The sequence below is a fragment of the Chaetodon trifascialis genome, chromosome 3 (genome assembly GCF_039877785.1).
Source record: "Chaetodon trifascialis isolate fChaTrf1 chromosome 3, fChaTrf1.hap1, whole genome shotgun sequence".
In the NCBI taxonomy this organism is placed as follows: Eukaryota; Metazoa; Chordata; class Actinopteri; order Chaetodontiformes; family Chaetodontidae; genus Chaetodon; species Chaetodon trifascialis.
This window is the reverse complement of record NC_092058.1, coordinates 25,055,514-25,111,688: the sequence shown is the minus strand read 5'-3', so window position 1 is coordinate 25,111,688 and position 56,175 is coordinate 25,055,514. Positions and strand designations below refer to the sequence as shown.

The following is a 56,175-nucleotide window of genomic DNA, read 5'->3' as shown; positions in this document are numbered from 1 at the left end:
AGCCACGTAACACAATATAAATCTTAAAAGTACAGTTGGAAAATACCAGCCTTGTCTCTTCCATATTTGATTCTACAATTACTGCCCAGATTGAAAGCCTCAAGACTTTCAGTGTCTGTCTAGTAGTGTTCAGGTTTGTAGAAGACGAGATGATATTGATGAGCACACAGCTGCATCTTCATTTTCCTCCTAAAGGCACACATATCCTCTTCATTGTCCCTGTGTTCTGTCTGATTAAACATCAGGTTAATCAGGGATCTGTGGGGTCATATGTGGGTCACCTACTTGCATTTTGCCACTGTGATGTCCCTCTATTGGCCTTTTGTAGTCTCTACTTGCTGCCAATTACTACAGTGTGTTTAGAACTGAACCATGTTGCAAGCTTCAGTGTGCAGATCAATCAGACTGATGTCAATGATAAAACTCATTTTGATGAGATGCTCTCTGATAGATTGAGTTTATCACATGAAGAAACTACGTCAGTAAGCTGCTTGAATGATAAACAAGGACCTGCTGTAACGTATATACAGAATGTTGTATCTTGAATCATGGAGATGACATCATCTTTGATCCACGTGTAGCCCTGCATCGTGCTGTAACTTACAATATTGGAATGCAACCCGGGACATCAGCGTTTGCCCATGTGACCCATGTTTGTTTATCTGAGGTTAATTGAGATGGCTTGTAATCCCGAGGGCCCCTGAGGGCCCAGCTGTTGTAATCAGGCTGAACTTGTAATATTCATATCATTAGTCAGATGAGGATATGTCCCTTGATGGGCTGGACTGGAGGTGACTCAGGATAGGAGGAAGGCTTTGTCTTGTGCAGCCTCCCTCCTGGGCCTGACAGCCTCTTCCTCCTTGTTATGCTCCAGAGGGCCTCCTCTATGATCGCTCCTCTGTATAACCTCCCAACACTGCCCTGCTCTCCTCCTCAGTGTTCTGTAAATACACAGATTTGTGTACTCATACATTATGTTCCCATAAGTGGAAACACTGCACAGTGTCCAGCGTCGTGATTGAATTTCCCCACGTCATACCTGGCAAACCTTTCAAGACGCTACACAGATAGACCACTGCGATGGCTGTCACGACACAAAGTCAGAGCAGAGAAGTCTACAGAATCAATAAAAAGTGCTCATACTGATTATTCCATGTTATCAAATTTGGAACTCAGTGAGCAAATCTGCTTTTCCTTTTATTCTACTTCAATTATTATGAAACACATAAATCCCATTTTACAAGATGCAATCGCCTCCCTAAACTCTAATTGATGACATCACATTTAGTGGAGCTGCTCCCATCTAACTGTTCCCTGTTGAACTGAATCACTGTCACAGTAATGTGGGACAATTTGGGCCTGCTCTTTCATGTAGAACTGCCCTGTTTCTTTGAGTTTGGGATGTAGGCTGCTTGTTTTCGGTCCTGGACATTTGGCTGTAGTCTGACTAGTTGATGAGACATGGTTCGATTTTAAACATGCTGTTTCAGTAAAACTACAAATGAACTGAACAAGCCGTGCATGTATGCATCATATGGTGTTGTATTGTCACACTTTCGCCCTTTGCAGAGAGTGCCTTTTATGTTACCACTGTCTTTTTACATATCATATGCCCCCCACTGTGATTATGAGACTAAGGTACCCCAATCTGCATGGATCTCACAGCACCATGATGAGAAAGAGAAATTTGTTTTTTGTTTTTTTGCAGCGTGTTGGTACTTGACTTTTGAATGGAGACAGTGAGTTTCAGTTGTGCTTTGGCTGCAGACCGGGGCAAATGTCCAATTCATTATAGGCAAACTATTGTGATAACCATCGTGTTATTTTTAGCAAGAGAAAGACAGCAATGAGTGTGGAGGAAATGAGATGAAATGAGGGGAGGGTGATGGGGTGTAGAGACATAAAAGATAAACGGAGAGGGGAAGGGGCAGTGTCACAGCGAAGACCGACGTGGAAGAGGACAAAGTCGCGGACGAGCAGGCACAAGTCCAGTTGAGAATCCAACTGCATGCCGCACAGGTCGCTCCTCCAGTAGCTGAGGGAGAAGACGAAGCTGGGAGACAGAAGAGACACTATCACAGGACATCTGAGGGTTAAACACAAGAGATTATTACTAAAGCCCTGCTTCAGACCAGAGGAAGGACAAGTGCCTTTTTGTCAAGTTACCAGCTTCTCACATTGGTGACATACAGTAAGTACTGATTGGGATTATGACACTTGATAATTCTCCTCAAGTTTATCTGTACATGTCAGAAAATATTGCACGATTCATTAAAAAGTTGGACAAAATTCTGGATAATTTTAAGGACAAGTGTACAAAATATTGGAGAATGTATAATTCCCCGCAGAAGACTCTAATGTACTATTTAGTGTTTCGACATGCTTTTCTGTCGTTTTCTAAGCTATATTTCAAATCTACCAATTACTGCACAGAGGACAGGACAGATCATTTATGTCCTTTTGTGCACTGGTAGATCCCGGTGATGGATATTACGTCCCATGTACAAAATAATAGGAACTTCATTATACTGTAGCAGCATACTATCTGAAAGCCTCTTGTTTTACATCACTAGCCTCACAGACTGTTTTCTGATGATTTCTTTACTCTCATTATTGCAAAGAAGAAAATTCCGGATGCGTGCCATCACCGAGAGAAGCCCTGCAGTTACAGTTGTGTAATTTAGAGCCTGCACTGGATGACCTGTCCTTCTTCTGTCCCTGCAGAGTCCCGACCATGAGAAGCATGCGTGTGTGTTTCTGCCTGGCTCTGCTGCTGCCTTGGTGTGTCCAGAGCCAGAGGAGCAGTCCCGCTCTGGCCAGACTTGATGAAGACACACAGAGGGACATGCTGGCTGTCGACATCCTGAACCGCAGCGGTGTGTTGAACTCATTGCTCCGATCAGAGCATCACACTGTGCTCCGGCGAGCAAGAGCCCCGCGCCCAGCCCTGCAGGTGCCGAAGAGAGCCCAGCAGGGGTCCCGCTTCGCCCTGTCCCTCGACGTTCCCACCAGCATCCTCAGTGTCCTCATAGATCTGGCCAAGAACCAGGACATGAGAACCAAGGCAGCAGCCAATGCAGAATTGATGGCACGAATAGGCAAGAGGAAATAATAAGCTGTCAGGGGCTCGATGGACAAAATCTCACCTCACAGGGGACTTAACTTCTTACATTGTGGCACTGGCACCTTGTTAGAAACAATGTTAGTTCAGGTGAAAACAGTCATTGCGGTCAGTATTCGTCCTTTAGAGCTTAGATCTGAATGGTTTTATTAGCTCATTCTGCACTCAAACCACTCTGTGTTCTGACTCTTGAAACAGTGAAGTAATTCAACAGATTGATGTAAAACATGAACAGAAAGACAATGCACACAAAGACAAACGATGTAAGATGAAGCCGGCCTTTTGTCTCAAACATTATTCACCTACCGGTCAGAAACTGTGATCAAGCTCTGAAATCCGTTTCTTGTGTTTGCATGTGTAATCCTGAATGCAAAGAAAAGGTTGTTCAATTAAATCCAATATGATACTCGTATTTTTTCTCAAGTCTAATTCATTTCACTCTGCATTGATATCAGGCACGCTTAGTATAATTACAAGAATCAGCTCCCCATAAATCACAAATGAATGGGTCTGAGCCAGATGAGCCTGCGTCACCCACGGCAGGGTCTGATATGTGATAACAGGACAAAGACGTGGGCCGGATATTGACCCCCGAAAGAAGAACAGACCCTTTCTGTAGACTTTTGTTCCCAAACACTTGATAAATTTGGCAAACAAGTTGCAGCTATTTTGAGTCTGATGCATTATCTGCCCTACATTAGATTAATGTCTGTGGCATGATTCATCTGTGCTCCTGCAGTGAGCATGAAATGTGATGCAACAGAGTGAAATAAACTGGTCCTCTGAGTTACATATGAGTTTGTTCTGTTTTGCACTGGTTCATGACCTGGAATTATTTCTTGTATCACTTCAAGATGTGGTCGCTTCAGTCCTGTTAAAGCCAATATAGTGGAAATATTACAAGAACAGTAAATAATATGAAGCAGCTACACACGATGGAGTCACCACAGAAACTCTCCAAGCCCAGTTATCCAGCAATTATTCAGACATTAGCATTTGATTGTTGCTCCAGCTGGCATCACTAAGCACAGGGCTACTTCTATTGCCTTGAGAATATTGTAACAATAATCTATTAAAGGAAGCTGAAATGGTTTTCTCAGGCTACTGTTACAGCACTTATCACAAGCTATGAGCCATAAGGGAAAGCAGCACCAGAGCTTTTTCTAGAACTCATGCTGTTTGTAGTGAAGCTTTGCTTCACACACCACTGCCATGAGCACAAAATAAAGCTCATCATCGTCGTCATCATCATCGTCATCATCATCATCATCAGGCAGTTATCACAATAAACATTTAACTGGAGGCTACTCAGTTTTCTGTAATGAGCGCAGTCCTTTTCAGTTCGGGTTCCAAGTGGTCTCACAGATTTGCCTCGACAAGTGTCTATCTACTACAGCTGCTCGTGTTACAGGAAATAAACCCAGGCGCTTTCCAATGCCAGTGGTATACATTTACTGCGTGGGTTAAGAACAATTTTGTATATCAGTATATCCAGTATATTCAGTATATCCATTTTATTCTATTTTATACTTGTACTCCACTACATTTCATTTACTTGACAGATATTCAGTAGTTACACATTGAGATTTCATCCAAAAGCTGTGATTATCTTCTTATTACTAAAATATAATGCCCTGGTATACACTAAACAAACGGTATTTAAACTTGGTGAAATGATCTCCACCATATTCCACATTAAAGTGCATCACTAATAACAAATATAAGCTGTTAAAAACATAATAGTTTCTCTTTGAGAAGGCCAGTTCTGCTATACTTTTACTGTTGTAGTTGTACATTGGGAGTTGTAGACTCTTCTGTCTCATCATTTGGCCTTTTCCCCTTTCCGAAGAAGCTCTCCAAAGACGTTTGTTTTTTACTCATCGCCAGCTTGTGGGCTTTCTTTTTTACTACTGTATCACGTGCCTGAGACAAGCGGTTTGACATGTGTGCAGAGGCACAGGCGGATGCACCTGATTTTCAAAAATCAAACTTCCTTCAGACTCTGATGATCAATAAAACATTTTTGTTCAGTTACTCTGTGGGGCCCGGTACCAAATGGCGGTGGTTGGGGACCGCTGCTTCAACCTTTTTTTAATGAAGGCACAGCAGGTGTTTCCTAACTGGAGGAGCCAAAATGAAGCAGTTGCTCGTTTGTCCACGTGATGTCCTCATTGCCTCTCTTGCATCCACACGCTGCAAAACACACAAAACCATATTCACTTACAGTTTGACCAAAGACGGTTTCTCATATCGACAAATTTATGCATTATGCTCTCTTCTTTTCCGCACAGCGTTTTGATTAAACGCCACAGGGCTGTTCAAACAGGACAGACAGGAGCCAAAATGGCGGACGGTGGCGGTTAATCAGCTCATCCAGGTGTTGTTAATTAGCGCTGATGAGGCAGTGGCAGGCTCGTGTGGAGACACTTCTCAGAGACTAAAGTAAGTGTGAATATTTTGCTGTTGTACTCTTGTCACACTGTCTGAATCGGGTTTTTTAATCATATTTTGCTCAGGTGATGTGTACATTACCATAAATGTGGCATTATGTTATGGTGATATTGTATTTGCTTTATTTGAAATGAAAGTGAAGGTCTAGTCCACCTCAGTCTGTCCATATTTAAGTCCTGTTCTTAACTTCTGGGGACTGTTTTGTAAGTTAAAATCCTTGATGCAGTCATTTTAAATCTACAAATGTCCTGATTAAACAAAGCATCTGACAGTCTTTAGGGGTTTTAATGTCTTGGGATCTGTCTCATAGGCCTACGTTATCCTAGTAAACAAAGAAAATGAGTGTTTTAGAGGGGCAGTAAATCTCTTTATACATCTCTTTGTTTCACAGCAGGCATGTCAGAGAGGTTGCACCAGGTCACTTCTGATCCACACAGTCTGAAGGTTTTTTTTATTTTTCTTTACAGTCAGACAAACATTCAGATATCTTACTTTTTAAAACCATTTGAGGAACAATGACCCTTGAAAATGTAAATTTGTACCTGGGTAAGATCTGTCATGTCATTTTCACATCAGTCCCTCGGTTTGAATTGTTGTGGCGAGTGTCCTAAGCTGATCTCAGACTACCTGTTGCTTTAATTGTGTGACATGATGTGATAACACCGGGGGGTGTGAACACTCATTGTCTGAGCCTGCACCAGTGTGTGTGTGTGTGTGTGTGTGTGTGTGTGTGTGTGTGTGTGTGTGTGTGTGTGAGCAAACATTGAAGGATGACCTCATTTGAATTTAGATTGAAGAATCAGTCTAAAGTCCTTGCAATCACAGTGTGTTTTGCTAATCCACATAACACGTCTGCATGTTTTCATAGGGACTATTTCTTCAGTAGAAAGTAGTTCCAGTGAAAAACATGGACAAATTAAACCAAATCTACCTGCATGGCTGCATACCGCTAGAGGTTAGTGAGACAATGTACTTTAAGCTATTTGCATGGAACAAGCCAAATCAAGGACTTTCCCGGGAGAGGGTTAGTGGGAGTGTTCATGGAGAATTACTCAATAAAGTTGACAGCATGCAACTAGCTCAGCAGTCATCAGCACAAAGTTCAGTGACCAAGTGTTGCAAGAAATAGCATCAAGCGTGTACGTTATCGGAAAGTTTTAGTGGTGAACACAGAGTCGGGAGCAGCACTTCAGGACACAGCGGCCGCTGAAGGGGGATTATACAAACACCAGGACAGCAGCCGGTGAAGGGCCTCCTCTCTATAACTGTAAGGTTATTCATGTTGGAGAATTTTGTGTCTTTTTGGGGGGTTGTTATAGTGAAATGTATGTAGTTTATTGAAGACAAGGGTTTGTTTCCTACATTAGATTTAATTATGACAGATGGAGGCCTTCAGTAGCAGAATCTACTGTAGATCATTGTCTTAATTTATTGCTGAATGTAAAGTGTCTGAACTTTCAAACTGTTATATTCACCTCCTTCCATGAGGCCTGTTCTAAATGTTAACCCTGTGCCTGTGATGATGCAGTTCAAAGTCTAACTGCTACGCTTCCACTGGCAGGTGGAGGTGCTCTCAGATGGATTACGCCATGAAGTCCCTCAGCCTTCTGACTCCGTCTTCCCTCTCCAAGTAAGACTGCTGCTCCATGAGTTGAGTGTGCTGTCAGCGGTGTCACAGGAGTTAACATTTTAGCATCATTCACTGGTATCTGTTCTCAGGTGCGTGACAGCCAGCGTCTCAGCCAGCGCTTCCATGACCCAGCAGCTCCTGTCGGGTCGAGCTCCTCGTCCAAGGCCCTTCAGGGTCACAAATGCTGACCGCAGTGTGAAGAAGGGCATTATGGCAGACACGCTCGAAGACCTGATGAACAAGGTAGGGAGGGGGATGAAGTGTTGAAAGGGCTGAGGGGGGAATTTTGGCGTAGCTGAGGGTGGATGACGTTACACGCTGACGTTAAAACTAAAGGTATAGTGAGGAGACATTCTGGAGTGTGTATAGACATTTAAAATGACCACATACAGACCAACCTGTGACTCACTTATTGCTTCGCCCTCTGTGAGGCTCACGTACGTGTATCTGACTAATAACACTGTCTCTCTGCAGAATGGACCATGTTTTCTAATTACTAATGTGTGTATGTATGTGCTCTCAGGTCAGTGACTCGTTGAGTGTACTGTGTGTCAGCGCCCTGGTGCTGGATGAAGACGGCACAGGGGTGGACACAGAGGAGTTCTTCCAGACGCTCCCTGAAAACGCTGTCCTCATGGTCCTGGAGAAGGGCCAGAAGTGGACCCCACATACAGTATGTTAGTGTTGTGAGGCTTTTCACATCAACCACTAGGTGACAGTGTGGATCAGCTGCTTCACCTTTAAAACGACACCGTTAAGTGACGCTTAACACCATGATCTTCTTCTGCTCAGAGCTTGTTTTGCCGGTGGTTTTTTTAAAGTGGTGACTGAACAGGCGGGAAAAAATATGTGTCTTTAAATGCAGCAGCTGTGAATATGATGCACGGATCTGCAGACTCTTCAGTGAAATTTAATCAGCAAATACTTGATCCTTCACACCGAACAGGGGAGCCATATCTCCGTTATTGTGCCACGGCAGAACACAGGGCGAACACCACAGATTAGTTTCTTCCTTCATCATTTTTAGAGAAAAATCGAAGGCTGGGGTTGAATAGTAATCAGACCCAGAGGTATTATCAAATGTCAATGCCGTTCACCCAAAAGCAATTAATTTCCATAGAAACTGAAGCGTGCAGTGATCCCCCCCCCTAAACATTTACTCTAGTGACCTCAAACTGACTTTGCTTCATTGTCATTGGTGGCTGCAATCATACCAACGAAATGTGTCTGCACCCTTTTGACCTGACTTGTGTTTCTCTTCCCGTTGCCTCACAGAACAGCCCCTCCAGAGATCGGCTCAGTGAGGGCAGGCCGCAGCACCGGACAGATGTGGCCAAGCTGACTTTTGACCTCTACAAGAACAGCCCCAAGGATTTCATTGGCTGCCTGAACGTGAAAGCAACCCTGTACGGTGTTTATTCGGTGTCCTATGACCTGCGCTGTTACGCTGCCAAAAACATGCTGAGGTGAGTGATAGAGCCTGCCAAATACCTGAAGCCTTCTGATATTTTTATGCTTTGTGTTTGAACTATTACATAATGTTCCTGTTGGATTCCTAGTAATAGTTTGATCCAGTTAGAGGAGAAAACTGAGCCGTTTTAATGAATTTTAAGCCACTAATAATTCAATTATCTTCTGATTCATTTTCTACTGTACATCAGCTGCTTTTTGAACAGATTAACAACAGTTAAAGAAGTCTGCACACAATACCTAACATGTCATTTCTAAATTCAGATTTTGCTGTGTGGGTGGTGGAGTTGAAATGGTCAGATGAAGAGGAAGTACAGGAAGAACAAGGACTAGATTTTACTCAGATTAAATTTAGGAGGAGTTATGTCATTGCTGCTGAGATCGGCTGGTTTTCAGCTTTAGCGTGCAGCTTCAGTCAGAGAGGATTACATTTTGCAGACTAGTGAAATAGGTGGCTTTTGTGCTCATATTGCATCGCAAGAGGTTTGTTTCTTAGATGGCAGTCTTATGAGATGCAGTTAGTGTGAGAAATGATCATCTGAGGTTGTAAATATTTACGGTCACTCATTTTCTCATCAGTGGCTGCTGATCTGTCATGCTTGTCTATTTCATTTTCTGTGACAGTTACTCAAGACGTCATGTCCTTTTTTCTTGATAAAATGTCAGATATATGTATATCCCACAGCACTCAATTGCTGGGATTTTATGTGTCCAGTTTTCTAGTTTTCTAGAGAGACCACTGTCTCTCAATGTCTCTCTCTCTCTCTGTGCTCCCAGAGAGGCTCTGCGATGGACCATCTTCTCCATGCAGGCCACAGGCCACATCCTGCTGGGCTCCTCCTGCTACATTGAACAGCTGTTGGAGGAGGAGGAGCGAGCGGAGAAGAGCCTGGCGCTGCCACAGGAAAGCCGGATCAGGCAGCTGCAGAGCATGCTGCTGGGAAAGATGTCTCACTGATGAGGGACTGACGAGAAACACATCCTCTAAGATTTAGGACACAGTGTAGATGTCACAGATGAGGCAGGTGATCTCCACCTGTTCATGTCACAGTTTCCTGTGCAGACATTTCAGTCTCCTCTCACAGTCACTTTCTTGCTCTGTTACATCTTTTTTTTTTTTTGTCCCATGTGAACGTAGAGGCCGTCACCACGTTATTCCTCAGAAAGCACTTTTACGCACTACTGTCTAACTTTTTCTTAGGGAGATGAATAAATAAAACACTAACACTTTTTATTTTCCCATTCCTGAAAGTCCATTTAAGTCTTGATGCAGTATGTCCACAAGTGGGTTTAAATGTGCAGCATCAGCCCATTAAGCTGGTGCTGTGTGTCTGTGGTTGGTTGGTTCCTGGTCATAGTCACTGTAATTGGCAACAGGTCCAGCTGTCTCTCCCACGCTTCCCTAATTGTCCCCTGGCCTGTGCTGTCCTGTCAGCTGCAGCCTGCCTCAGCCTTAGAAAACCAGAGGAAGAGAACCAAGGAAGAGCAGGCAGCTGCAGGGGGGACGGAAGAAAACCATTATCCTGAGAGAGAGAGAGAGATGATGGCTTCTGCTGGTGGCAGAAGTACCACTTCAGCCATCTTGTTGTGGAAGGTGGCAGCAAAAAGATGCAGACGGATTTCAACCAAATTGGCTGTCTGATACCTCCAGAAGAAGATAAATGTCTGAGGTATGGATTCAGTAGGTCAACAGTCAGTATGACTGGTCTGCTCTCGTATCCTTTGGTTGGTTTCTGCTCTTTTTATCTCCATTTTCTGTCTACAGAAAATATTGTGACCAGAAGAATTAGAAACTGGCCAGAGGTGGTCATTTCAGCCGTTTCATTACAGTCAATGCCCCTATATGATACCAGCTGCTTCACTGTTGGCTAATGTATTGAGGGATATGGGCCTTGTGTAAATGTAACGAGGTAACAAACATCAGCATGTTTTGCTGTTGTTTCATATTGGCATCGCATCAATTAAATGACGTGAATGCATGAACTCCATTTGCACACCCACATGCAAACAACATGAAAGTGAACACCGATCACATGACATTTTTTCTTCTGCACTGAAATGAGTCATGAGCTCCATGCAGCTGACAGTCACGTTTTAAACTATTCATGTGTGCTGAATTATGGCCGTACACTTGTCTACATTTAGATTGGTTCTGACAATATCAGCTCAGTGCCAATCTGTTGAGCAGGATTTTTCTTTCCATTCACAGTCAGTGTGCAGATACTCAAAGTGAAAATATCCAACCATTGACTGCTGTTGTCTTGGTTGACCTTGAAGTGTGAGCTCAAAGTTACAGCTTTACTGCATATCCTGTAGTCATTCAGAGACACCACCTCTGATCTAAATGTAAACACCCCACCAAAACAAACACAACACTGAAAGCTGCTTTCATTTCATTCTGCTTTTGATTAATTGACAGCTCTTTTTAAACAGGATCCCAAGACAACAGAAGTTAGTATTTCCTGATTGTGTTCTTGGTGTGCAGGAAACCAGGCCTGCAATCAGGATCAAAACTGGTGCAGTATAATCAGAGATATCATCTTCTTTTATTCTGGGGTCTACATTTCCCATAATGCAACTGCAGGCAGTTTGGTCAGAAGGCATTGTGACCACCTGATCACACATCCTCCTCATCTGGTACTGGGTTATTTTAACCCAAACTGCTACCCAAACCAGTTATGCTCTAGTTCCGCGTTTTTGCGCATGCGTAGAATGAACCATGTTCTCGGTGTGGATCAGGCAGTGACATGCTCTGCTATCGTAGGCTGATGTGGCCCCAAGCTGCTCATCTCAAGCAGAGATGAGGAGTGTGCTACAGAGGGAGGTTAAGATCATTTCTGTCTAACTCCACACCTCCATATTTTTGTCATTTTCAAACTTGTGCTCTTTAAACGCAACATACGCTGACTCAAGTGACATCATATGAGGCAATTCATCAGATTTCACGCACCACCCTCTGGACACAACAGGCGTTATAGAACTTTTATCATATTTGCACTGTTACACCCCACAAGCTGTAAACAGAACTCCCCCCACCTTCATTTAATATGAATGTTCATCTAACCCCCGAAAAATTCGCACTGGATCTTTAAAGTTCTGCCTCAAAGACAAAGACCACCATCACAGACAAGACTGGAGTTTGGAGCCTTTGTTGTGAATGACCTTGGTAGCAGATGTGTCCCCTCCCTCCTCCTTCAGTCAGTCCCTTGAAGTCATCTTGCAGCAGCTTGAGCTCTGTTCGCGGACAGTACAGCCGTCCGTGCGTCCGTCCTGCTGAGCTGTGCTGCTGTCAGTGGCCCCTGCGCTGCTGCTGCTGCTGCTGCGCTGAGCATGTGCTCTGCTGCTCCACCGGACAGAAGGGACGCTTACCATTAACGCTCAGACTGCAGGCATGGATCTGTGAGCGCACGGCTCCGATACGAGAGGTAAGCGTACGGTTTTGTTTAGAAAAGCGTGTGTTTTTTAATCTGTAATGACTCAGGTTTTTTTTGTATGTGCAGCCTTTTGTCCAATGAAGACATGTTAGTGTAAAATTGCGCAGCCGCTTGGAGAGCACTTGGCACGCAGGTAGCCTCTCATCCGATCCGGTCCAGTAACTTCAATTGTCCATTAAAAAAGACAGTTCTTTCATACTGGTCATGATGATGTGAACGCGACGTTAAACTTGTATCAAAACGCGCATGTTTCAACTTGCTTCAAATCAACTTTTACGCAGCGTATTTTTCATCCAATTTTAACATTTCTTCGGGATATTTAACGAAGTCTTCGTAGACTGCAGACACTGTGTTGGTAATGCATGCTATGTCCAACTTTATGCATTCATTTGATGCGTGGACGGATGCGCTCCTCTCGTGCACTGCACAGCGCGGCTCTCTGCGTGCTTTTAGGAAATATCGATTTAGCAGAGGAATCCGTGTTTTATTAGAAACAAGGGGCCGCAAGTGGGAGTAGGTGCTTGACACAGTTACGGGCTCTGAGGCTGTGTATTTCTCCCACGCTCCGGAGGGAGTCCGCGCTGGAAACATCTCACCATGCGCACTGTGCATCAAAGTGTAGTCGTCTGCGTGGACGCTGTGCGTGTTCGCAATGTTTGCATGCGTGTTTTGTTGCGTGTGCCAACAGCTAAGGGGCCAAACAAGCCTGAAAATAGCTTTAAATTGCTGCCATAAACCTCTCACTGCGCGTCTTCCCTTTTGAGGAATACAACTCAACCCCCTTAATCATCAATTTAAGGGCAGAAGTAGGAGTATAAGCAAAATTGTCGTCGTTCTGTTTAACAGCTGTTTAGTTGTTTAATGCACATTTTACCTTAATATGTAATATTTTTAGGTATGCACCTTACAGGATTGTGTTCCCTGCCCTCATCCAAAATGTGGTTATTGAGTTTAATCAACCAGTCAATCGACAATCTGCAGCAATTCTGATAACTGACAAATGGTTTAAATAATTCTTTAAACAAATTGTCAAGAAATACCTGATTCTAGTTTCTCAGCTGTAATAATTTACTGTTTTTTTGATTGTGAAGTGATTAACTTTCTTGGTTTTGGATGGCAAAAACAAGTGACTTATTGTCATCACTTAGTATCCTGAAAAATTGTAATTGCCATTTTTCACTATTTTCTGTTATTTCTTAGACCAAATGATTAATCTAGACAAAAGTTTGCAGATTAATCAGTAATGAGAGTTATTGTTACAGTTGTAGTGTTTGAGTAATAATACTGGAGTTGTGTTTTGCAAGGACAGTATCCATCAGAGTTTTGTGAGAAGTGACAATGCTGCTCAGCCTTTCACAACTGCACTCTGCCCTCGCAGACTTGGCTAAGTCAGATTTTTCCTCTCACACAGTCCAACAGTCCACATGCTGCTTTGTGCAGTTTCTCTTGCAGCTGTTCATCACAAGCATCGCAAAACAACTAAAAAGAGAGATGCACTGAGGGACAAATAAAGACTGTAAAAGTGAAACTAAATGCAGTAAGACGCAGCAGGCGAGATGAGGAGTAACGGAGAAGGGAGGGGTTGGTTGCGAGAGCAGAGTGTGGAGGTGGAAAGCAAAGAGAAAAAGGGAGAAGTCTTGATGAAAGCGTTTGGGTCTGAGCTGTGTCTCTGCTGCGCCGTGCCCGTGTTCTGCTGTGGACGCCTTTGATTGTGAACATGAAGGAGGAAAACCAAATCCTGCTGGACTGATGAAGACAGGAAGTGTGTGTGTGTGTGTGTGTGTGTGTGTGTGTGTGTGTGTGTGTGTGTGTGTGTGTGCGTTGACTTAACCAAAAATTGGGGACATTTTTCAGAATACACACCAGTTGATTGGGGACGGCTTTGCAAATGGGGACAAAAATTACCGTCCCCATTTAGATTTCAATATAATCGTATTCTACAAGCTCCAACATGCATTTCTGTCTTAAAATCGCCACTGTCCCCAAAACTGACTTTTTTTAGATTTCGTGTGTGAGAGTGTGTGCCCCCCCCCCCACCCCCACTCAATCTGTGTATAATTCTGCACACTGCCCCTGGTGGAAGTGTATGGTACTACATCATGCACATGTCCCCAATTTGATGATACATTTTCTGATAAAAGTGTGTCTCCACTCCTTGTTAAATATAACAAAGCTATTGCTTTTAAGGTTATCAGCAAGCAAAATGCAATCCTATACATCATGTATAGTATAGCTGTATAAATAATGTCTGTTTTTAAATGTCTTTCGCCAGTAGACTACTCTTATTCATTAAGAATTTCACCACAAACAACAAAGTTAGCACATAATATTAGCTAGGGATACTGACTTTATTCTATTTGTCTGTTGTTTCAACTGAATGACTTAAATTTTATTGTGTATGTTGTGTATTTTATAGTAAAGCTATTGAAAAAAATTGGGGTTGAATACCTCTATGGGTGCCAAGGTGTTTTTCAATTTAGATTTTTTTTCCCTCTTGTTTTGCTTTAGCTTCCTTAAAACAAAAAAGGGAGAGAAAACTATGTGAAGGGGAACAGTTGCCATTATACATCTTATCTGGTCCTTTTATAACAGGAAACATATTCCACTGACTAGCCAAATACAAATTGGCTGATGTTTGTGTAGTCTACAAATACATCCTACCCCCTTCAGAATCAGAAAGCCTTTATTAGTCCCCCGGAGGGGAAATTTCATAAACTTTCTTTTCTCTGTTGTACATTTCAGTATAAACTGAAATGTACAACAGAGAAAAGAAATAATCTTTACAAGCCTCCTAATCATACTAGTGGCATATCAGTTTACATACAGAAAAGGTTTTACTTATATGAAAGTATGCATAACTAGAAATAAATACAGGCAAATATACTTGAATTCTTTTTAGTTGTTGATTTACTATTTAAGATATGCTCCTCCAAGAGTGCTACCATTGTAATGTGATGTCAGAAAACTGATTTACAATGGATTCACAATGGATTCAAGACACTTTTTCTCCAAGTTTCCGAGTCGGAACTGTAATTTGACTGATTTTGGAAAATCCTGAATTCCAAGATGCCTGGAGATCAGCACTCTACTGCCACAAGAGTCAGATCTCCCACTATGTAGAACGGTGCGACACAAGGTGAGTTTGTGATGATTAGATTTCTGAATTTGCTTGATAGATTACATTATTCAATCACAAGAACATTGGTTTAATAACTGTAAAATCATAGTAAATTGTTAGACCAAACAGTTAAGGTCAAGCTGACTGAATATTTTCGCCAGGCTAACAGTTATCAAATCCCACATGTTAACTACAGAGACAGCAAGGTATTCTGATCACATTGGGCATTTAACACCAGAATATTTTAACTACAGCAAGCTTATATTTGATGTGGCTAAGTTAATCGGTGCTCTGAACCTACTAATTCTATGAGCCATTCTATACAGACTTTATATCATCACAGCACGGTGAGCACAGGTGTTGCTAATAATATCATGTTCTGCACATAATAAACAAAAGAGAGTACAAGTCCAACCTACATTGCGCTCTCCTGTAGTACTGCAAAAGTACTATATACCATGTGTGTAGTATCTTCCTCTACATACAAAGCTAGTCCTGTGTGTTTGTCTTGGCCAGGTAGTGATAGTCTGTGTTAACTTGTTATTATAGGCTTGCTTACATATATTAATGGTCCAAACAGATAAACGTCCCCAGTTTGGATCATATAGTATGTGTATGAGTGTCGAGTGTCCCCAGTAGTATGGATAGGATTATGTATCAGTGTTAAAGCAGTCCAAACACATGAGTGTCCCCAGTTTGGATCATATAGTATGTGTATGAGTGTGGAGTGTCCCCAGTAGTATGGATAGGTTATTATGTATTAGTGTTAAAGCCGTCCAAACACATGAGTGTCCCCAGTTTGGATCATATAGTATGTGTATGAGTGTGGAGTGTCCCCAGTAGTATGGATAGGTTATAATGTATTAGTGTTAAAGCAGTCCAAACACATGAGTGTAGGGCTGGGCCGATAGAACAATAGCGATATGTCTCGCGATAGACACACCATCAATATCAATATAAAATGCGTTCGATAAAACATTCGATAATTTTTTTTTTCTTCATCGGAAGAAACCTGAAGTTTTGAAGCAAGGTTAGTTGCATGAACAAAGGCACTCGCTCTCAGGTAACCGAGCAACGTAGGGAGTAATCGCTAATCAGTGAGAGAGACACGCTAACACGCCAATCATGTAACATTATCAAGTTCGGTTGCGCCGTGTCGTTGTCACGTGTTTGTTGCTCCGCAAGGAGTGAGATGAGAAGTAGAAAGTGAGCGCTGCAGTGAGCGAAGAAACTGTCGATAAAACAGGGAAAGTCAGCTCAGTATGGAGTTTTTTGGATTTTATAAGTTGGACCGTAGTCAGACCAATGTGGTCTGTAACTTATGCAAGACTTTCGTCCCCACTAAGACCGGTAATACCACAAACTTGTTTAACCACCTTAGCCGCGCTCACTCTTTGGAGCACAAACGTCTGCCAACCGCAGCACCACCGCACAAGCAGCTGACCGCCATGCAGAGGTATCTGCTTCAGTGCCTGATGACAAATCATCTAAAAGGCACGAAGACGTAACGGAGGCAGCGGCATCTCATACAGCTAAAGACACGCTTCACTGAGCACTGAGGAGAAGCCAGCTTACAAACAGCTCTTATAATAAAAATATAACTGAACAGTTCATGTATGTTCAGAGTAAGAAGAGCGACTGAAGTTGTTCTTATGTCTAGGCTGGTTTTATAGTTCAGTCAGTGTTACTGTGCTGTCTATCATGTTTGTTTGTTTGTTTGTTTGTATGTTACAGATGTCGTCTACCTCAGTTTCTGCTATGTTTACAAAACACTGCACATATCTGAAAACATTTTATTCACCAGAAGGTGAATCAGCTTGTGAACTTTCTGCACTAAACCTGCAGGAAAAAAGTTCTCAGGTTTCTCTGTTTACATTTTTACTCTTTTTTTGCATTTATTATTTGAGTGTTTTCCATGGTTGTGTTGACATTTCCTTTCCTTTCTGCCTTGATAGCTGAGGGGATTATAATCAGAGGAAGGTTCAATTTAAAATAAAAATGTTTAAATTGAATGTATTTTTCTCCCGGTCCTTATTTTAAACAGGTCATAAAAAATATCAATAATTATCGATATCGACCAATATAAAACACTTATATCGTGATAGAGTTTTCAGCCATATCGCCCAGCCCTACATGAGTGTCCCCAGTTTGGATCATATAGTATGTGTATGAGTGTGGAGTGTCCCCAGTAGTATGGATAGGATTATGTATCAGTGTTAAAGCAGTCCAAACACATGAGTGTCCCCAGTTTGGATCATATAGTATGTGTATGAGTGTGGAGTGTCCCCAGTAGTATGGATAGGTTATTATGTATTAGTGTTAAAGCCGTCCAAACACATGAATGTCCCCACGAAAACACACAACAGAAGTTACGATTTTCTAATTTTATTCTAATTCTATTCTTGTAAGGAGCACTGCAACAAAAACAATTTCCCCTCTGGGATAAATAAAGGATTTCTGATTCTGGTGTCTAAATATGAGGTCCTTGGATGGTAAATCCTCGGCCTCCTCCTCCTCATCCTCCTCAAAGCAATGATGTACTCCATCTTTGTAGATAACGTTAAGCATTACAATGATAACATTTGTATTTGGAATGAAATGACGTGGGTAATAGCGGACAATGATCATCATTTACGTTTTTTTCCGTGTGTCTGTCTCTCTCTGTCTCTCAGTGCTCTGAGACAGATGCAGTATATCTGCTCTGTAGGACGCCACGGCTGTTTCTGGTTGGCACAGCGACGTTAATCGATTAGTTCGCATCCCTGTTTCACCTGTGTACATTCGGGCAGGGCGAGTGAACATTACGCGTGCCCAACGTGCGTGCGATGTGGTCAGATGAGATACTGATCAAAATATCTACATTTAGGTCTGACTGTATGTGCTGACTTAAATAGCTGCATTGAATTGTGGTTGTTGCTAATTATTGATCGCAGTGTGCATTCGATGACTGACCGAGCACTGCTGAAAACACCGTTAAAACCACGCTGCCGCCTTGTTGACGGTGTGATATATGGCGACATCAACCACATTTTCAGTGGATAGCCATTATCACCTAGCAGCCACCCATCCAGAGGGGTGCCGCCCTGAAAGACTGCAGGGATGCTAGAACCGGGGAAAGTGGCATACACGTTTGTCACCAGGCAATTTGAGTCACAGATCACCAGACATCTCTGTTTCACCTGTGTACATTCGGTCAGGTTGAGTGACCATTACGCATGCTGAACGCGCTTTCGATGTGGTCGGGTGAGATACCGATCAAAATATAGAAATTTAGGTCTGACTGTATGTGCTGACTCAGATAGTTGCATTGCGGCTGTTGCTAATTATTGATCGCAGTGAAATGCCAGACACTGTGGAAACCTGACTGTGAGGTGAGCGAATGACTCCACTTATGCTGCTGGCGCACAGAGTTGACCAGGTCTGAGGTGGTGAGCTTTCAGCGCACTTTTACGCTGCCGGCGCAGACCAAAATGGTCAAAAATTCCAATCCGCCGGCTCATTATGGCGACACCTCCCCCCTACTGCACCGCAACGCCCATCCTGGCGCACCTCTGAACGCCTGGGTTTACCAAAATACCAAATGCGCCTGCCTGCGCCGGTCGAAAATACGACTGCGCCGATGGCACAGCCTGCACTGCGCCGGCGGCGGAGTCGAAAATAGAGCCCTGTGTCTCTTTCTGTTTCCATTTTTTTTGTAATAATTGATCTTTTTGTTAATAAAAGATCAGTGAAGCTGCAACAAACGTGATTCTCTTCAGACTTTATTCCCTGTGTTTTGCACCTGTGTGTCCCATTCTCATTGGTTGGAACATTTACTTGTAATATATTCAACTGTCCTCACATGTTTTGTGTTAATTCAGTTAGTATTGACATAATTTCAAGAATCTCCAACCCCCAAATCAAATGACTCCCCTAAATGGGGGACTAGACACATCTCAAGGTGTGGAATCTCTGCCTTGGAAGAAACGACCCCAAAGATGACTTCTATCAGAGTTTGTGTATAGCCCAAGTCCCCAAAGGTTGCTAAAATATCATTTGTCCCCAATCTCAAGGTAAAAAATCATACTGGAAAAAAGAAGCTTTAATCAAAAAAAACAAGTGATTTTTGTATTGTGGGCATCCTTCCACCTCTGAAAATGATGGCATCTTCTCTCTAAACCATGACAGAACAGCAAAAATGTGGGTGTCCCCAAAAGTGGCGTGTTTTTCCATTCGACCCCAAAGGTGGTCTAAGTACGTATGTGTGTGTGTGTGTGTGTGTGTGTGTGTGTGTGTGTGTGTGTGTGTGCATGTGTGTGTGTGTGTGTGTGTGTGTGTGTGTCAATACATCATCATCCCCTCCCTGTCTTACTGCCGCCAGCTCACACACAAATGGATAAATTGTCTTCTAATTGCCCCCTTCTGCAGTCAAGTAACTTCATCATTTTTCACCAAGTGGCATTCTGTTGAGCATCTGTTATCTGTCAGCAACACACACCTTTTCTCTTCTCTCTGTTTCTTCTTTTCTCCCCCATTTCTTTTCTCTTACTTCCCCAGGCTTAGTTTTCCAATGGATTGCTATTTCAGGTCCATATTTCTGCTCAGCAATAAATAATTCAGCTAACAGGACAACACAAAGGCCCTCATCCTCTCTCAAACCTGAACTGCTCATCTACTGTTTTGAGAGTCTGTTTGAAAAAATGGATTTGATTCCCAAAAGCAGGTGTATTCTGGTCAATGACTGAACTGGCAATATGTGCGCTCACTGTGTGTGCAAGTTATCTCTCAGATTTGTCCTTGGCCATCATTTCAAGATATACATATATTAAAGATGAGTCTCCAGAAGAGTTTGGCTTGATTTTACTCTCCCTCATGACTTCCCTTGAAGCACTCTCTGTATTTCTCCATATTTCATGCCGTCCTGCTCACTCTTTCCAGCTGCCCCTCAACTCCATTATGAAATGAGTCAAAATATTTATGACTTGGACAGAAATGATAATTGGATTTCAAAATAGAAAATATGGATGTGGCCTTAACAACAGCCACTATTAAAGGCTGTAAAAACCCATGACAGAGGGTCAATAAACCAATCAGATAGAAGCAGACCCCTGACCCTGCTCGTGCCCTCGCTGTGTTAACACAACGGTGAGGACTGAGACAGTGTGTGGACACGGTGTGTGTCTGTGTAGATCACTTGACATACAGTATTGTACGTGTTGTATTGTCTAGAACTGGCAACTTATTGTTTCATTGAACAAGGCATGAATATTTTGGAGGGCATAAGCAACTAAAGTCAAGCGGAAATGTGAATTCTCCTCATTGCTGTGTAAAGAATGTAAACCACAATACATCCTACTACAGCCACATCACGTGGTCTTCTCCAGAAATAGCTAGAAAGTGTTGGATTTGCTTTGTCAAATGATCTCATAGAATATTCCAATGCTCAACTCAACATGGTCACTGATAATCAAAGATGATTTCTACAATGTGATCATTTCAAAATAAACTTAAAGCTTAGGCATACAGCACAGTGTACCTGTAGGGCTGCACAATTAAGCACGTGCTATCATGTTTTACTGTTTTTGACAAATTGGCACTATAGAACCATTTATTTACGCTTTTAATGTACACTTAACATGATGATACTGAGCTTGAAAATGGAAAACTTAGTAGCTGTCTTCACTTTTGAAGGTAAAAGTCATGCCCCAAAGAGTTGGCGTGTTGAAGGCAGACAACCAGCTGGAAGTCAGTCAGTCGGGAATTCTGTATTCAATTTGTATTTGTTTTTCGTTTCATGTGCCAGCAGAGAAAATAATCCTTAACATGTACAGCGGATGAGACTTTCATCCTCTCTGTATTCATCTGCAGCTACAAGACCACTTAGAGTCAGCAGGTGTCCAGTTGTACAACTGTGTGTGTGTGTGTGTGTGTGTGTGTGTGTGTGTGTGTGTGTGTGTGTGTGTGTGTGTGTGTAGTAATATAGATGTGTGTGTCTTGCTCTACCAGGCTCACTGTGGATGAGCACTGGCCCGCATGTGTTTTACTCCGACATGACATTTTGTCTCCATCACGGCGTAGTGACCAAAGAGAGTGCTCAAACCACAGCTTGATGTCTCAGTAGGCAGTCTTTTTACACTCGTGTGCACGCACACATGCTGATGGGTGTTTATTGTATACAGGGCGTATACATGGTCATGGTTGACTCCAGCCTCTCTTGACTTGTTACTCATCCCATCACGCTGCACACTCCCAATCTTGAACGCCGTTGTTTCTTTCTTGCACGCTGCTTGGTCCTCAGTAGTGTTTGAGGAGAATCAATACACAAACTTTCTGCTGATACTTTCGTGACAGGTGATTGAAGCTGCCTTTTTGGCACAAAAGGGGGAATGATCAGACTCTTGGAGGCCAGACACTGAAGAGAGGTGTTTTTTTAAACTCTCCTGTTGTAGGGATTCCAAAAATCACCTGGAAGTGTCTGTAATGGAACTGCAGTCATATTACATTATATATTAGACAGTGACGTCTGCCTCTCAGCTGCAGTACCTGACAGAATCTTTATACTTCATCCCCACAGCTTCCTTCGGTAGAATTGACAGTCTGATTAGATTTTCAGGCACCTCGATGCATAACTTTGCATCTTAATAAAGAAAAACTGATTTACTTCACACTGCTATAACCCTGTGCTGCTTTTAAGGTTCAGAGCTCAGCTCAACACCCATGTGCTATATGAGGAGAAATATGTGGATATGCTTCTTGATGAATATATTCTCACCTTATTGACTGTGGTTTAATACTACAGTAGTAATGAAAGTTATGGTGACATCCTGAGCTCCTGATATGTGGAGATAAAAATAGTGGAAAATTCAAATACAAGTGGATTTTGAAAGCAAAATAATCTAAAGCTGATTTAACTGTAGGAAATGATGATTATGTGCCTTGCTGGCATTGTGGCTCCAGGGATGTGGATTGGTCCACCACTGTGGTCCAGAGTGAAGTATCAACAACTAGTGCATGGACTGACATTAAATCTAAATCTAAATCTAAAACTGATGACATAGCCATCAGCCTCAGCTCCACTTAAGTGCTCATAAGCAAATGTTGGCATGCTGACATGCTAAACTAAGATGCTGAACACGGTAAACATTAGGTCTGTCTGAGTTTAGCATTTATCTTAAAGCATTGCTGTGCCTAAGTACAGTCCCAGTCCATAATTTATCCCACTGAATAGGTCTGAGAAACTGATCATATAGTGTGATCTTTTCATAGTCTGGCAGATAAAAATTAAATTTTCTACAGTATTCTTTTTAAAATCCTATATTAAAATATGCTCCCCATCTCTGTCGATGCACTTTTATTCTGCATCCCTGTCTTCTCACCATGTGTCATTTTGACAACCTGTTACATCACCTTGTCTCTCAGGAATAGTGAGATTATCTTCAGCGCTGTTCATCTTTTTAATCTTTGTGCTGCTGCTTCTGGGAAATGCTGATGTGACTATAGCTGTTCAATTATACATGCTATACAGTCTCTTGTCACATATTTTCTGGCTTCCCACACCGGAGGGGAAAAGGTTGTGGAGCTTCACTTAGATGATCTGTGTGAGTGGAAAGTGGTAGCTGTGGATGTGGTGTAGCAGTTTGTGAATTAATCCCCCTGCTGGGGCTTTGATGCACTATTAAAGTGAAAAATTATCCATTATATTATCAGAATAGTCTCTGGTGTTTAGAAGTTGTTTTGTGATGAAGTGTTGTAATATTTTTTTATTGCACTTTTCCTCAACCTGCATTGATTTCTTATGTTCCTCAGAATCATTTTCTACAACCTTCAGGGACCAGGTCTAAATTGTTGCATTCAGGTCTGTCTGTTTAGGTGGAGAAGTCAATCGTGTTGAGCAAATTCTGAAACTGGCTTATAGAACACTGGTGTAAATGACAGACACATAAACTATTTCTTGCTTTTTAAGACTGTGGCAAAACCCATATATTTAGCTTCTAACTTGCTAAGAGGTTTTAGTTTTCAGCCTGATGACCCTGAAGAGCACTGGCATCCATAAACAGGTGGTTTAAGAAATAACCTGTTAATATTGTAACTCTTTACATATAATTAGAGCTGAAAAGAGATGATGATCAAACAAAAGACAGAGGCACTGAATCAAAAACAGAGGATTAGGATTAGATAGGATGTCAAATGCTGTGCAGAATCTAATGAATATGTTTAAATGTTGTATATGGTTATGTGCATATTTTTGCATTTCACACTGACCAAGAATAAAGTTATTACCAAACAGCTAAATGCAGCCATAAGTGAAAGGTAGGTCTACAGCGCATAACTTTTGACAAACAGTGACTCGGTGCGTTGTGGACAAATAGATCCTTAAAGCAATAGTTCCACATTTTGGGAAATACAGTATGCTTATTCGCGTTCTTGCCCAGACTTAGGTGAGACGATTGACATGTCTAACACTCTCATGTCTCATGGTTAATATGAAGCTGGCGCCAGCAGCCTGTTAGCTTAGCTTAGCATAAATGATCCAGCCTGGTTTTGTTCACAGCTAACAGCTAACAAAATCCACCTACCTGTAAAGCTCACTAATTACCACATCATGTCATGTTTGTGTAACACATGAAAAAGCCTGAGTGCCAGGCTAGCTGTTTCACTCTGTCTCCAGTCTTTATGCAAAGCTAAGCTACTAGGCTGCTGGCTCCAGCTACATTTTACTACATATGAGAGAGATGTCCATCCATCCTCTCATCTAACTCTTGTAAATAAGCAATTAAGTGTGTTCCCAACTTGTCAAACTATTTATTTAACCTCAGCCTCTGAATGAGCTCTGAGTGAAGGATTAAATCTGATCCCATTATCGACATGTTCAGAAATCTCACAAAAGGTGAGTTCTCGACATCAGCATCTGATATTCAGTTTTGGATGAAAATGCGTTATTGCTCTCACATTTGACCTCATTATGTTGTCAGAGGGCAAAGGGAGAGGGTGCTGCTGAGATAGTGTTACTGCTAATTAAGTGCATCATCTTGATGAGACATTTTCTGACCCTCAGTACGTCGGAGTCTAGGTGAGGTTATTCAAGCCTTCTGCAGAACTAGAAGATGATCACACACACATGCGCGCGCGCACACACGCGCACACACACGCACACAGAGAGTCACCTGGAGTACTCCCTGGTGAGCATCTTCCGCTCGCAGGCAACCTAATTAGGAAGCAATCTTAAGAAATGCACCTGACTTCACACTGGCCTGCCTCTGACTCACAGCTAGTTATGAGGAGTGATGCTGCTGCTTTCTGACAAGGTTTTACCTGGAGTCGGAAATGAGTAGTGCCTTCCAAAGTCTAACCTGATCCAGCCCTGAAGTCACATTCATTCAGGTTTGTTCAAAGAGGGAGAGCGTTCTTAATAACCAGCTGGTGGAACAGTGTGAAGCAGCGCAGGGTCAGTCGTCAGGCACTTTGGGTCACAGCAGGGTCGCATTGATTGATTTCTCACTCTTCTGCTTCACATGCTGCGTCATTTTAAGGAGAGATGTAACAGTGGTTTGTGCAGAGAACCAACACAACTGAATTGTTTCAAGTTGAAATTTTACCCCTACAAAAAAGTGTTAAATATTAAACAATCACACAAAGACCATAACTCCCTAATTACAGAAAATACAAGCTGCACACTGCCAACGCATTAATCCGTATATAACAGGAAGAACCTGTGTATCATACAGAGCTCCGTTCTCCCTCAGCTGCCGTGCTATTCTGCAGCCAGATTGTTTCTCCGCTGCGATTTATGATTGCCAATATCTGTCCACCTCCTAAGCATCTCACCTGTGCAGTCATCATGCAGCTTTTCATTCAGACAATCATGAGCCGAGTCTTTTGGGACGGAAGCGGTCTGTTGGGGACTGCTGGAAACCAGGAAACCAGCCGCTGTTAGGGGAAGAAAAAAAACAACAACAAAAAAAAAACTGCTGCCACCTCTGCTCCCTGGGACATCTTGTTTACCACTGGTGCAGGCTCGCCCTTCTTTTCAGCTTCCTTCCCTCACATTTTCTGTAATCTGTCTCAGCTCTCCAGCAGGTGTTTCAAATGTCCTACTTCCGGGTGATGCATGCCCCTTTTTAAGCAGAATCCACTAGGCTACTTCTCTTCATTTCCACCTCCCTCCCCCTTTGCCCCCTCATCTTCACTCTCTCCCACTCTCCCACTTCCAGCCCCTGGTGCCATTCAGACAGTCTGCTCACGATCGGACCAGCTGGAAACCTCCAACATGGGTCTAGCAAAGTGGCTGCAGGGCTGCGCTCATGCACACCATCAATTCTTCACTGACTGCTTTTCTGGCTCTGCTTTTTTTTTTTTCCACTTTGCTTTCCCTTGTGTCTCCTTGTGCTCCCATGAGATATCTCTTCCAGTTTTAAACAAAATCATAAATCTGCATCTGCCAACTCCTTCCTCACTAACTTGCAGTGCTGTAGAAACTTGCCTCTTGTTTCCATAAAGCCTGTAATTTGCGCACTGGAAATAGTTTTAAGAGGAGTGCTGTTGATCTTAAGGGACTTCCATTTCCTCCCTCATCCCATTGTTTACACTGCACACGCAGAGCATAAAACATTGAAGTGAACAGACAAGCAGACCTTGTAGTATGGATTATTCAAGGCAATATTCGATGTATAAGTAACAGGAGGTCATATCATTACACGTTCCTGCTGACATTTTGACTTACAGTGCAGCAGTACGTTGTTGTTTTTCCAATCCCTCGTATCTTTTTCCATGCGAATGTGACACATTTCAAGCTCTCTGTTTTGTAGTTGCGCGACGTTTTAACTCTACTACTCTACCGTCTCGCTGTCACTAGCACGGTGTCACCAAAGAGCCGGGCGACACACGCTTCAATACTACGACACCTGTGTCCTCATTAATCTAGACCCTTGTAGCGTGGTTGCCGTGGCAACAGAAACAGGGAGAAAATGAGTCCATCACTCAACTGGATGTCTTGTTGCCAGAGTGGTGTTGTGCAGAGGTTGAGAGTTGAAATTTGATTTGTTGTGTTGTTTGTTTCCTGCACTTCTGACCCGTAGAGTCAAACGGTTCATCAGACGTTTTAAAACACGATGCTGATGCTGAGATGCTCACCTCCTGATGAATTTGGGGGAAAGGAAGCTGTAATTTTAATCATTCAATTGATTTCCCGCAGGTGCAATCAGTAGCCACCTTCTAATCAATGACGAGCGTCTGTGTAAGACGCACTGCAATACACACTGCCTTTAATCTCGTGCTTGTCAATACAACGGTGTGATGCGGTCTGCATACTAGTACCCACATGCTGCGTCTAACACTAGTCTGACTGACTGTTCAGATCCAGATATCGAAGTGTAGTCAGTACTTGTAAATTGGTTTGAGAGTGTTTTTTGTCTTCCACATAATGCCATTTATGATGTTATTGAAGAAAGAGTTATGGCCCCACCACAAATTCAAGACAATACACTGGATCATCATCATCATCATCATCATCACCGTCATCATCATCCTTTATAAGTGTATCTTTTACAGCAAAGAATTACACTGGACAAAAACTAAATGGAAGTTACCATTTTCTGAGGTCTGTTCATATAACTATTTGTTCTAAACAGTAGAAGCAGCCACACAGCATGTTCTTCAAGAATTGACATGAATGAATCTGCAGTTTCTATTAAAAATGTGCTTTAACAAGATACAGATGATCAATTCTGTCTCATTTTGCCCTCAATTGGCATCATCATGCATCGACTAAAAATCTGAAGAGCATAGGCGCCCATCAATTCTTTTACTGTGTCAAATGTGCTTCAGTGAATCTTAAATAAATTACTTTGTTAGGTTTAACTGGAGTTAAAATTGGCAGGTTGCTGTATCTGTTTTTAATTAGAGGAATGTCCCTGAAGTGATTCATTTTTACCTTTGGTTCATTCTGCTGCTGTTCTGTGAAGTCCGTCCACAGTACTTTATAGTGAAATAACTCATCAGATGTGAAATGAATTAACTTAAGCAGTCATCGGTTTAGCTGTAACCTTCCAGCCATTAATGCATATACTTCTTTGGCAGCAGAGGTATTTTAAATAAATCATGCACTCTGCTACAGCTGACAGAGCAGACATCATAACCAACTTTGTGTAAGTTGCTGAATGTGCTGTTTTTACTGGTCCAATGAGAGGCCAGTTGATTGCCTGTGGGTTTGATTACTTAGCTTCATTCAATTTGGCCATTCCCCTGAGCTCCAGTACACATAAGTGATTATGGCCTATTGTGGCAGTCTGCGGTTCTGACAGCTTGTGTGCAGGTCTCAGGCTGTGACTGAGCCAAAATTGTAATGAGAGATACTGAACGGAGACAGATTGAAGCCTGGACTGATGTATAATGCAGCACCTGTTCAATCCGCACATGGCAGGGTTGATAAACGCATTTTTCTAAAGAAAGATTGAATATGATCATTGTGTTTTGACTTCTCTATCCAAAGTTATGTTGAGATGTCTGACATGCCATGAGAGAAAAAATGCGTTTTGATTCTCTTATACACACTTCATTTCTCATCTGTCTGGATTGTGTTCCTGTCTCCCCAGCGCTGTCACCAAGCTGTTATTCATCCCTGCATCATGGAGGCTCAGCCTGGTGCATCACGGGAGCTCATCAACGGCATGACAGATACAATATATGAGGGCTGAGGGGTCACCATGGAGACTGACAGCTACACCTCAGGTCCAGCCACCACTGACTGGGCTGGGACGGTGGCAGGCCTGGAGGGAATGGGAGTCCTTCAGGGGCAGGGAGGAGGGGGCTCGTCCAGCAGCCCCATGTCCTGGTACATGCCGTACTCGCTGGGCTTCCAGGTGTCGCTCACCGCCTTCCTCATGTTGGAGCTGGTGCTGGGTTTCAGCAGCAACCTGACGGTGCTGGTGCTTTACTGCTCTCAATCCAATTTAGTGGACTCTGTGAGCAATATGGTGACTGTCAATCTGCATGTGCTGGATGTGGTGGTGTGTGTGCTGTGTCTGCCCCTCACTCTGGTGGTCGTGCTGCTGCCTCCAGGACCAAACCTGGCCCTGCTCTGTTGCTTCCACGAAGCCTGTGTCACCTTTGCCAGCATAGCCACAGCAATCAACATCCTGGTTATCAGCTTGGACCGCTACGACATCTCAGTTCGGCCTGCCAACAGGCTGCTGACGACACGCAGAGCAACGCTGCTTCTGGCTGCTGTTTGGGTCACCTCAGTGGCTGTGTTTTTTATCCCGTTCTTGGAGGTGCAGTGGTCCAGTGGAGAAGGAGCAGAGGAGAGAGGGCAGGTGACATCCTTGTCGCTGTCCTCACATGGCATCAGTGCCACAGTGGTGCCAGCATGGCGTAACCGGACACTGCTGTGTGTTGGCGGGCAGGGCTACCACACAGGCCTGGGTATGTATTACCATCTTATCCTGCAGGTACCCATCTTCTTCACCACCGTGGCAGTCATGCTGTTTACCTACTCCAGAATACTGAGAGCTTTAAACATCCGCATTGGCTCCCACATAAAGAAGGCCCAGCGGTTCAGGGGCCCCTCGTGCAGGGCAGGCCACAAGAAACAAAAAAAAAAGAAGACGGGAGTCAGAATGAATGAAGGTAAGGAGGTGGGGGGCGAGCAGTGCACCACAGATGGAACCAAACAACTCAGCCACCCTCCCCTCATCCCTTCCCCGTCCCCAACCCCGACAGCTACCTCCCCCCCTGCCCTGTCCTCCTCCGCCCAGCTCGTCACCTCTGACGCAGCCGCTGCGACCCACATGCCTGTTACCATGGGCGTCCAGGCCTCCGTGTCGGCCATCATTGCCCTGAGGCGGGCAGTGCGGCGGCACAGGGATCGACGAGAACGACAGAGGAGGGTGTTCAGGATGTCCCTCATCATTATCACCACCTTCCTGGGCTGTTGGGCTCCCCTCTCTGTGACCAACGTGTTAATCCTGGGCGTGGGCCCCAGCGACGCCCTGGTCAGCCTACGTCTCTGGTTCTTAGCCCTGGCTTACGGGACCACCGTCTCCCACCCTCTGCTCTACGCCTTCACCCGACAGAAGCTGCGGCGTGCCCTCCGTGCCAAGGTCAAGAAGAGGGTGGTGTCCCTGCTCCAGGTAGACCCTTCACCAGGGGGCACCGTCATACACAACTCCTGGGTGGAGAACAGGAAAACGAGCCGGCAGGTGCGGCTGGAAGCAAGCGAAGGCACTGACCGCTGCCTGGCAGAGGTCCTGTGAGACGAACACACAGGGGCCGTCTCGTATAATTAAAATCTGGAATACAGTCACAGGTGTGTTTCATTATGAAACTCACTGGTGCGTGAAGCCAGTGTAAGAAATGTGAACAAAACATTTCCACCCCTGGGAGATGTTTAAATGTAACCACTAGCAGCAAGCCAATGCTAAACACAGCTAACATTCACCTCAGGCAGCGGTGGGAGCAGGATGCCAACGTCACTGTGGTGCACACAGCCTCTGCAGCCGAAGGAAATTATACAACAACAAACACAAATGTATATAATTTGCACTGTCAAATAGTGAAGTCTGTATACATGTGGAGTTGTTTGATAGAGCGTGCTCATAGTGGTGCTTACCTAACTGCTCCAAAGGAACGTGTTTAGCCCACTCAAATGCTCCAAGGCAGCTTTAAGAAATGGTGATACACTTCAAACAGATAGATTCTCAAAAAACTCCTTGAATGTAGGCTATTTAATATTGTCTCTGCCTTAATTCTGCTCTGAATGGAGAGAAGGCAAGGAACAAGTCAGGGAACAATTAAAGGCTAATGTGAAATATTAAATGCAGTTTTGCTTTAGCTTAAGTAGTGATTAAACAGTCGATGTTACAGTGTTTATGTAAAGTCTTGCAGAGCTCCTTCATATCAATTCAACTCTTTTGCTCAGCAATTTGTATAAAATGATGTGATGTCTTATTGATGTTTTGTATACACTGCTGGGAGAAGATGAGCACTTTGTTTAAAAGTGGTAGTTCGACATTTTGGGCAAAAGGCTCATTTGCTTTCTTGCAGGAAATTAGATGAACAGATTGATGCTACTCTCATGTCTGTACAGTAAATATGAAACTACAGCTAGCAGCTGCTTGGCTTAGCTTAGCAGACTGGAAACAGAAGAAAACAGGTAGCTTGGCCCTCTCCAAAAAAACCCCAAACCCCCTGCTTTTTCACATCCATTTTTGTAATTAAACGTGACATTACGTGTTCCCCTTAAAAGGAGCCAGACTACCTCTTTCCCCCTATTTCAGCTCTTTGTGCCGCAATAATCAGTGGTGTCATTTATTGCACAGACACAAGAGCGCAAACACACTTCTCATTTAACTCTCAGCAAGGCAGCAAGAACAATGTCCAACTAGTCCTTTGAATAGTAAAGATGAAATCTCTTTTATGATCTATTGAATGTCGACAGAATTATGGATAAAGTCAGCTGACTGTGCTGAAGCAGCTCCTAGGGATGATGTACATTGTAAAAGGGACATGTGACAGAGACAACAACAGGAAAACCTTTAAATATAATGCAGTGTGGCACATCACCAAAAAGTACAACTTCAAAACTAAATGCTGAGTTCAATCAACACCTCTTTGACACTCTCAGTAAACAAGTATTCATGGCAGGTCTATTGTTTTGGATTGCATTATATTTCCGGTGTGCCTGTGGTTCAGGTTAGGGTTTTGGCAAGCCAAAGGTGTGCAGCTCTCTTTTGAAACAACATTCCTGTGTAAATACTGACCAGATTTAAATGTACTTCATGTGAAATCTACAGTACAAGTCACTTGGTCTGTCTGTGATTATTGACTGACTTTTAGAGGAGTGTTGAAGTTGCAGCTGGCTCGTCTCTGTGTCAGCACCCAGACATCTGGTCCCATGGGTCAACTCCACCAGCAAACACAGCAGAGTGACTGTCACGACAGAAGAGCACTGACGAGCACATTGGTGAGATTATTAACAGCATCAGTGACTGCTGGTGACTTTGCTCTACCGGCTTGTGCGTTCACTGCTCTGACGCTGTACTCTCACTGGGACTCATTTTGGAGGCCATGTGATGTCTCACACACACTCAAATGTAAACACATGCTATATATACATACATATATGCTATCTTTATAGGTTTTCTTCATGTTGTTGTTTTTATGTGAATGTATCACCATGCAATGTTGAATTAAATCAATAAATAGTAAACACCATGGTCTGGATTTGCTGCCTTTGCTCATGGCTCGATGAATTCATGGAAACTGACTGCTATGATTGTGTTGAGTGCCAAACAGGTGCTGAAAAATACAAAGTATGCAATACAAAAGATATTTCTGAGCAAAATGCCTGGGGCCTGGGGTTCCCAGGCTTTATCTGGCTTAAAGGCCTAGTGTTGTGTGTAGCTGTATAACTGCATCTTTCCTCGTGAGGAATTAATTTATGAGGATCCTGCTGTGAGAGGAACAGCATGAGGCCAATGCACAGCACTGTCCATAGCTGACATGATAATTCTCTCTATAACTGAGTGGACATTCAGTGACATCCTGCTGAGCTAAAGAACACCAAGTCCTCCTGGACATAATCACACTGTTTTAATAGCCTTCATAAATGTGTGCTCAATATTTATTGTGATTCTTCCTCGTGGTCTGTGTTGAACAGAGACTTCATTTTGCATAAACTGTTTGTGCACTTCTCAGAATGCGGCCAATAATATAAAATGAGTAGGTGGTGCGTTTTTTTTGTGTGTGTGTACATTTTTGCATTGTCTTCTCGCTGGTAGAATGGTACCAGTAGAATGGTAAATTCAAACTTGCTGATGAGAAACCATCCTTTCACTATTTCTGTGGGTTTATCCATGTCCAGCATGGTGCCCTCAGTGGGCACTGATCAGTGATCAGTGAGCACCTTCAGTATATGACAGGGTTTGTATCATGCTCCTCCTTGTGAGCTATACTGTGCGCACTAGTTGAAATGCTGCCAGTGCACCGTCAACTTTGCGTGGGCTTTGTGTTGCGTGGGAGGGAAGCTCTACAGCCCTCTGCAGTATGGGAAGAAGAAGGTCATCTATGTGGGATGACGCCTGCAGGTCGAAGTGATTCTGCATCGCTTCAGCCTAGCGAAAAACAATCACACTATTGCTGGTAATTGTCATGAGTTTTACGTCTTAAACTGTGTGAACTGGCTCACACAAGTTCGTGAAAATAATTAGCTATTTAGATACGTCTACTCTGGTTATAAGTAGAACTCACGGAGGGCCTCTACCGTTATTACCTGATATTGCAACTGGCGTGAATACAAGCCGAAATAGCTCAGTTGGGAGAGCGTTAGACTGAAGATCTAAAGGTCCCTGGTTCGATCCCGGGTTTCGGCAGTGTGAGGTTGCACTTTTGACAAAAAAAAAGAAGCTCAATAGTGAAAATGATACTTTATGCTGCATTTTCTTTATATTTTTTTACGGGCTTCATTTCCATAAACTGTCTAAAGCAAAACATCAATGTATCTTGTTCCACAATGTGATTTATACGAAAACATTTCTGAGCACAGACTGAAATTAACATTCGCTGAAATTAATAGAAAGAGAATAGCGTATAGGGCTGTACGGACACATGTGCACAGTCAGTCTTCCTGACAAAACTGTGGAACCAGCATCCTGTCACAAGATAAGCACAAGATGAGTTCATGTGAAAGGCACTGGTCATACAGGAGTTTAAGGAGCTGATGCACTCAGCAAAAATACTTTAAGACTGAAGCTCACCCAAGCAGTCAGAGCTCCCAACTCAGTGATTTGCGGCTGCTGGTAAAAAAAAAAAAATCCCCTGATGTCCAAAACTGGAAGTCAGTAGAATAGAAAACACCTCCAGATCCATGGGTCTGCTGCGAAGTAACCTCAAATCTGGATAGATCTTACTAACAATTTCCGTTAAAACAACAACCTCTTTAGTTGTAATTTACATTTTTACAATTTAATTAAAATGCATTTTATAAGCAGCTTCAAATAAACTCCTCTTTGTGTTGTCTCTGTCAATCTGTAAGGAACAAATCCTCTGTCTGCATTCTTTACATGGCTTACTTGTGTATGATTTTATAACAGCAAAGAATTTTAATGGTGAATCGTACAAGTTTTCATGCGGTACTGAACAGGAGCGGGAACCCTCAGCGTGAGGCAAACAGCACGGCCCGTAATACTGCATATCCTACACAAAGACGACCTCTGGTGGACACAACGAGGGACGGCACAGATGCTCATCCCTTCAGTTGCCGAAATAGCTCAGTTGGGAGAGCGTTAGACTGAAGATCTAAAGGTCCCTGGTTCGATCCCGGGTTTCGGCAGACTTATGCGCCTCTTTTGAGGGCTGTGGCTGATGAGGTAGCTCTTTGGAATGGAAAACATGCAGTGATGGTCAGAAACAAATCCATTACAAGCTTTCTGAGGTGACTGAGAAACTTAATTGTTCAATAATCAGAGGGAAGCAGAAGAGTTCAAGATGTGCAGCAGATCACCTGCTTTAAGGCTGTGATCTGTGCTGTGCTTTACACCGCAGTGAAAGCAAACTATTGTTTATTACTTTGGGGAATGAATGCCTTTTGTGTATTGCAGCATTCATTCATATGAGCGGCAGTCATATAGCATATCTTTAGGAATGAAAAGGACATGAAACAGCAATTGAATTAAAAACTGAGAATACTATGAATCAAAATGCTTTAAATGGCTATAGATTTCTCATTGTATTCATTACTGTTCTGCGGACAATACGTTTTGGAGGATGCAAACACACAGCCGGTTAGTTTTGTTAACTGCCAGTAGATGGCAGGAGTCATGCAGAGTCTCAGCTTCATAATGGTAGCTCCACTATCACATGCACTAATAACTGAAGTCCAGATGGATTATTGCACCTGCATACACTAAAAAAAAAAAGAGTCTTCAACTACAACTGTATGAGGTTTAAGTGGCTCTGTTACTGTCAGATCCTCAGCTCAGGTCTGTTTTCAGCAATGATAACTAACACATACAGTATAAATTGGCCACTGACAAAAGGCTGTAATCATTTAATAAATGTATTGGTTCATACACGGCCTGTCACACACTCTAATAGTGGGGAATCCTTGTCTTTGAGGAAGAAATGTGGTCGGAAAAAAATCCTGATTGATCATGATCAGTGATCACTTAAACGTTTAGTGAAATCAAATCATAGAAAAACAACAGTAGAACTCAGGGCTATGTTTAATAGTGAAAGTAAGAGCATTTCTAGACATGCTAGGCATAATGAGAAGGAAACTCAAGGGATTGGGACTGAACAGCTGTGTAGCCTTAAGAAAACCATTTATCAGTGAGGCTCATCGGAAAAATTTTGTCAGGTCAGGTCATTCCATCAATGGATTTTTTCTTCCCTGATGGCACAGGCATAGTCCAAGATGACACTGCCAGGATTCATTGGGCTCACATTGTGAAAGAGTGGTTCAGGGAGCATGAGACATCATTTTCACACATGGATTGGCCACCACAGAGTCCAGACCTTAACCCCATCGCGAATCTTTGGGATGTGCTGGAGAAGGCTTTGTGCAGTGGTCCGACTCTCCCATCATCAACACAAGATCTTGGTGAAAAATTAATGCAACACTGGACGGAAATAAATCTTGTGACACTGCAGAAGCTTATCGAAACAATGCCACAGCAACTGTGTGCTGTAATCAAAGCTAGAGGCGGTCTATTAGATGATATATTAGAGTGTGTGACAGGTTTTTTTGGTGGCGACTTTTTTTTGCAGTGTATTACTCCATTCCAATCTTTTTACTTAAAGTAGCAGTAGTAGCCAGAGAGATGACTTTAGTGAGTACATATAATTGAATATAAATATGACTATAAATGAATAACTTCATTGTTGATGACAACTCAGGGACACAGCTGCTTATGGTAAACAAGGATATGGAGAAGTGAGAGAAAACAGTATTGGTAATATTGCATAGTTACTGTAGATGAGGTCAAAGTACAATGAGTACACATTCACATTTGATCCCAATGGAGATACAAGTAGCATCCGTAACAGACGGACATATGTTTATTGCATATTAAAGGTCAGATCAACGTCAGATTGTGCCGGGAGAGCCTAAGCAGGATGGCAGAAGGTCTGTGGGACCTCCTATGGTACACTTGGAGGCTCTGGCCGTCTCTCAGCTGTTCTAACCTGTCAGAGTGCCAGCTGAGGCGTGTAGAGGCAAGAGAATCACAGTCCAAGAGAGCAGGTCCAGGCCACGGGACACCGAACAGGTCAGGGATTTGCGTCATTCCCATTGAAACCTGAATGAATGGCCAACCGGGTCTCTGTGGTGATGTGCTAATCAGCAGTGCATTGATAATGAACAGACCGAAAGTGGTTCAGAGAACTAACAACGCAGGAGATTGGCAGGAGGGGACAGAAAAGGTGCAAAATGTTCTGATGTGCTGCAGGGTTGTAAAGAAACACGCTGTGTGTTTACAATGTCTGCAGACTCACACAGACTGCAACAATGATAGGAAGAGAAATAATGAGAAGAGAGAACTGAGAAATGTTAATGGGACTAAGTGGGCCACACAGATTAGGCCTGATAGAGACCTGCTCTGATAACATTAGATTTATTTTTAAAGCGGCAGGGACATGTAGAGTCCCACAAACAGCAGAAACCCCATCTCTTTGCTGCTTTAATTTGAAAGTAAAAGGTGTGAAAGGTGTGATGCTGTGGTTATAATGTGCACCTCTCATGTACCTCAACTCATTCCTCATCGCCAGTGATTGCAAATTGTGTGTCTTTTTTCTAATGGACCTTCTGCTTTCTCATTTGTTGCAATGTAATTTGTTGCCATGTAATGTAATGTGCTTCTGGTTATGCAAGATCTCTCTCCTCCCTTTTGATTGTGCCTTTCACTCGCAGTTTGGTTTCCTGGTGGCCTTGTTCCCACTGCTCTTGGAGAGCTACAAAGAATGCCTGAAGATGCCAGTCAAGCTCTAAACCAATTCAGTTAGGTGGCTGAATGAAGTCCACAGGTGGAGACTGGTTGCGAGAGAGAGGATGTTTTTGGTCTAATTAATCAAAACCCTTTTCAGTCTGGTTCCACTTCCAAGCAGCTCCCACAGACATGCCAGTCAATTTGGCATTGACTGAAGGCTTGCATAACGGAAGCGGCAATGACTTCTACCCAGCAAACTTACCTCCTGTCTCTGTCCTACTTGCTGAACAGGTAGAGTCTGGTCAAGAGGTTGATGCCACACTGCCAGGCCACATGGAGCCATGCCTCAACTTATATAAAAATCTTTCATTGAATAGAAAGTCAAACAGTGTTGTTATAACTGTAGTTACAATAATACCGAGTGATGGATGATACTGGCTTATTCAGCTGCATCAAAGTTTTCCACACTGACAATTTATCTCACATTTCCACCACAGCCACACAAATGAAAGTTACATGAGCTATTTTTACAGGACCAGCTGTGAACACAAAATTGACAAGTTCTGACCTCATATAGCTGTTGTGGTGAAGGTAAGCCACTGACTAGACTGTGGATCCCTGACTAATTGACAAATATTTTATGGATATTTCATATCTTATTCAATGCATACCAATAACAGTACACAATAACTGATAAACTGTACAATTAACCCAAATAATGAACACATTAGCTGCAGGAAGTTTGTGTAAAATGGGCAATGCAGATTATTCAGTGTGAATACTGACTCAGAGATGAGTTTTCCTGATATTTCATAAACTTCTCTGTATTATATTTATGTACATGATAGGCTTCTTTTTTGATAAATTCAGTGTTTTCTTCTGATGCTTAACTCACTGTTTTTTTAACTGTGTGCTTTTCTAATGCGGGGTGAGGTTGTTTAGAAGGGAGTGAAGGCTCTGTGAATAAAGCTTGTGTTCAGGTCTTTACAGTGCCCTTATTCTGACATTTATTTATTTATCTATTTATATCTTAAATAATAATGTTTTTTTTGTGATCAAATTTTTATTTTATTTTAAAGAAAAGTATGGACAGGCATATACACGTTACAAAAATAGTTCACCAGATATGTATTCAAACCTACATATATGTTTATATACAGATACACATGAATAAGCAACGAAAATAATAATATGAAAAAATAAATAAATACATGAAAACAACAAAAAATAAATATATGCATATGTATACGTATTATAAAATAAAAGCAAAGATCACAACCCCAAAGAACTCCAAACAGTCATATGTTACACCTGATACCCACAGAGGGTGGTTAGAAGCGAGTACCAAGCCTTTATTGCTGACTCTTTGGCTCTGTGGACTCTGGCTGTCGACAACTCCAAATAAGTAATGTCCAAATATGTCAAAACCCACGCTCAGAAAGAAAGTGAGTGTGGAGGTTTCCAATGTGTGGCGACTAGTTTTTTTCGCAGCCGTAGTCCAGCCAACAATGCTCTTCTCTTACCCAGTGTGGAGACCCAGCTTTGACAAATCATTCAGAATGAGTGTAGCAGGCAAGCATGGCAACCTGATCTTAAACAACTTAGAAAGGTTAAAGGCAACAATCTCCCAAAATTTGGCCACTGGGGTACACTCCCAGAACATATGAAAAAACACTGCTCATCACTTTGGAAGAACAGAAAGTACATATAGGATCATTAATAACCTTCATCAAATGAAGCTTCCTAGGGGTTAAATATACCCTATGTATATAATTGTAATGTATTTGCTGATGATCAGGATTTCTGGATGCTAAGCTCACATCAGCCCACGCTTCATCCCAGTCAAATGTAGGTTCCAGACCTGGAACATCTCTCCACACAGTGTCTAAGGCCAGGGGTCTGTACGAATGCTGCAATAAGAAACAATAGAGCCTCGAAACAAAACCACTTGTGCGTCTGGGACAATTTATGAAGTGGGTGTGGTGTGAGAGGACCCTGTAAAGGGACACCATTGTCTTTTCGAGACGATCTCAGCTGCAAATAAAAGAAAGTGTACAAATGTTTTTTCTTTCCCAGATAGGAAAACGATTAGGATGACCGCCAATTAGCAAATTATCATTGTTAAATATTGGAGAATGTGGGCCCCACCCAGAAGAGCAACCAGCTAATTTCTCCACTCTCCTCCATATAAACAGCAAATATGAAATGATAGGACCAAATCTCAAAAGGCATTGGTGGGCTGAAATATTAGAGTGCAGTACGCTAGCAAAAGAATATGGAGCTAACATCCGCTCCTCCAGAGCTCGCCAAGACACCTGCGCATCGGGTTGAAACCAAGTTAATAAAGGTCTCAGTTTGAAGGCGCACTTATAAAATTTGCCACCGGCCTGTATTTCTCGCTGCATTGTGGTGACCTTAATATGAGGTCGTTTACCACGGCAAAGAAATTTTGCTATTGCTGATTGCAATTTGCTCCAAAATTGAGGGGGAGGAGGAAGGGGGAGCATCAAACTAACAAAACTGATTCTGGGCAGAATATTCATTCTTATTATAGCTACCCTACCACGAAGTGAATTTGGCAGGCGAGACCATCTGTCGAAATCCACTGCGGCTTTGTCGAGTGTATTGTAAAAATAGTTTTTAGTTAATGTTTGTATGGAGGAATAAATATCTATTCCCAGATAAATAAAGTTTTTAATAACTGGAATAGACGCAGGGATGGGAGCATTACACAAAGCCTGATTTAAAGGTAGCAACGCTGGTTTCTGCCAATTTATTTTAAAACCAGAAAGCTTGCCGTTATTTTCAAAGATTGACTAAACATGTGGGATACATTGCACTGGATTATTTGTATACAATAAAATATCATCAGCATATAGTGAGATGTGGTGGTGTATTTCTTTAATAGAAACTGGAGAGATTGCAGATGAGCTGCAGATGGCTTGTGCCAGTGGTTCAAGAGAAAGAGTGAATAACAGAGGGCTGAGAGGACAGCCTTGTCTTGATCCTCTGGAGACAGCGAAGGGAGGAGAGCTAGTTTTGCCTGTGAGCACTACGGCTGTTGGGTTTTTGTACAGCACCTTAATCATATTAATGAACGGCATGCCAAACCCCATAAACTCAAGCACTGACCACAAAAAAGGCCACTCCAGGCGGTCAAATGCCTCATTGCATCTAGTGAGAGGACAGCAGCAGGGGAACTTAAGCTTGAAGCGCCATCTATAAAGTGTAATAATCCTCTAACATTATCTGTGGCCAGCCTAGACTTTATGAACCCTGTCTGGTCACTATGAACCAACTCTGTCATATGGCCTTGAAGCTGCCAGGCCAGTAATTTCGCATAAATCTTTAAATCTGCATTTAAAAGTGAAAGTGGCCTGTAGCTGGAGCACTCTACCGGATCTTATTGATGTAATTAGTGCCGAGTTAACATCCCTAGAAAAGTTACCCTCTTTAATTGAATATTGGATCATGTTCACTAACAGCGGGCTGATCAAGGGCCAAAAAGTAAGATCGAATTCGGGTGGAATACCATCTGGCCCTGGTGATTTACCTTTACGCATGTCACTAACAGCTGCCTCACACTTCTGTAATGTAACAGGGCCATCTAGTTTAACGGACTCATCTGTGTTAAGGTGAGATAGTTTAATGTTATTTACAAAATTATGGCAGACATCTTTGTTGAAATTACTTTCTGAATTATATAACTCCTGACAAAAGGAGGCAAAGGAAGCATTTCCTTTTATTGTGTCAGACTGTATAATGCCATCTTTGTCTTTGATGCAAACAGTGCTCGTCCGCCCGAAGCTTCATTGCTAGTAGATGACTGGGTTTTGAGGAGTTAAAATAATAAGTTTGCCAGGATAAATAATAATGTTAACTTAAATAACAATAATATAAATAACAACTGAAAAGCTGAGATACAGGCCTCCTATATACATATATTCTACTTTTATTTACACGCCTTGAAATCCAGACAGCCTTGCGACCCTGGGTGTGGATTCTTTTTACAGGCCGTGGCCTTTCTTGGCCCTGCAAACAGTTCTTAAATTTAGATGGATAAATAGTGTGCTCATAAAAGTATGAAATGTCACCATAAATTCACTGCTGTTGGATGCCTCAAGCCACTGCCATCATCACCAAGCAGCCAAACATGTTGATGAATGAGTTCAGTTGTTGACACAAGAATACTAGATTGCACATCTCACGTAACTTTCAAATGAACTTGTCTCAGCATGTTTCTGCTGCTATCTGCCAAGTAAGTACCAGACACATGTTTGTTTCCAAGTCAATTTTCACATAGAGAATTTCCCTTGGTGTTGTGGTGCATAACAGTCAGAAAATAACAAGTAATATGATAAAAAAAAAAACATAGCAATTAATATTTATTAGTTGTTACATAAGTCAAAGAAATGTGCCCCTACGCTGGAAAGATCTGGCCTACACAAGAGAAGTACACCAGCATTTTTATAAGATGGTCTTGTTTTGGAGCTCTTGTGACATAACTCACCATACAGTCCAAATGTGACAAGGGAAGGTTGTCCTAGGGGACAGAGTGTGACAAAAGACAGAAAGGAGGCATTGTCTTCTCAGACTGACAGAGTAGAAAGTAACTAACCCACTCACTGCTCCTTGAACAGGCTCTTAGAACAGTGGGGAGGTTTGTTTCTCTGTGTATTCTGTGTAGATGCAGTCGTTCAGATGGGTCTTGTCCTTTCTCTGCACTGCGCTGACCTTTGCAAATGCCTGGGTGCTGATCTACGTCATTAAATCAAAGCCACACTTGAGAAACTTTTGCAACCATTGTTCTCTTCACCCAGCAATGTCGCTCAAGTGGTGGCTGAACTTTGATCCAAGTCGTGTCTGACGTGTTGTAAAAATGCATTCAGTTTTACTTTTTAAATATTTACATGTTTTTATTTTCATTATATATTACAAGAAAAAGTAATAGCATGAGTATTACAAAATAAGTATACTGCACTCGCTACAACTGCTTCAGTAAATGTATGTATGCATGCATGTAGATCTGGAGGATCACACGCAGGATAACACACAGAATGCATGAGAAGCTTACTGACCCCCAACTCTGCATGTTCCAAGCCAAATGAAGATCACTGACATCATGTAATGGACACAGACACTAACAGGTGCAACTGTCAAGTTTCCAGCTCTGTTTGTGGACTTCCACAGTTTGAAAACTCACAGGCACTCACATTCCCATCACGTTCTCATGCATCTGCGTTTCACAGAATCTCCCACTTGAGCCACAGCGGTCACAAGGGTTAATGACCGAGGTTATGCTAGTTAACCAGTGTACCATGCCAGCATGTGTCAGCAGCACAGTCACACTTTCCAATGACTGTATTGTTGTGTTTGCCATGCTGGTGCTTTCCTTCTTTGGTGTGAATGTGTGCATCATCGTCAGTGTGTGTTTGAGCATGTGTGTGTGTTTATCTCACATGGGTGGTGCATCTGTGGTTTTCCCACCATCTGTTAAAGGTGTAATAAATGAGGAAATTTAAAATGAAAGCTGAGTAATGCATCAAGGAGAGAAACTGAGATCAGGTTGGGTCAAGAAAGCAAATGCTTCCTGGACAGAGAAAGTGTATCCTCTTCCTCTCCTGTCTCACTCTTCCCCCAACACACACTGACACACACAGCTAAACCTGCTGGCAGGATTGAGTGTCCCTCTAAAGCATTTGTCTATTGATATCTGTCTGGAGCCTGGCAGTTTGCTCTCCCACCCACTCTCTCTGCAGACACAAGTGCATGACCTGTTATGTAACACTGATCCTCAACCATTGGGCTAGACATAACAACATGATTGGACCTAAAAATGAGGTATAGCTTGTACTTTTCATTCTAAAAGACATACAAGGGACAAGGTACATTTATCTAACATTCTGCAAAACAGAGCTGTATTCATGAAATGCAAGTAGTGGTGCCTATATACCATTCACAATACAAAAATCATATAACTTGAGGAATACAGAAGAAAAATAAAACTATCATGTTTGGTGGAGCATGTAGGGTGCGCTGAGGAGTCTCACAGCCTGCTCTGTAGACTGGTGGTGCGACTGGTTGCTCCTCTGTAAAAGTTAACAAACTTGCACAGGAATTCAGATCAAGAAATGCAGTCATTTCTGAACTTTCTTTACCAGTGTGGAGAGGTGAGATATCTACAACAGGTTCTCTGTGATGCTGAGACCCAGGAACCTAAAGCTGTTCACCTGCTCCACCTCAGCTCCAGTGATATAGACAACTCCTTCTTTTAAATTAGCAATCAGGTCCTCATTGATGATGAGCAGCAGGTTGTTCTCTGTCCAATACCCTGAAAGGCTGCTGATTTCCTTCCTATAGAAATTTTCATCATTGGCTGAAATCCTGGCAATGATGGTGGTGTCCGCCACAAACTTCGCAACAGAATTTTCTCCATGTTTAGGATTACAGTCATCTGTGTGAAGTATATTGTGGTGGATAGGGTAAATAAATACTACAAAGTAACAGTACCACAATGGAGAGGCCTGCATTTACAACTTACAGCTTATCTTATAATACCTCATCATAATGTTGGGGCATTTGGAGCAAAGAAAAGCCTCATATTTCACAAGTTTGTCCTTGATTAATCTGAATCTGCAGTTCTTTCCCTTCAGATAAACATCTAAAACAATTTCCCTCAGAAATGTTGTCAAGGAACATACAGTGGCAGTTCCCCTAATATGTGTTAAAATGCAGTAAGTACATGAGTAAATGTAGCAAGTCGTTCATTTCCATCTCCCCATCTTGTTTCTGACCTGAGTTGAGTCACGCTTTTTTGAACTTTGAACATCGCATCCGATTCGACGGCCGCTGTGGAACCCCCTTGTTACCATGGCACCGAAACAGCTACTTCCGGAGTAGTGGGCCAATCAGAGTCATCTACCCCAAACCGGAAAATCCACACTTGAAAACGACAGGGGATGCGTGTGGATGCAGAGGTAATTTGTAACTTTCGTACACTTTTCAGCTTTCTTCTACACATTAAACTGTCCGGATATGTTAACGACAATGCGTTGGTAAGTAACACGAACAGCTTGTTGTGAGGATGGATAGAAGAAAAACAGACGTTTTGACTTAATGAACTAATTATTTCCTGGCTAACACTAGCTGCGTAACCAAGGTTACCGCTAGCTAGCCAGCTGGTGTTGGATCATTTCAGATAAGTCAGCGGTGTGTTGTGTTCCGTTAGAATCAACGATGGGGTTTTTAAAGAGTTGTTGGTTTTAGGGTCATGTTATGAACAGTGTATGAGAAATAGAAAGGGGCAATGAATACACGTGGTAACTTAATAGTAGTTACTGGATAAGCACATCGAAGGCAGTAAGACAGCTCTCATGGGTACAGTTGGTACCTGCCTGATCTTAAGTTGTATCTCTTGAAGGTATCAACACTTAGTTTTGCCGGATCTACCTTAGACTTTGTTAATGACTTAATTCAAACACTCAGGAAAATTCCTTAAACGGTTAATCAAACAGTTTCAACTTTCTCAATCAGCTAATTGTTTTCACCTTGAGTTTATTTTGTTCTTACTACAAATCATTTCTTTTCTCCCAACTTTTCTTCCACCTTATGGGTTTCATATGGTGAACCACTTGTGATTAGACTTTTTTTTAATTAATTTTTTCAGATATTGACATCCTATAGTTTTGATTAAATTGCAGCCCAGCCAGGAAAGAAGCCCTTTTACACGAGTCCGTTAGAAACCTCTTGGATCTCCCCTGATGGATATCACTCTTGTGTGCCACTTATGTAAGTTATGGTGAGGATTCCCCCGCATGCAAAAGGGCTCTGACTGGCTTGGCTGGCCTCCTCCATGCTGTGATAGTGTTCAGTGTCATTGAAAACTGAAGCCACGTCGCAGCTCAGGTCATGACAAAATGCCTTCTGGCTGAAGACACATTTTTGCACCACATATTTCACAGGCACTGACATTTTCAGTCACATAATCTCCCTCAGTGCATGTGTGCACACTGATGCAAACGCATTTGTTATACTGTACAGTGGAAGTTTAATATGCTGACCATCCATCCATCGAACCACATACTCATTGCATGATAATCTGCTATTACGTAATTAAAATTTAATCTACATTTTGATTGTAGTGGTATCTAGTTCGAAATGCAATGGTTGTACAAGGACATGTAGATGTATTGCTAGGAAAAGGCAAGCAGCTGTGGTATACATTCAAAGGAAAAACATAATAAATACAGTCACTGACTTTGTGACACCGCATAACAAAACGCTCATTTTTAATCTGACCTAAATTTGCCCTCATCACAAAACAACCTGGTATGTTTATTTGAATTTGTAAAGTTTAACACTAATGTGTCCCAGCTCATTTGCAGCTGTGTTAATAGAGCGGAAGTGATGAGTTGATCATCAGTAAAAACATTGTTATTTTTGACTGTTGATCAGAAAAAGAAAAGCTATGTGAATATGTCAGTTTTTCAGTATTTTTTTGGACCAAACAATATGTTGATTAATTGAGGAAATACTCAACAGATTTACTGATTGATTTATTAAAATAATTTTTCATTTCTGCCCCAATAATGTCTCGAGTCAGAAAAGAAGATCTCACCAAATACCCCATACAGGATCCAAGTGTCTTGTAGCCACATTACAATGAGCTGAAAATGAGACTGCTGCTCTTAAATGCAGTGGTGTACATATTGTTTCTTTGTATCAGGGTGAGATCTCCCCTGACTCCTGGATGTACTTTTAAATATTTCAAGTGATGCCAAATTTGTATCTTTGCATAACAAACCACACTGCTTAACTGACCCCAGTGCCAGCATGATGTAAGAGGCATTGCAGCAGGGCTTACCTTTGTGGTGCTGCTTATCATTCAGTTATCCCCAACTTTTGAGCCACATCATGCTACCATCTGACTCTCTGCCCCCTTTTAGCCATGCAGCTTCTTGCAGTTAATCTTTCAGCTCAACACCCGAACCTCTGATCTGAGAGATCTTATTACACATACTCATACATGCTGCCAGGTCTACTGGCATAGTTCTAACTGGGATTTGGAGGCGTTAGCTGGGAAACCAATCACGGTGCTTTCAGCAAGGTGGATATGTTTTTTACGTATATGTATCTGAACTCATTTACCTTTTCAGGGCATTTCACTGCTCCCATGTGTAGATCTATACTGAAGTTGTCACAGAGAAATGGTCACATACTTCTACCTAGACTTTCAGATCACACTGAGATGAGTAACTGACCAGTGAGCATTGGCTTAGCAGAAACATTTTTTGATGATGGGGTTGCACAAGTAACACAAATGTACTGTGTCCAAAAAAACTCATAGATCCCCAAATGCTTCTCCCTCTCTGTTTGCCTTAAGGTTGCATACTGTATCTCCTCAGCAGTACAGAAGAGCTTCCCCACTGAGATCAAAACGTAAGGAAAAATAGACAGTTGACACTGGATTTGGACAAGATGACACCACATCAGTGCCAGCCCCTCATTTGAGGCCCAAGTATCAATGTGTGGCCGAGGCCTGGAGCCAGCATCGCTTCTGTGACCTTTCTGAATTATTCAGGTGCTTACCCCAGTCCAACAGGGTGACTGTCAGCATTCACCTTCATGGCTGGGTCTTACCAGTTAGTCACCATCTCTCAGTCATGGAAAGTGTAATGAATTTTAATCCTGAGACTGCATATGATAATCTCCTCACCTGCTTAATTTTTCTGCTTAGTAGCTGTGAGCCGGTGTGAAAGGAGAAGTATGGTTCTGTAAGGTTCAGCATAGAGGGGGATTGCTAACCTGTCCCAGGGAAACCACTTGGGCAGAGAAGGAGAGCATGGTATTTGTCATTGAGGGGGCACTGAGCATGAAGCTGTTCCATTCAACGACTGGCAGATCTGCTCTGAGTAGCTGTGGCACAATCCTGGGCTTTTGCCAGCTACACTCCTCCATCCACCTAGCTCACATCTGACCGTGCAGGCATACTCCCATTAAGTGTCCTTTTGTTTAGGGATTACTGAGTTTATATTTAACCTCTGTTCACACTGTGGCTGGGCTGTCGAAGCAGTTGTTGGCGCTGCCAGCTCCTTTAGAATCCGTATCTGTGTCCACCTGGCGTCTGTCTCCCTTCACTGTCTCTCCACATTTTGAGCCTCTCTGTCTAGGACTTCTGTCCCTCTTAATAATACAGTCACTCTTTTATCTGTTTTTGCCAATGCAGGACCTAGTTTCTCCCTGTGAGGTCTCCAGCTGTGGTTCACATGCAGCACCTGAACATTCAGGAATACAGAATTGCCACCTCAGTGTTTTCATCATTGTCCTGCATCTGATTGGTCAGATGTCCCTTTTTTCCTGAAATTTGTCTGCCTGACTGCACTCACTGTGTATGCGCACACACACGTTTCATGCCTTGACTGACAATACTTGTGTGTGTGCGCACTGTGTTTGAGGAACATACTGTTCCCCTCCTACTGGGCATGAGAGAGTTAGGCAGAGTGAATTTTAACTGGTCATTGACTCGTTGAGAGTTCAGTAGTGGAGTTTGGCCGCTGGAACTGTTCCTTCATAGCAAGAACACTGTAAGGGTAGAAGAGGTCAGTAACATCTGTTTGGGGGGCTTGGTTTTGTTTGACTTGTCTGCAACTCACCCCCTGGAAATCCTCTGTTCTGCTTGTGTTTCAGCCTCTGCCAGGAGTCTTCCCCATCTCCACCCTGTGTGCCTCCCCATCTGATGGAGACTGCATTTTAGGGGTGGTGTCACTTGACCAGGTCATGTTAGTTTTATGTACATGTAGTTTGGAGACGGAGGTATGGACAGGCCAGATCAGATACAGGTTACTGTAACATGCATAGCTGTGAATACAAACGTCCTCACAAGGGGGTCAAAATGAGCTGATCCTTTATGGTTCACACCAGCCAGCGGAGAAAGTCCATGTAGATGCCAAATATTATCCTGGCTCTGAGTAGAGATAAGTGAGGGTTGGACAGCCTAGATGGATTTGGATGGAAAGTTGGTATGCCCTGTTTTAAGACCGATATAAAAGCCTCACAAGGAAGACATCAGAGGGATAGACTGTGGGTCTGATTTAGAGATTACAGCTATGTGACCTTCTGTTAGAGTTATGCCAGCACGTCCATGTCTCATAACATGCATGTTACATCATAGCTGAGATGATCTGATGGGTAATTCTGTCTCCAGGTCTCCAGTCACTACACTGTGCACTATTCAGTAATTCTTTTTTACTGGTCAGGCTTGAAGTGTTGAACCATAATAGAGAAAATTACCCAACTTGGAATCTGTGAGTGGCTCCAGTTAGTTTTGCTCAGGCAGTCCTGGATAGAGGAGTTGCACATTTTGGTTTACTGCACCTCCCAAGCATCTATTATTTGTCTTTGCTGCTTTGTGCAAATACCATCTGGATTACAGTGACTAAGAGAGGATGGAGTGTGTGTGTATGCATTCCGCATGCAGGTGTGTACCTTTGTTGTGTAGAAAAGTCTGCTGTACTTTTCCACTGTACATCATTTAGCTGCCCTTTGTTTCTGTCTCTCTGTGGGCCGTGGCTGTTCTTCAGTCAGCCTATTGGAACAAGGCCAAGCTTTTCTCATCAGCACCCACTCAGAAACCATCATCATGCCCAGCACCCCAAACCCCAGGAGTCTCAGCGCCCTCTGCACCACATTGCTTATGTATCACCTGCACTGCTCATTAACCAGGTACAGAACTTTAGCTCAGGAGAAAGAGAGCCAGGACAGGCAGAAATACAAATTAATGGATGAGATGCTAATGGGGGCTACTGCAGTGGACTGCAAGTGACGAAGAGCACTGTGAGGAAAAAAGTGTGCAGACCAAATTTTGTCCAGTAAAGCAAATTTCCTTCTTTTTATGTCAGTTGTAGAGGATTGAATGTAAGGCCGCCAGTTTGAAGATATAAAGCACTTATTACGATGGATAAAGGCTGTTAGTAGGGGAAAGATTGAGTGCTGAATGTTCACTTGACAAAGGGATAGAAATGAGGACCGCATTAGTGCAGCAAGGGGTGTGGATTTTGTCTTCAGAGGGGGATATGGATGGGCTCCACTGTAATCATCTGACATGTGCACTCTTCCTCACGTGCACACACAAGCACTGCAGTGCAGAGCTGTCTGTGGCACAGAAACATGCTGCACTGCTGCCAGCGCAGCCCACACTGCTTTGTATCAACAGCCAACGTCCCTGCCCACACAGTCTGTAAACACACTATGCATTTCTTCACAGACCTCACTATAAATCTCCTGACTGTTTTCTCACCTGTGCTACAGTGGAGCTTTACGGCTCTTCCCAGTCACCCTCTACTGCCCTGTGGAGATGCGGCATAAAACCATAACAGCACACTAAATGGTGCCTCCTCCTACATTATAATTGCAGCAGGATAATTGTGGGAATCATGGTTTGCTTCTTGACCTACTTACAGTTTCAGTACTAATTGTGCCATATTTGTTTTCCAGTAAAATGACACATAATGTCTTTAAAATAGCTGTATATGTGATTGCTTTGAATAAGCATAATCAGTATATTTTTTAGTGTCTTACTGACGTGTCGTGGTGCACACATTACAGTGGGAATATTTAAGGAGTTTAGTAGTAAAGAATATAGTTAGCCGTGCACCTTTACATTGAATTTGTGTTACATTACCCTGTAAGGGTAAATATACAAGCCTGCATCCTAAACGCATTTTGTGTGCGCTGCATGCAGGGTGAACACCAGAGTCAAGCCATCCAGCAGAGTATCACAGTAGCACACAAGCCTCTAAGTTCCTGTAACATTACTCCGTCTTAGAGCCTTATATTACCGTATGATGTTTTTGCACGTGTGTGAGCTCGTTCCAGGGATTAATATTTATCTGGTGCGGTCAGCAGAGGCTGAACCTATGTACCCTCTGTAGCATGAGTTGATTTACACTATTAGATATCCTGGATGAAGCAGTTGCTCGTCTTCTCACCCCAATGCTCACGTTTCTTTTAATATGATGGCATCAGGTTTCAAACCATGGCTTCACACTCTACTTTTTTCTCCCATCATTGCAATCCTATTCTTCCTGGTTCCTTCGTCTTTTTCTTCAGTGACCCAGTCTTACCTCAGCCGATTTTACTCTCATACATTTTACTCTCTTACTTTCCTTTAAATTTGTTTGTTGTCCTAAATTCCGGTCTCTTTGTGAGTATGGACCTGTCCATCATTGTAAACACACAATATATACACATTTGACAGTGTGCTGTCCCTACTGCAATGGCCTGCCCTTTTTGGGTAACAAATAGCTGCATTCAAATTTGGTTTGTCGGTGCACAACAATGAGTGTCTGGAGGAGGTTTGGTTTGGAGAGTCACTCTGAGGGCATGCCATTGTGGTTATATCAGTGTCTGGCTTTTAATATTATGTGATAAGGTGTATGAGTGCTGTTATTTATGGTAAGAGTGGCGTGTGTGTTTATATTTGGTGTGAGAGATGTGCTAATGTGCTGAAGGATATGGACTGCCCTCCATCCTGTCACCTCACGTGGGGTAAGGGATGGCAGGAGTTGACACAGTTTGGACGTGAGGAAATGTCAAGGATTCACATTCACATAAACACATGCAGGCTCTTGCGCAAAGTACATACACACGCACACACACATGCTAGTGCATTGTGGAAATCTGTGGTACCTTGACCTGTCACGATTATTACATGATCACCTGATGGTGATTATTTGAGCTGACCCTGACCATTGTACGTGAGCGTTCATTCACCTTTATAAAAACAGTTGGATGAAACTAAAAGAAATGTCATATTTCCATCAGTTTCCATGTTGGTCTCTGCTGTTTGAGGTTTGATTGGAGGTCTTTTAATGACATCCTCTTGTTGCGCCTCCTTCTTTTGCTGTTAATGGTACCTGAGCGGAGAATTACTGCCACCAACTGTTAATCTCGAGGTGCTTAGCTTCTAATATTCAGTAATGGTAGTGGGTGGTAGTGCACGTTACTGTCACCGATCTTCTGTAAATTTGGTTAATATTTTCACGGATGCAGATGGAAACCTGACAGAAGTGAATTAGGTTTTCCATTTCCATCAGCTGGTTGAAGTTAAATACACAGATACTAAAAGAATCAAGTGCTGCTCATGAGGGAATTGTTGAGATTATGGTCTGTACCTGCTCTATATGGAAAGTTTCCTAAGACAACGTCTGTTGTGATTTAACACTATATAAATTAAATTGAATTAAAATGAACAGAAAAAGACAATTCAGTTGTTAATTTCATTATTTGTTTGACAATTCATCATCAACAAAATTTTATGATAGGCAACTCGTGCCAGCATTTCAGTGCAAAAGTGTCTTTAGAGATAAGTTAGTGCTGGATGGGAATGCCACTGACACAGCGTTCAAAATACAAACAGGTTCACGCCCTGCCTGTGCTGTATGTTGGGCTTTGTCCATCCTGGCAGACCTTCAAGTGCCCACACTGTCATGGTACTGCATGTAAAGCCATGGATGGGGTGTTGAGTGTTGTTGACATACAAATATGTCAAGGGCCTTATCTGCAGGATTAACTGAACACGGGCTTCAGCCCCAATACAGCCGAGCCTGACTACGTGCTTGTGATACTGATATGTCCACAGGTATCACTTGCTCACACAATGTAACCCAACTCGAAGGTGCCTGTAAAAAACGGAGCGACTATCATGGATACCTTGAGTTGACCTTTCATTTACCTGCAAACAGCCCATCCAAGTCTGACATTAACATAAGCACATATAGTATGTGCCATATTACTGTCTCTCTTAACCGACCTGTGTAATCTGTGGGCTTATGTTTCAGAAATATTGGCAGTAAGACTTTGTCGATAGAAACTATTTCATCACGTTGCTTCTACTCCTGAAACATCTGCTGTTTTCTCCATTTTTGTCGGAAAGACCACTCTGTCCAGTTCTCATTGGCTGCACAACTGTTGGCCAAAAAGTGTTAAGAGAATTACGTTTTTTCCTCTCAGTAGAATTACAGGATTGCTCTGCTGTCCCATCTATGAAGCGAGTGTGGGTGAGCCAGTGCCCTTTGACCTTCCTCAGCTGCAGTGGAGAAACACAGCCAAAAGGCCTTGGAAATAGTCCAGTCCAGGAGCAGAATGCCAGAATCTAACAACTAAGGGAATATGGATTTAATGTCACTGTGCAAGGTCACTTTTTCAATGTGTAAATACAGCACAGATGAAAAAAATCATTGATGATAGTCGTAAAAGAACAGCATAGTACAAAGAGAATCTTTAAGGGATTCACACTGTTTCAATGCATTGTAGCTTGCTGACAGTTTCATTGGTCACGTTGTGCCTTACGTTGCTGTCAGTGAACGGTGAATCTAGTTCCAGTAAGAAAACTACAGTGTGCATGAGGCATTCAGAAGTGTAGGAGCCTGTTAGCAGTTCTCTGCCAGACCAGAGCTGGTGGAACTGCATTGTATCAGTGGGCTGAAGCCAACTGAGCCTCTGTCTAATGATTCTGAGAAGTGTTGACAGTTTAAGCCTGAATCCAGGAAGCCTGTGACGTCCACATCCCTATTTCCTGTCCAGTGTCGCTGAGCTTTACAGCTTTATAAGTACTCCCTTAATTCAGTGACTCACCATCAGTCACAAACTTTGACAGTACCACTGGGTTATCCGATTAGAGGAAGACCTCCTTATATGTATGTCTGTAAGAGAGGCATTCCCAATCCTGCTGTTTGTCGGTCCTGTACTGTTTTTAAAATCACAGATGACTAAGGTGTTTTAACTGCAGACAAGGTTTTGTGGTGATTTCCTTTGCAAGAATCTTTGGACCATTTGGGAGCGTTTCCCTTGCTCTTGACAGACTTGTAAATCTATGTCACTGGATAATTAATGTGACACTGGCAGGTGATTGGTGTCTTCCAAAGCAAGTTTTATCAAGTCCTCCTTCCTCTTAGCTCCCACAGCTTTAACCTGCCTGCCTTCCAACTTTGTGCTTGTTCCAGTCAATTCAAATCCCATCTTCTTTATCAGCCATCGTCATCTTCACTGCCCTGCCAGTTGAAACTCCACTCTCTGCATGACATATCTCCAGTATTTCTAACATGGCTTTGATAGAAAGGAAAGCACAGGTATAACAACATGAATGCTGGCCCTGTTTCATTTCAGTGTGTCAGTAAACCATGCCAGCAATTTGGCATGCACAGTACCAGGGCCGTGGACTTGGCACACCTAAATGGAATGCAGCCATTGTTAATGCTATTAGCCACATATACCTGTGCTTTGGCAAGTCAAAGTGTCTGCTGTGCTTTGCTCAGTGTACCCATTAAATATTGATGTGTACACACCAAAAATATTCACCTGTCCCGGGTGTCCATTTTTTTCTGGTGCTTTGCTATGCTGACATTTAAAGATCTACTTCATTGAGTAGATGGCATCATTTCAGACTTTCTGTAATGACAGTTCTGTGTAGTTAGAGGCTAACACTTCTATTAAATATATTGTATAAACCCAACTCTGTCTATAACTATAAAATAGTTGGGCTGCTGTGTGAAGTGTAAATCAAACAGAATGCCATCATGTACTACTCCCTTTTTGACATACACTCAATTGGAAACAGTACAAAAACTCAATCCTTTTGATGAGGGATAAAATACAGACAGCAAATGTAAAAAGAGTATTTACCTTCTAATGTCATGTGGCCTTTTTACTCCACTTTTCGTCCCACTTAAAAAACAAACATACTCGTCTGGTCTCTCCCTTCAGGTTGAAGACCAAGCTGTTTCACTCAGCGACCCCCCCCCCAGAGACCTGAAAATACACAATTGCTTCATTTTCCTGTCACATTTTTTGGTAGAGTTTGTGTGTTTTAGACTTTTAATGGTTTCTGTATTTGTAACATGTTTGGGCTGTTGCAGCGCGTTCACAACCATAAAAAAAACACCTGTTTGTATCATTACACAGGTTCATTGGTAGCAGTGATTGTTAATAGTCGTAGTTCACCATTGTCACTCACCAATTTTTTATGCAGAGGAGTGCAAGCTTAATTCTACAGTGAGGACATGAGGATATTTTTGGTGCCGTACTTCTCATTTAGGAGTTAATTAGGCCGATCATCAAGCCAAAAAACCTGGTGTACTCCTTTCATCATAATCTCACTCTGTCCTCACCTCACCCTGTTCACAAAGAGGCTGAAGATGTTAGACAGGAAACAGGGCCAGGATGGGTGAGGGTGGGATGACCTCATCTCCATCACACCCCACCCAATGCTCACATGTACACAGATGCATTCATGTACATGGTCGTCACACAGTAAGGCAGTCTTGCCCCTCCTCTAGCTGGCAGAATTGATAATTGTTCCTTGTATGGTATGGATGGATCAGCAGACATTATTATACATACAGCCATAACCAAAGACAAAATAGAAAGGAAATAAACAAAATCACTTTGTATTTGGACTCTGTGGTAAGAACATATACAAGAAATACAATACATTAGATGACTCTGAATAGCTTAGCCTTTAAAGGCAACAATGACTTTTCTTCTCTTTGTTCCTTGATTTTATGCCTCCTCATCCTCTTGTCAGCATTTTTGCACTGTGTCCAGGTTCTAGATCAAACATAGACGGGCAGGGTTGACTTATGCACTGTGGTGTTGTTGGAGGCATAGGCAGGGACTGTCATCTGGACTTGACCAGTGTGTGCAGTTATGATTTCAATGCCTGCCCCGTTGGCCTGTGGTGGCAGCCAGTAAATTGTTTCCCTTCTGTATGATCCCGGTTTCTTTGTCTCTTGAGTTTGGCACGGAGCGGACTTTGTTTATTAATAGCTACCCCGCAGCCTGAATTGCTTCCAGCCTGTGGTATTTTTAGTGGTGGCTTAGGTGTTTGGTGACCCATGAGGATTTGGTTAGCAGGTTGATCTGGTGTGATGTCATGTGAGGTGATCAGTCTGGAAACTGACCCTGCAAATCACCAAACTTGTAAGATCAGCCTTTTTCCACAACACCTGTGCCAGGTGCCAGGCCAGCAGAGGCAGAGCGTGTGCATCTATGTGTGTTTGTGTATATGTGAAGTAACTCTTTGTGTGTATTTCGGCATGTGTGGTTCGCACTGGTTCTGCCTGTCTGCATGTGCCATCTTCATGGCTTGTTAGTATTATGCACAAATGAATCTGAGTCATTGTGTCTGTGCACGTTTCCCCTAGGCCACTGTGTAAATCGGACCAGCTAAATCCAGACTCATGCCACCTCATTCAGATTATTTGTCTCATCCTAAATCTTTTAAGGCTCTTGAAGTTGATAAGGTCAGCAGTTGGAAAACACACAAACTAGTTCTCCGAACCATGAAAAATACTTAGCATGCACATAATATTTAGTGGAGGCATTTATGTATAAAGGGATGATGTTTTTAAGATTGTTTATTTAGTTTTTCTGTTTACCTGGAACAATATCCATATATAAAAATGTGTGTGTGTGCCCTTCAAATGCCCTTCCATGGTCACACAAGGGAAAAAGACAGACCTCACGCACCCTTCCTTCCTCCACTCACCCCCAAACACCATCCCTCCGTTCATGGGTCCTCTTACTACAGTCATGTCTGCCAATCACATTTCTGGGACACCTGCTGTAAAGCCTTGTGGAGCTGCCGCAGCCCTGATTTAATGGAACATCGACCCACTTGATGACCTCAATGACATATCTGATCTCTCTGTCCCATTTGCTGCCCCTTTATTGTTGACAGATGAAAGCTGGCAGATCAAGGTTGTAAAGTGATCCCTTTGATCTCCATAAATGTGTTAACCATGGTGAGGATGCTGAGACAGATGTCAGCATGACTCTGAATGTAGAACAGAAGGTGATGACCAGTTCAAAGATGTTTAAGGTAAGGTATTGCAGTGGAGTCCGCATCTGCAGCTGCAGTTGCCCCCACAAGCCAAAGACAAGCATATATAGTGACAAGAGTGTCTTAGCTTTCCTCACACTGAGAAAACTCAATGAAACTGCTTGTCAGTAGCTTGTGTTCCAGTGTAAATCTCGTGTTTTCCTGGAAAATTGTTTCAACATTCTCCTACTTTCCTTCAGCTGAGAGTGAAAAGGCTATCAGTCATCTGAAAGGCTCAGTTATGTTGATCACATATTCTGTTTAAATGGTAGTTTACAGAATAATCTGCTCTTGGTGATGTTGAGGAAGTGCTGTGAACACCCCCCACATCACATGGTCGCCCATGCAGGATAAATGACATTCCCACTTAAGTGGGATGTCAGTTACATTATCCTTCAAATGTAAATATTAGTCTCTGCTGGCTGGCAACTGTGGTAGTTTTTATGAGGTTCATAGATCAGCGTTGCTTTCTTCCCAACTTGTTTCAAACTTTTCAATTAATGTTAATTTGGTTAGCGTTTTTGGTTCTGCTGCTAAAATAAATGAACGTTCTAGCATGGTTTGCTTGCAAAGGTTTAAGGTTTGACTCTCAACTCTGGCTTGAAGCAATGGTGTCAAATGTGTGGAGGGCATTGTTGAGAGAGTTGGATGATAATGAATGAGAAGCTGGCATGAAAACAATGAATGGGAGTTCAGCTGTAGCATTGTGTGAGTCAAACAGCAGTAAATACAGGCCAGCGGTTCTTCTTCTCTTTACAGTCACACATATGGGCTGTGGTTATCCTTAATGAAGACTCCACTTGACATTGCTAGTAAATCGACTAAAGCATGGTGTAATAAACTGATAGGAGTCGAATGTTTGATCTTGAGTAGAGTTTGGCACTCGAAAGCTGTTTTTACATTAAGCTGCTGAAAGTGGAAAGTTTGTCTGTGCTCACTGAAAATCCGCTTTTAAAGAAGCAGGCTGTCAAGCATAATTTGTTACATCACAAATAGTTTGGAAGTAAAGCAGTAGACATCTCTTATGAAGTAGTGGATCTTTTGAATGCTGCATATTTTTTAATCAGAGAGAAGAAGTAGATGTAATTGTTAGGATGATTTTAACAAAGATAACAGAAACACATTACTAGTCAAAGTACACTGTTTTATATGCATATTAAAGCATGTCTGGAGGGGA

General features: G+C 42.6%; 2 protein-coding genes and 2 non-coding genes across 5 annotated transcripts; all 4 read left to right on the top strand.

The window, feature by feature from the left end:
* The first annotated feature begins 5,333 nt into the window (after nucleotides 1-5,333).
* Nucleotides 5,334-9,926, top strand: cidec (cell death inducing DFFA like effector c). Of its 2 annotated transcripts, none has more exons than XM_070959277.1 (6): nucleotides 5,334-5,563; nucleotides 7,134-7,202; nucleotides 7,292-7,445; nucleotides 7,726-7,875; nucleotides 8,478-8,668; nucleotides 9,450-9,926. In XM_070959277.1, exons 2-6 carry the CDS (start codon nucleotides 7,150-7,152, stop codon nucleotides 9,628-9,630), a joined length of 729 nt encoding a protein of 242 aa, XP_070815378.1. In that variant the 5' UTR covers nucleotides 5,334-5,563; nucleotides 7,134-7,149; the 3' UTR covers nucleotides 9,631-9,926. The 2 variants fall into 2 exon arrangements, with proteins under 2 accessions (XP_070815378.1, XP_070815376.1); XM_070959275.1 differs by lacking the exon at nucleotides 5,334-5,563 and adding an exon at nucleotides 6,776-6,839 and having other exon boundaries at nucleotides 9,450-9,904.
* A 1,942-nt stretch (nucleotides 9,927-11,868) lies between these two features.
* On the top strand, nucleotides 11,869-31,408 carry LOC139328926 (G-protein coupled receptor 22-like). The gene is made up of 2 exons (XM_070959005.1): nucleotides 11,869-12,097; nucleotides 27,794-31,408. The coding sequence occupies exon 2, from the start codon at nucleotides 27,905-27,907 to the stop codon at nucleotides 29,450-29,452; it is 1,548 nt and encodes a 515-aa protein (XP_070815106.1). The 5' UTR covers nucleotides 11,869-12,097; nucleotides 27,794-27,904; the 3' UTR covers nucleotides 29,453-31,408.
* Nucleotides 31,409-32,496: 1,088 nt separating this feature from the next.
* trnaf-gaa (transfer RNA phenylalanine (anticodon GAA)) lies at nucleotides 32,497-32,569 on the top strand. The gene has a single exon. It is a non-coding gene; the product is annotated as a tRNA-Phe (tRNA).
* An 886-nt stretch (nucleotides 32,570-33,455) lies between these two features.
* Nucleotides 33,456-33,528, top strand: trnaf-gaa (transfer RNA phenylalanine (anticodon GAA)). The gene has a single exon. It is a non-coding gene; the product is annotated as a tRNA-Phe (tRNA).
* Nucleotides 33,529-56,175: the final 22,647 nt, after the last annotated feature.

What these genes read in the sequence shown, in the direction of transcription:
- cidec (XM_070959277.1), top strand. Translation starts at nt 7,150, where the DNA reads ATGGATTACGCCATGAAGTCCCTCAGCCTTCTGACTCCGTCTTCCCTC. An exon ending in AGAAGTGGACCCCACATACA is followed by an intron (nt 7,876 to 8,477) that starts GTATGTTAGTGT and finishes GTTGCCTCACAG; the next exon opens with AACAGCCCCTCCAGAGATCG. An exon ending in GCTGCCAAAAACATGCTGAG is followed by an intron (nt 8,669 to 9,449) that starts GTGAGTGATAGA and finishes CTGTGCTCCCAG; the next exon opens with AGAGGCTCTGCGATGGACCA.
- LOC139328926 (XM_070959005.1), top strand. Translation starts at nt 27,905, where the DNA reads ATGGAGACTGACAGCTACACCTCAGGTCCAGCCACCACTGACTGGGCT.